The sequence below is a fragment of the Suricata suricatta genome, chromosome 7, assembly GCF_006229205.1.
Source record: "Suricata suricatta isolate VVHF042 chromosome 7, meerkat_22Aug2017_6uvM2_HiC, whole genome shotgun sequence".
NCBI classification, from domain to species: Eukaryota; Metazoa; Chordata; class Mammalia; order Carnivora; family Herpestidae; genus Suricata; species Suricata suricatta.
This window is the reverse complement of record NC_043706.1, coordinates 23,950,042-24,015,795: the sequence shown is the minus strand read 5'-3', so window position 1 is coordinate 24,015,795 and position 65,754 is coordinate 23,950,042. Positions and strand designations below refer to the sequence as shown.

The 65,754-nt window shown below is 38.5% G+C and overlaps 2 protein-coding genes across 17 annotated transcripts; one reads left to right on the top strand and one right to left on the bottom strand.

Annotated features, from left to right (window-relative positions):
* Nucleotides 1–14,713: 14,713 nt before the first annotated feature.
* Nucleotides 14,714–52,471, top strand: PRPF4B (pre-mRNA processing factor 4B). Of its 12 annotated transcripts, XR_003910500.1 has the most exons (19): nucleotides 14,714–14,910; nucleotides 22,569–23,765; nucleotides 26,188–26,364; nucleotides 29,864–30,019; nucleotides 31,409–31,490; nucleotides 33,305–33,515; nucleotides 37,003–37,076; nucleotides 38,747–38,837; nucleotides 39,462–39,609; nucleotides 40,935–41,072; nucleotides 41,672–41,825; nucleotides 44,451–44,565; nucleotides 45,163–45,314; nucleotides 46,635–46,721; nucleotides 47,787–49,081; nucleotides 49,597–49,681; nucleotides 49,942–50,014; nucleotides 50,470–50,515; nucleotides 52,289–52,471. XR_003910500.1 is itself a non-coding variant. In XM_029943721.1 (15 exons), the coding sequence occupies exons 1-15, from the start codon at nucleotides 14,774–14,776 to the stop codon at nucleotides 47,988–47,990; spliced, it is 3,123 nt and encodes a 1,040-aa protein (XP_029799581.1). In that variant the 5' UTR covers nucleotides 14,714–14,773; the 3' UTR covers nucleotides 47,991–49,286. The 12 variants fall into 12 exon arrangements, 2 of the variants coding, with proteins under 2 accessions (XP_029799581.1, XP_029799583.1); XR_003910501.1 differs by lacking the exon at nucleotides 49,942–50,014 and having other exon boundaries at nucleotides 47,787–48,064; nucleotides 48,394–49,081; nucleotides 50,470–52,471; XR_003910498.1 differs by lacking the exon at nucleotides 49,942–50,014 and having other exon boundaries at nucleotides 47,787–48,528; nucleotides 49,036–49,081; nucleotides 50,470–52,471.
* A 5,006-nt stretch (nucleotides 52,472–57,477) lies between these two features.
* Nucleotides 57,478–65,748, bottom strand: FAM217A (family with sequence similarity 217 member A). 5 transcript variants are annotated; one of them, XM_029944945.1, is made up of 6 exons: nucleotides 65,647–65,748; nucleotides 64,292–64,379; nucleotides 62,334–62,418; nucleotides 62,162–62,175; nucleotides 61,386–61,453; nucleotides 57,478–58,796 (listed from the first exon to the last, which is right to left on the bottom strand). In XM_029944945.1, exons 2-6 carry the CDS (start codon nucleotides 64,339–64,341, stop codon nucleotides 57,850–57,852), a joined length of 1,164 nt encoding a protein of 387 aa, XP_029800805.1. In that variant the 5' UTR covers nucleotides 64,342–64,379; nucleotides 65,647–65,748; the 3' UTR covers nucleotides 57,478–57,849. The 5 variants fall into 5 exon arrangements, with proteins under 5 accessions (XP_029800805.1, XP_029800801.1, XP_029800803.1 ...); XM_029944941.1 differs by lacking the exons at nucleotides 64,292–64,379; nucleotides 65,647–65,748 and adding exons at nucleotides 61,534–61,608; nucleotides 63,978–64,033 and having other exon boundaries at nucleotides 57,478–59,017; XM_029944943.1 differs by lacking the exon at nucleotides 62,162–62,175 and having other exon boundaries at nucleotides 57,478–59,017.
* Between the last annotated feature and the right edge of the window lie 6 nt (nucleotides 65,749–65,754).

Here is a 65,754-nt window from a genome sequence, read left to right as displayed (position 1 = left end):
ATTTCGTTTAGCATGACACCCTCAAGGTCCATCCACTTTCCTACAAATGGCCAGATTTCATTCTTTCTCATTGCCATGTAATACTCCATTGTGTATATATACCACATCTTCTTGATCCACTCATCAGTTGATGGACATTTAGGCTTTTTCCATGTTTTGGCTATTATTGACATTGCTGCTATGAACATTGGGGTACATGTGCTCATATGCCTCAGCATTTCTGTATCTCTTGGGTAAATCCCTAGCAGGGCTATTGCTGGGTCATAGGGGAGTTCTATGGATAGTTTTTTGAGGAACCTCCACACTGTTTTCCAGAGCGGCTGCACCAGTTTACATTCCCACCAACAGTGTAGGAGGGTGCCCATCTCTCCACACCCTCGCCAGCATCCATAGTCTCTTGATTCGTTCATTTTAGCCACTCTGACTGGTGTGAGGTGGTATCTCAGTGTGGTTTTGAATTGTGTTTCCCTGATGATGAGTGATGTTGAGCATCGTTTCATGTGCCTGTAGGCCATTTGGATGTCCTCTTTGGAGAAGTGTCTGTTCATGCAGAATGACCACTTTCACCACTGTTGTTTAACACAGTGCTGGAAGTCCTAGCATCAGCAATCAAACAACAAAAGGAAATAAAAGGAATCCAAATTGGCAAGAAGAAGTCAAACTTTCACTTTTCGCAGACATATGATTCTCTCCATGGAAAACCTGAAAGACTCCACCAAAACACTCCTAGAACTGATACATTAATTCTGCAAAGCCACAGGGTATAAAATTAGACTATAGAAATAGGTTGCATTTTCATACACCAATAATGAAGCAACAAAAAGAGAAATCAAGAAACTGATTTCATTTACAATTGCACGAAGAACCATAACATACCTAGGAATAAACCTAACCAATGTTGTAAAAGATCTGTATGCTGAAAACAATAGAAAACCTATGAAGGGAATTGAAGAAGACACAAAGAAATGGAAAAACATTCCATGCTCATGGATCAGAAATATAAATATTGTTAAAATGTCAATGCTACCCAAAGCATCTACACATTCAATGTAACCTCAATCAAAATTGCACCAGCATTCTTCTCAGAGCTAGAACAAACAATCCTAAAATTTGTATGAAACCATAAAAGACCCCAAATTGCCAAAGTCATATTGAAGAAAAAAACCAAAACGGGAGGCATTGCAATCCCAGACTTTAGCCTCTACTACAAAGCTGTACTCATCAAGACAGTATGGTATTGGCACAAAAACAGACACATAGACCAATGGAATAGAACAGAGAACTCAGAATTGGACCCACAAATGTACGGCCAACTAATCTTTGACAAAGCAGGAAAGAGTATCTAATGGAAAAAAGTCTCTTTAGCAAATGGTGCTTGGAGAACTGGACAGCAACAAACAGAAGAATGAAACTAGACCACTTTCTTACACTATACACAAAAATAAATTCAAAAAGGATGAAGGACCTGAATGTGAGACAGGAAACCATCAAAACCCTAGAGAAGAAAGCAGGCAACAACTTCTTTTATCTCAGCCTCTGCAATTTCTTACTCAACACATCTCCAAAGGCAAGGGAATTAAAAGCAAAAATGAACTATTGGGACCTCATCAACATAAAAAGCTTCTGCACTGCAAAGGAAACAATTAACAAAACTAAAAGGCAACCAATGAAATGAGAAAAGATAGTTGCAAATGACATATCAGATAAAGGGTTAGTATCCAAAATCTATAAAGAACTTGCCAAACTCAACATCCAAAAAACAAATAATTCAGTGAAGACTGGGCAGAAGACATGAATAGACACTTTTCCAAAGAAGATATCCAGATGGCCAACAGATACGTGAAAAGATGCTCAACAACACTAATCATCAAGGAAATACAAATCAAAGCCACACTGAGATACCACCTCATACCAGTCAAGGTGGCCAAAATGAACACATCACGAACTATTGATGCTGGCGAGGATGTGGAGAAACGGGCACCCTCTTGCACTGTTGGTGGGAATGGAAAGTGGTGCAGGTGCTTTGGAAAACAATGTGGAGGTTCTTCAAAAAATTAAAAATAGAACTACCCTATGACCCAGCAATGGCACTACTAGAAATTTACCAAAGGATAGAGGAGTGCTGATGCATAGGGGGACATGTACCCCAGAGTTTATAACAGTGCTTTCAACAATTGCCAAATATGGAAAAAGCCTAAATGTCCATCAACTGATGACTGGATAAAGAAGATGAGGTTCATATATATAATGGAATACTAGTTGGCAATGAGAAAGAATGAAATTATGCCATTTGCAGCAATGTGGACAGAACTGGAAGGTATTATATTGACTGAAATAATTCAGTCAGAGATGGACATATATCATGTTTTCACTCATGTGGATCTTGAGAAACTTAACAGAAGACCATGAGGGAAGGGAAGGGGAAAAAACAGTTACAAACAGAGAGAGAAAGAGGCAAACTACAAGAGACTCTTAAATACAGAGAACAAACTGAGGGTGAACGGGAGGGGGGTTAGGGGAGGGGAAAATTGAGGAGACACTTCTTGCAATGAGCACTGGGTGTTGTATGTAAGCCGATTGGACAATAAATTATATTTAAAACCTTATATGACTTGGAAAGGAAGAAGTAAAAGTTTTTATTTGGAAAACAAGATGATTGTATATAGAAAATCCAAGAGTTCTAAAGTAAAACTACTAGAAATAATGAGTTTAACAAAATTGCAAAATATGCAGTCAACACACAAATATCATTTATATTCTAGATATAGCAATAAAAGGATATTTAACAAATACCATGGCACTAGTAAATGTGAAACATATAAGAATAAACTTAACAAAGTGTGTGTAAGACTTGTATACTGAAAACTAGAAAATACTGGTCAGAGAAATTTTAAAAGACCTAAGACAATGGAAATCTGTATAATGTTTATGGATTAAAAGATTAGCATGTCAATTTTTTCCAAACTGAACTATATATTCAGCACAGTTCCAATCAAAATCATAGCAAGATCTTTTGAAAAATCAACAAGTGCACTTCTGGAGTCTGGTTAGGCATATAAAGTGATTTGAAGTCGTCACTCCCATCCTCGTAAGAGAAAAACCAAACTAAAAATCAATAACTCTTCTTTGCTACATCAGAGAATTGAGATCACAGGGTAAACTGTTGCCCCAACAACTGGAGAACCAGACAGAACAGATAAAAAGAATCACAGCTTACTGGGAACAAAGGTGCAGGAGGAGAAGCTGGTAGCTGGAGCCCATATTAGAAGATTCACTTTAAACTATAACCAATGAATTGCTGGAGGCTCAGTGTGGAGTTAAAATACTGAAAAGGGCCTATTCTTTGGGGGAGAATTCCACATTTATGAGTCTTAACTACAGGAGTCGAATCAATATGAAGGTCAGGGAAAGATTCCCTCATGTTTACAGGAGTGGTCCTGAAATAGGAACCATATAAAAACAGTGCCCAAAGTATTTATTCTTATTAACAAGTTCTGCCCTCAAGGGAAACCATTTTATCAGAGCTGAAGGGACTGGGAAAGGAAGCATGGGGGACCTTAGCTTAATTGACCTAAGGGGAAAAAAATAATTCCATCCTCTTGAAGCTTTTGATGTGGAAGAAGGGAAATACCCAAATCAGGATTACTAAAAGACTGAGACCTAATCATCGGACTATAGAATGCCCTCCCAAATACCTTACCACAGATGGATAGAGCTCCTGTATAATCACAGGAAATTACAGTTAAAATAACTGCAAGTCTCAGGACTTATTTAAGGATACCCAAAAACAACAGGGAACACAGAAACAAAAACACTAAGGGAGATTTTAACTCCTGACACCACCACTATAGCAAATAGTAAACAAAACCTAACTCTTAGCTAGTTAAACATAAAACCTCATAATAAAGGCCAATCAATCTCATTTCAGCACAAATGAGTTGCAATTTGAGCTTTCAAGTCTTCCCCTAGGAAAGAAAAAGGATTAGGCATTACTCTTCCCCCTGGTAAATGTCAGGATTACATGAAATGTACTAGAATTTAAATTTGAATTCATTAATTTAACAATGCAGATCTACTAATAGGAAAAAAAAGAGAAAAGAATGTATGAAAAGGCATTTTAAAAGACTGGTGTTAAATCTTTTTGTCCTCCCATACAAAAGGACTAAAGTTCAATCTTTACTACAAGGCATAAAATTTTTAAAACAATCTATTGTGAATGTGGAGGGAATAATGTTGCAGAAATTAATGACATCTAGTTATCTGTGACTCCACCCACTAACACAATACTCTCCCCATGCACTTATAACATATTGAGGTCACAAATTGCTAGTGGAGTTTTTGAAATAGATTTAGTTACGTACTTATTTATTTAAAATTTTATTTACTTATTTTTAAATATATTTATTTCTTTTTGAGAGAGAGAGAGAGAGAGAGAGAGAGAGAGAGAGAAAGCACAAGCAGAGGAGGGGCAGAGAGAGGGAGACACAGAATTTGAAGTAGGCCCCAGGCTCTGAGCTGTCAGCACAGAGCTGAACGCAGGGCTCAAACTAGTGAACTGTGACATCATGACCTGAGCTGAAGTTGGAAGCTGAACTGACTGAACCACCCAGGCATCCCAAAAGTTTATTTACTTTGGAGAGAGAAAGCGTGAACAGGGGAGGGAGGGCAGAGGATCTGAATTGAGCTCTGCACTTATAGCAGTGAGCCAGATATAGAGCTCGGGCTCACGAATTGTGAGATCATGACCTGAGCTAAGATCAAGGGCAGATGCTCAACTGACTAAGTCAACCAGGTGCCCCAGATTTATTTTTTAGAGCATCTTGGGTTACAGAAAAACTGAGCAGAATGTCATCATATACAGTAGTTCTTCCTTATCCACAGAGAATATGTTCCAAGGCCAACAGTGGAAGCCTGTAACCTCAGATACTACTGAACACTATATATATATATATATATATATATATATATATATATATATACACACTGTTTTTTCCTATACATACATACCTATCTAAAATTTAATTCATAAATTAGACACAGTAAGACATTAACAATAATAAAATAGAACAAGTATAACGATATTCTGTAAGAAAGTTTTGTGAATGTGGTCTCTCTCAAAATATCTTCTTATACTGTACCCATCCTTCTTGTGATGATGGGTTTTTTTTTAGTGTTTTATTTATTTTTGATACAGAGAGAGACAGAGCATGAGAGGGGGAGGGGCAGAGAGAGAAGGAGACACAGAATCCGAAACAGGCTCCAGGCTCTGAGCTAGCTGTCAGCACACAGCCTGATGCGGGGCTTGAACCCACAAACGTGAGATCTGACCTGAGCCAAAGTCAAAGGCTTAACCGACTGAGCCACGCAGGCGCCCCTTGTGATGTTTGATGATAAAATAACTATGGGACGAGATGACATGTGGTGATGGGATAGGCATTGTCATGTCGTGTTAGGCTACTACTGACTTTCTGATAATACATCAGAAGGAGGATCATCTGTTTCTGAATCATGGTTGACCCTAGGAAACTGAAACTTGTAGAAAGTGAAACCAGGGATACGGGCGTAAGGGACTACTGTATTTCCTCTCCCTCACCCTCCATTTCCCCTATTATTAACATCTTGCATTGGTGTGGTACAGTTGTTATGATTAATGAGCCAATATGATGAATTATTACTAACTAAAGTCCATAGTTTACATTGGGCTTCACTCTTAGTATTGTACGTTCTATAGGTACGGACAAATGTATAATGATGCATATCTATCATTACAGTGTCATACTATGCTATGACTTCTTTCATATACTAGGATTTCTTCACTTAGCGATGTGCGCTTAAGATTCCTTCATGTCTTTCCAGGGCTTGATAGCTCATTTCTTTCCATCACTGAATAAGTATTACATTGTATGGATGTACCACAGTTTGTTTATCCATTTACCTACTTAAGAACATAGCCTAATGAAGCAAAAATAAGATACAAACAGAGAGGAAGACAAACCATAAGAGACTCTTAAATACAAAGAACAAACTGAGGGTTGCTAGCGGGGTGTTGGGTGGGGGGATGGGTAAATGGACAATGGGCATTAAGGAGAGCACTTATTGGGATGAGCACTGGGTGTTATATGTAAGTGATGAATCACTAAATTCTATGCCTGAAATCAAAAATATTAATGAAATCAAATCTTAAAAAAATGTTAACGTTTCTTTAATTTTGAGAGACAGAGAGACAGAGGATGAACAGGAGAGGAGGAGACACAGAATCCGAAGTAGGCTCCAGGCTCTGAGCTGTCAGCACAGAGCCCGACGCAGAGCTCAAACTCAGAGACTGCGAGATCATAACCTGAGCTGAAGTCGGTCACTCAACCAACTGAGCCACCCAGGCACCCCAAAATAAAATCTTTTTAAAAAACGTTAAAGTCAGTATAACAAAAGCTATAAATACGTGTACGTATAAATATGTTGCTCTCCTTTCAACTTCTTTAAAAGATACAAAGTGGGGCACCTGGGTGGCTCAGTCGGTTGAGTGTCTGGCTTTGGCTCAGGTCATGATCTCACAGTTCGTGGGTTCAAGCCCCGCATCAGGCTTTGTGCTGACAGCTAGCTCAGAGCTTGGAGCCTGCTTTGGATTCTGTATCTCCCTCTCTCTCTGACCCTCCCCTGCTCATGCTGTCTCTCTCTGTCTCTCAAGAATAAATTTAAAAAAATAAATAAAAGATACAAAGTAATCATAAAAACAATGCCTTACTTATACATTGGTAGCATTTATATATATGTATAGTAATTATATCACAAAAACAGAGAAATGGAATAAAACTATACTTGAGTGAGATTTTTAATCTTATTAGAATTAAGTTAACATAAATCTAAAGCCGAGTCACCCAGCAATTGCACTACTAGGTATTTATCCAAGGGATACAGGTGTGCTGTTTCAAAGGGGAACATGCACCTCAATGTTTATAACAGCACTATCAACAATAGCCAAAGTATGGAAAGAGCCCAAATGTCCATAGATGGATGAAGGGATAAAGAAGATGTGGTGTGTATATATACACACACGCACACACACACACACAATGGAGTGTTACTTGGCAATCAAAAAGAATGAAATCTTGCCATTTGCAACTATGCGGATGGAACTAGAGGGTATTATGCTAAGTGAAATTAGTCAGAGAAAGACAAATATCATATGACTTCATTCATATGAGGACTTTAAGACACAGAACAGATGAACATAAGGGAAGGGAAGCAAAAACAATATAAAAACAGGGAGGGGGACAAAACATAAGAGACTCTTAAATATGGAGAACAAACAGAGGATTACTGGAAGGGTTGTGGGAGGAGGGGACGGGCTAAATGGCTAAGGGGCATTAAGGAATCTCTCCTGAAATCATTGTTGCACTATATGCTAATGAAAAAAATGAAGAAACATAAATCCAAAAGACGAAAAAAAATCTAAAGCTGAGTCTACTAAATTAAGATATATATGGTAAGCCCACTAAAAAACCCCCAAAAAACAAAAAAAACCAACAAAATCCTTTAAGAAAGTGGGGGAAAAAATACCTAGGAAAACTTAACCAAGGAGGTCAAAGACTTGTTCTTTGAAAACTATAAAACATTGATGAAAGAAATTAAAGATGACACAAATATAAAGGTATTCCATGCTCGTGGATTAGAAGAATGACTATTGTTTAAATGTGCATACCCAAAGCAATCTACAGATACAATGCAATCCCTGTCAAAATACCAATAGCATTTTTCATGGAACTAGAACAAATAATACTAAAACTGGTGTGGACACACAAACAATCTCAAGTAGCCAGAGTAGCCTTAAGAAAGAGCAAAGCTCGGGGCATCATAATTCCAGATGTCAAATTATACTACAAAGCTGTAGTGATCAAAAGTAGACACATAGATCAATTGAACAAAATAGAGAGCCCAGGAAAAAAACCTCTTATAGAGTAAATTAATCTATGACAAAAGAGATAAGAAAATACAGTGGGGAAAAGACAATCTCTTCAACAAATGGTATTGGGAAAAGTGGTCAGCCACATGTAAAAGAATGAAACTGGAACACTATATTACATGATACACAAAAATAAACTCAAAATTGATTAATGACCTAAATGTGAGACATGAAGCCAAAACACTCCAGAAGAAAACATAGGCAGTAATTTCTTTGACATCAGCCATCACACAATTTGTCTAGACATCTCTCAGGCAACTAGAAATAAAGCAAAATTAGACTATTGAGATTACATAAAAAGAAACAGCTTTTGCACAGCAAAGGAAACCATCAACAAAATGACAAGACAACCTAATGAATGGGAAACAATATCTGCAAATGATACGTCTGATAAGGAGCTAATATTCAAAATATATAAAGAAACAATACAACTCAACACCAAAAAAAAAAAATTAAAAAAAACAAGTATAATCTGATTTCAAATGGGCAGAGCACCTGAATACACATTAAAAAAAAAAGATATACAGATGGCCAAGAGACACATGAAAAAGATATTTAACATCACTAATCAACAGGGAAATGCAAATCAAAACCACATGAAATATCATCTTACACCTATTAGAATGGCTAGAATTAAAAAGACAAGAAATAGCAAGCATTGGCAAAGATGTAGAAAAAAGAAACCCTTGTACACTGCTGGTGAGAATATAAGTTGGTCCAGCCACTGTAGAAAACATTATGGAGGTTCTTCAAAAGATTAAAAATTAAAAAGAGAATGATCCAGTAACTCCACTACTGAGTATTTACCCAAAGAAACTTAAAACATTAATTAAAAAAAGATATGTGCACCCCTATGTTTATTGCACCATTATTACAATAGCCAAGATATGGAAGCAACCCAACTGCCCATCCATAGATGAATGGGTAAAGACAATGTGGTACATATGTACAATGGAATATTATTCAGTCATACAAAAAGATGTTATTTGCAACAACATGAATGGACCCGAAGGGTATAATGCTAAGTTAATTAAGTTAGACAGACAAACACAAATACCATATGATTTCATTCACATATGAAAATTTAAGAAACAAGACAAAGAAAAAAGAAGACAAACAGTGATAACAATAAAAACCAGACTCTTAAACACGGAGAACAAATTGGTGATTGCTAGAAGGGAGGTGGGTGGACAGATGAAACAGATCAAGGAGATTAGGCGTATACTCACTGTCATGAGCACGGAATAATGTACAGAATTGATGGATCATTATATTGTACACTTGAAACAAATATCACACTGTATGTTAATTATACATCAGATTTTTTAAAAAGGAGGATTTAAGTGAAAGAAAAATCACTAAAGAAAGTAAACTGCTCCATTAGGAAATATTCACCTGATGCAAAATAAAGTAGTAAACCACATTAGACACATTAGGAAAGAAAGTAAAATGGTAGACGTGAATTCAGCTGTTACCAATATACTGAACACAAATGAATTAAGCATTCTAATAAAAAAGCTAAGATCATTAGACAAGACTAAAAAAATAAGATCCACCTATGTGGTGTTTATAGGAGACACACAACAATGGTATACATCATGCAAGCAACAACCAGTGGAAAGCTGAAATTGCTGTAGTAATATAAGACAAAATAAACTTTAAAATTTTTATAAAGTTACTGAAGGGACATTAAGTGTTAATCCCAACAAAATGTCTATAAACATGAATGCATCTAATGACAGAAATGAAAGGAGAAACAACTCAACCCTAATTGAAGTCATTAAGACCCCACTTTCATTTAGACATCTAACAGAATCTTAAGCATAATAAACAGAACCCTTAATTTCCCCCACTTAAAATCTTCTCTTCTTTCAGTCTCTATCTCTATAAGCAGCAACTGCATCCATCTAATTGCTCAAGCCACAAAACTTTAAGTCACTGTCTCTTGCATACCACTTGCAAAGAATCAATGAATTCTATAGCCTGTCCTTTAAAATTGTATCCAGAATCCAGCCACTTTTTGCATTAACCACCCTGGTTGAAACACCACCATCACTCACTAGGATTACTGAATAACACTCCTAACCGGATTCCATCTTTTGTTCTCTGGTGCCCTGCTGTCTATCTCCATACAGCACCCAATCAGGTCTGTATCCTGAACTCAACTCTGTAAATCTGAAATGAAATCTAAATTTTACTTTTTTCCCTCCAGCTTTCCCCTTTACTCCTTTAACCACTGCATTCTCTTGCACTGAACCCTTTGTTTATAATGCAATTCTTAAAAATAACAACATATGTATGTATAAAAAGTGAGAAAGAATAGGACCTACTGGAAAATGTGAATAATAATGATCTATACATTAGTTACAAATAGATTTTTATTGCAAAAAAGTATTTCTTTCTTTTTTTTAAATGTTTTTATTTATTTTTGAGAGACAGAGAGAGACAGCACAAGCAGGGGAGGGTCAGAGAGAGAGAGAGGGAGACACAGAATCTGAAGCAGGCTCCAGGCTCCGAGCTACCTGTCAGCACAGAGACCGACGCGGGGCTGGAACCCACGAACCCCCCGAGATCATGACCTGAGTCCGAAGCCGGACACCTAACCGACTCAGCCACCCAGGCGCCCCGCAAAAAAGTATTTCTAACTTATGTTTTTATGAATAACTTATGTAGTAAAATCTATAAAGAGATGTGTATAAAACCTCTTAGACCCAATATGGTCATAGTATTTAACCATATACAAAATCTGTAAATAAACCATGCATGTCACAAAAAAATTAGAAAAAAAATTTTTAATCAAAAAATGAAATTTTACATGTAGAAATAGTAGCATTTACCAACAGATGATCCAGGCACCTTCACGCATTATTTCAATTAACTCTCATAATAACCCTTTCTGATGAGAACTATTATCCTCACATTACGGATGTGTAAAATGAGGCTCAGAAAGGTTAAATAAGTTGCTGGAAGTGGCAGAGTAGGGAAGCCCAGATTTATGTTCCTTGAATGGTCATGTTCCAAATACTATTGTAAATGTGGCTTCATCATAGGCATATACAAATAGTGCAAAACTGAAATGACATAGACATCCAGTAAGTGGGGGAAAATAAAAGGACATCATGTAAAAATGTTTGCTGAAACTAGAATTATGTAGAATATATGGATATGTTACATGAAAAAAGCAACCATCACATTTACTTATAAGTACAAAAAATTTAATATTTCATACAGAAATAGGTCAAAATAAGCCAATACATTAATATTGCTTCAGTTTGGGCAATATAACTCAGACAGTTTTGTTTTCTTTTGCTACTTGTATTTTCCAGATTTTTGTGAATGCATCAGAATTGCTTTTAATATAACAAGAAAACCCCCAAATTTCATGGAACAAAAGTTTTTGTTTTGTAATAAAAGAAAACCTCAGCCTCCAGTGTCTTCCCAACTACAGTTCCCAAGTCTAGATTTAAACTGGGTAAAACTTATTCTTTAAAAGGTGATCTACATTCTTATAATTGACACCTGGCAACTGGATTATGTTACCTTGATTTTGTTTGTAGCCTACGTTAAAATGAACCTATTTAGAGCTTATCGGGACTGCTGCCCGTGTAGTTTAAATGGGCCAAACATCATAATCTCTCCACAGGAAGAACGTAATTCAAATGCACTTCCGAACTATCTCTGGATTGTGTTTCTTGCACGAAACTAATAATACTTAAAAGAAAGCAAAGACGATTAAAAAAAAAAAGTCAAAGACGCAGGCTTGTTCTCAAAACCTTGTCTCAGGGCCAGTAAACGTTTTTGGTAGTAAGGCGCCCAGCGCTGTGGGTTTTACGCTCTCTTGGCAAAACGAAGTCGCCCTCTGCTTTTTGAAATTGGCCTCCATGAGCCTTAACAAAGTGTTGTCAGGGACGCGGGACAGGGCGAGGCCAGGTCCCTGGGGCCCCAGGACGCGGTTTCTCGGACCTACTCAGTCAGTACAAGCAGGGCCGGACGGGCGCCTCGGGAAAAGCGCCCTGTAGGTAAAAGCCGAAAGAGCGGCGAGGCTGACCGAAGCCAAAAAGCGCAGACTCGGGGCCGTAGGGAGGACCCAGTAGCTAGGCGGCGCGGCGCGAAGGCACCAACCAGAAGTCAGCAGCTCTCACCCTACATCCGCAGCTACCGGGCAGGGTCGGCGTCATACCGCAGACAGCGGCCACCCCAGGAACGCCCGCTCCTTGCCCCTGACGCACGCACACACGCACGGACGCACGCACGCACCTCCCTGGACGCGCCGGCAGAGCGCCCTCAGTCGGGAAGCGCGTGCTCGCGGAAGCCCCGCCTCTTCAGGGACTTCCGGCGGGCGGGTTCAGCTGCAGTGCCGTCCGTTTCGCGCGGGCTAGGTCTAGAGTTGCCTGTGAATCTAAAATGCAGAGCTTCTCGTATTCTGGGAGAAAAAGCCGCAAGAGTGAAAAGTTGGGTTTAAGTTTCTCTTACTAAACGTTTACTGAGTTATTAAAGTAATAAGTAATGTTTGCTTTATTTTTAACTCTGCCTTCCCTAAACCCCGTTCTTCCAAAACTGCAACACAACTTTGGGGGAGTCTTTGACAAATCCCTCCTAGTACGATCTAAACGGTGCAAGTGAATTGGTGAGAAATATCTTAATGAAAATTTGCCATTATCATTTCCTGAAGCTTCCCCCCCCCCTTCTTTTTACTATGCTTTAAAAACCAAACAACAACAACAACAAAAAGGTAAGGGTTTGTCCAAGTCTAAACCTAAGCCAGTCATAATGTGGCTTCAAACCTGAACAATTTAGAGTCTTTTCTGCCTATTACCCACAACTCATAAGGCATGGCTAGCACAGGTAATGTATATTAAATTGTCAAATTACTATGTTTTACGTTTGAAGCTAATGTAACATTGTATGTCAACTATACACACATAGAAATTTTTTAGACTCGTAGAGCAGAGGGGACCACGGAGATATGGTTGAGGAAACTGAAATTAGCTTGTGAGCTCTCTTCTACTCAGCAACAAGGAAGAGACTACAGCCTCTGAACCCAGAGAAAATAAGGTGTATCTGGATGGCAATCCAGTGCTCTTTCCATTACCTTTATTTTTTCTGTTTTAAAGGGACCCCTCCTTCATTTTTCATTTTCACCATTACCTTTAAATCGAAACATTTGAATATCAAAGAGCTGTGTCGGTGGGTATTCCATAAATAGATACTAAAATGACATTTCTGTTGGAAGTAGCAGAGTAAGAAGGATAGAACACAAACTTGCGAGTTAGATTTCATTTCATACCCTGGTTTGGCACTTAGGAACTGAGTCATCATAAGCAAGTTACTTTACCTTCTAGTGCCAGTGTGCTAGGCTTCTTTAGCCTTAAAGTATATTCTACTTTATTTCCAAGAAAAGATTCCTTACAGGTTTGCACTTATTTCCAAGAAGAAATCTAATAGGTTTACACATACATACACTTATTAAAATAAATGAACATAAGTGTATGTATGTGTAACATTTGAGCCTATCTGGATATAATGACACATGGCCTTGCCTTCATGTGGAGTGGGGCAAAGAATAAACCCTAAATATAAGGCTGAATTCATACTAGTTTTGAAAAGACTCTGAAATCCCATAGACCTATGGTTTAAGATAGAAACCATCCTTAACATATTTCTGAAACCTTTTTTGCTCTGAAAGCCTTCCAAGTTATCATACCTGAATGTCATTGTTAGGAACGAGAAAAATCCTTCACAAAGAAAACAGTAAAATTAAGGACCATAAAAAGAAATGCTACAGTGGAGTTGGGGAGGAGAGAGAATCCACAAAAATCAGTAATTACCCAAGGATCAGTGTTCCATATTAATAGAATCCATGAAGGTAAAACACTGAACATTTTAAGCACGTTTAGGAGTCAACCAACGAAGGACTCATTCACGAATGTTTGTGAATCTTCACCTCGAAAACCATGATATATATGTAACAAGCCAGATAGTATGAGCCCAAATTTCTATGGTTAAACCAAATCCAGAAAGAATGAAAGCGATCATCATCTGATTTCAGGTATCAGAGTATACAGATATTTTTGAGAGAGAATATAAAACCTACTTGGTATTAAAAGCTCTCCAAGAGCCAGTACCTATTTTCTCATAAAACATCTTTTAATCCCATTACTGTAGAATTCATTATTACAGAAAGACAAAATCACATTAAGTGATTTGGACCAAAAATATTACTGAACCAGCAAACCTAACGACTCCTGAATCGTTACTCCTGAACTCAGCAAAAGCTGAAAGGAAGTCAGACGTTTCAAATAAATCTAACAATTGATAATTCCATATTAAAAGACATTGCGTTCTAAATACAGCCCTAACTTCCCAGTATTCTCAAAATGTCTTTCTACGAATTCTCCTTTAATACCACTTCAGATTGGGTTATCTACTCAATAAAAAAGTATTTATTATGCCTTCAACGCAGCCCCGCAGCCAAATCATATTGTTTGCCCTAGTTTGAGAATTAACTCAATTTGTGGGCCCCACCGTGAAACCAGTTCTCGGAACCGCACAAAAAATACCGATATCCCACTCACTCTGGTCCCTTCCCTTGCCAATTTCCAGAGCCAAATGCTCGGCGCTAACACTACCTACCAGGAAAGCCCGAGTCACTAGGCACTAAACCCCTAGCAGGTGCTGCCTATACTTCCTCACGCCCAACCCCCGTTCCGGAAGTTGCGTCATGGCGCTCGTGCGCCCTGTCCCCGGATGCACTTTTATATCCGGATTCTTAGAGCGGACTCAGAGCTCCACGGTTCCCTACGCGGTTAGCACATGCGCGACGGCTCTGCTCCCTCTTCCTCCACTTCCACTAGCTTCCACCGTCCGGGAAGCCGCCGCCACCGCCGCCGAGAAGTCAGGAAGTTCAAGATGGCCGCCGCGGAGACTCTGTCGCTGCGGGAACAGCCCGAGTGAGTAGTCTCTGTGAGCGGTGCGGAAGGCCGGAGCCCAGGAGACTGCCGAGTGGGAAACGGCGGAGACCTGCACAGGCTGGCGGGAAAGTTCAGGCCTAACGGCGAAAGCCAAACTTTGCTTTTCCCCGCGCGATACGTTGTGGGGCGGGAGGCGTGGGGGGCAGACGGGCGGCCTTCGAGCTTCGCTTTCCCGGAGGCCGCGACTCTTGGCTCGGAGGCGACCGCGGCCTGCCGCGCGTCGTTGCCCTGGGAGGCGTACGCGCGAGCGGCCTCTACAGGTCCCGTGCGTGAGGGCGACTGTGCGGTCGCGCCTTCCTATTCCTCCCGCGGGGACCCAGCGGAGTTCCCTGGCTCCAGCACTGAGCGACGTCAGTGTTGGCACCCGGGAAGCAGTGGCGGGAGAGAGGCAAGCCATAAGACTTGTCCTCTGCATGCGGTAACCTGCCGTCGTCCTGCCACTAGTGTCAGGACCTGAACGCAGAGAGGAGGGGATGCTAGGACCACCTTCTCTGACTCTCCCAGATCTATGTAATAGCGGGGTGCTTCGTCTCCCCACCCCTGTGCTCTCAACCTGGCATCACTCGATGTGTGTATGTACACACACACACAAACACACACACATTTCCTTCTGCCAAGTGGCAGCTTATTTGCCAACTTGCAAACTTGAGGCAAAGTAAGATCAAGCCCTTGGTTTTGAGGCCTGACATTTTTGGCCTGAGTTTATAGAGCTTCTTTGGGAGTATGAGTGGAAGAAATAGTTCTTTCCAAACCCAAGCACTTTATGTCTGTAATTAAGGTAACGTAAGAACCGATGCGGCCGAGTGAAAATGTAACTTATATGTGCTGCAAAGTCTGATCGTTGCTTAAAAGCAGTATTTTGTTACCCTGTTCATGCTAAGAAAACTCAAGAACCTAAAAGAAAATAGATTTAAAACGGTATTCATATAGCGACCGTTTTGTGCATCAGCATTATCTGACTTTTTTTTTTTTTTTAATTCATCTTAGGAAAGGGGTAGATACAGTCTCCCAGCAGCTAGAGACTGAGAGGAGAAATTTTTACTACCAGCCAGCCCAACACGTCATTGCCATGCATCCAGTTCTGGACTCCTCAGTCATTTGCTTAATTCAGAATTATACTGAGCTTTGCATTAAGGGCTTTGGAAAGCTGCTTTATTATTTTCACAATTTTGACTTAGAGCAAATGGGTTCTAAGTTTTAACTAGACTTTGTCTCTTTGTTTCTCACAGGGTTCACAGTATGGCACAGTTACAGTATTTATGTCATGATAGTACAAATGACATACAGTTGTTTTTTTTAGCAATCTCTTTAAAGTTCTTTAGTATTATGTCCATTTGTTTGATTTCAGGGAACCATCCAGATTCATTTTGACGAGGGCTTGAGCGGTATTTTCTATGCATATTCAAATACTCGTCTTAATAATATCTATTTAGCCCCTGCAATATGAATGCCACTGAAATAATCCTTAATTCCACATCCCTTCCGCACAGAACTCCTGATATAAATGGAGTATTTGCTCTGTAAGTGTCCCATGTATTTTTAAACGTTTGACAAAGAAAATAAATTTGGCATGAAAGCAAGAACTGTGTATGCTGCTCATAGTGAATGCTGGAATATAACATCTTCATGGTTCTTCAGAGGATACTGAGTAGTTTACAATTGTATGGACTCTATTCAAAGTGGAACATTTGAGAAGAAATAAATGTAAAAAATAGTTTTTAAGTTCCCTGAAGGCTTTTTAATGGCTTTTACGTTTGCCCATCTCTTTAGCTAAGCCTCTTTGATGGTTTTAAACATTTAAATTTTTATCTGCATTCACTTATTTGCACTTACCAAGTACCAGGTACTGTTCAAAGTACTGAACAAATATTTTATCATTATATCAACCCTTTGGAAGTAGATACTGTTTTTTCCTATATTTTGCAGATGATGAAACTAAAGCACAGAGAAATTAAGTTTATTTGGCCAGGGTCACGCTAAGTGACAGACCCAGGATTTAAACCCAGGAAGTCTGATTCTAGAGCCCTGCTTCTAACTATTGTACTGTCTGGTCACGCACTATACGTTTTGGTTCCTTTTAAAAGTATCCTCAGGGTTTGAAATCATTTTTTATTTCCATTGTCCCCAAAAGGTCCATATTTTGCTGTGGCAGTTATAATTGTTTGAAGCTTAATTTTCCACACCCGATTTGGAAAGGGAGAGGCGGAGGAGTTCAATTTAAGACGACTTGGGCTTTCGAATCCATGCTTATTTTTTACGTCTACATTAATAGTGTGTTAAAGTAGTTTTAACTTATCAGAGAACCAGGCTTAAATTACTTTCTTTGTAAAGAAGTAATGGCATTCACTTTGCTCTCCATTCTGTTTCCAAAGCATTAATTGAATGCCTCCCAAATAAGATGTCATTAGGGAAGCATTCTTGTTAAAAAATTTTTGAAAGAAGAAATTAAAATAACCCTAGTGGTTTGTAATTAGTCTTTATTTTAAACTTTAAAGTTGTTTCATTGCTGTGTTCTTTGTGCCAGATGCCTAGAGACCCTTGTTTGAAGGATGAAACTTGTACATTGTATTTAACAAAATAAATGAATAAATACTGTTAAACACTCCCCTATAGTCTTCACTTCAAATTCAGCTTTGTTTCCAAATAATGTGATTTGAAGGATGTTACTCAATTCTGAATGAATATGAGAAATAATTGTAGATTGTGTTGGTTTAAACATATACCTGCTAAATGTGTAAACTGCAAAACGTGAATTAACATATGTGGGAGTTATATACCTGTATTTATTATAAATATAAACTATGCAAAAAGATTATCATTTCTTATCAAGGTAACCTTTCTCTAAAGTTGTAGAAGTTGTTGATGATGAACCTAAATTAGTTGCCTTAGCACAAGCTCGTTATATGTAATATGCCTTTGACTCATTGAGTTCAGGTTTTCCTGATTTACCTAATCAGACTTCAGTTGGTATTTTCTATGGAATTTGCATTGAGAGAGCAACTGAGGAGGGTGTAAAGGTCTGCTAACCCTATTGTAGGGGTGAACTCTAGAATTATTAAGGTCAAATTAGTAGACCGTAAGGTGCTTACCGCATTTTTATCAGTAATGTAGTCATTATTTCTTGAGGTAACAGTCATTAAGTTACATTAGAAACAAGGATCACTCATGGGAGTAATTTTTTTTTTAACTAATAGTTTATTACCAAGTTGGTTTCCATATAACACCCAGTGCTCTTCCCCACAAGTGCCCCCCTCCATGACCATCACCCCCTTTTCCCTCCCCCTTCTTCAGCCCTCAGTTTGTTCTCAGCATTCAGAGGTCTCTCATGATTTGCTTCACTCCCTCTCCCCAACTCTTTCCCCCCGCTCCTCTTCCTGTGGCCCTCTGTTAGGTTTCTCCTGTTAGACCTATGAGTGACATCATACGGTGTCTGTCCCTCTCTGCCTGACTTATTTCGCATAGCATGACTCTCTCTAGGTCCATCCATTTTGCTACAAATGGCCATATTTCGTTCTTTCTCATTGCCATGTAGTACTCCATTGTGTATGTATATCACATCTTGATCCATTCACCAGGTGATGGACATTTAGGCTCTTTCCATGATTTGGCTATTGTTGAAAGTGCTGCTGAGTATTGGGGTATATGTGCCTCATGGGAGTAACTCTTAACAGACATTGGGCATCATAATATAGCTTCCAATTCTCAAAAGCTTTAGAAGCTAGGTTTACTTTGGAAGGAAATTACTTCCTTTGTGGGTAAACTCTTGAGAATTTTGATTTGAAACTACTTGGAAACTTGTAACTCGTAGAAAGCATTTGAAAAGTGTTCAAAAGGTAGATTTTTCCTGGGGAGGGAGATGATTAGATTTAAGTCATTTTGAGTTACTGCATTCACCAGATAGGTTTGTGCACTGTGTGAGGCACTGGAGATCAAACCAAACTGGTTCCTGTTAAGAGATGAGTGTAGTATAGCCACTATAAACTCAACTGTAGTCCAATGAATACAATTTTTATGTTTTATTCTATGTAAATCATTTCATTGACACAAATTACTTACTGAATATATGCTTATATAGGTTAGACAGTTTACTAGGCCTTAGGGATAGTGTAATGAACTAAACAGATTAAAATTCTGCTCTCATAAGACTTGTGTTATGATAGAGACAAAAATTTTGTGGCAGATTTCTTCAGAGGAAAAAATAAGAGGAGAGGAATATGTGTGTGGTAGAGTGAGGGTTGTGATTAAAATGAACTGGTGAGGAAAACTTGACTGAGAAAGGAATTTGAGCAAAGGCCTGAGGTAGGCAAAAGAACCAGCAATGTATGCATCTGGGGAAAGCATTCCAGGTGGAGAAACAGCAAGTACAACAAGTACCAAGGACCCGAGGTAGGGGTGTACCTGTTGTTCAAGGAGAGCAGTGTGGGTGAAGCACAGTGAGTGTGGTAGGAAAGTAGGATCAAAGCGTTGGATTGGTTGGGCACATAGTATGGGGCTTTATAAGCAATTTTGGTTTTTACCCTGAATAAGATAGGAAGCGGTAATCAAGTTTCATACAGAGTAGGGATATGATCTGACATTTTAAAACCATCTTCGATCAATTGGAAGAGCTCTTGACTGACTTGGAATGTAATACCAGCCTTCTCACTAGCTTGTTATATGTGTGACTGAAGGCAAGACCATTAAATTTCCTTGTAACTTAAAATCTCCTCTGTCATGAAGACTGAGACTATATTTTTTCAGTGCTTTGTGTGGTAGCCTTTTATATACAAACTCAGCATTCTTAGTATCAGCCCTGACAGCTCCCCAGTGTCATGGTGAGTAAATAGATTTATCCAGTCTGTAAAGAATAATCTCTTACTTTTGGGGCACTATTAAGATCCTTGATAACATCTGTTAACCCATGCACTCCTCACAGCTTACTTTGAGGTAGGGAATATTTTCTCTGTTTTGTAGATAAGGTGCCTGCAGGCCAGAGAGAACTTAAAATTTGCCTAATGCCACACAACTAGTAGGCATTCAGACCAGGATTTGAACCCAGATAGTCTGGCTCTGGAGACTGGCTCCCAAAGACACCTTAGAGGGTCTTTAGATAGTTTTCAGTTTTAACTTCTTGACTAGAATTTTGTACTTTGGGCACGGAAATTTGGTATACCTGAAAATCATTTGCAATCTTTAAACAGGTTCTCCATACCTTCTCCGTATCTTGATTTAGTCTAATTCAGTTTTTCTAAAATTTGCCCCCCGTAAGTCAAATTTCAGGAAAAAAGACCACTTCTAGGTTGTGCGATGGGAGATTTCAGGGGAAGGGATGTGGTTACCTATATGAGGGTATGGTCTGTACAAGGAACACAGTTGAAATTCTTTGTATCTTCTATTTAAGTTTGTGATTTCCCCCTACCCATAATAGAACCATATTGTTTTTTTAACATAAAGATATTATACTTTCTTTTTCCAAGTCTTTGAGAAAATTTGATGATCCAGAGAACTCTGCTGTATTTATTGTTTTCTCATATCCCGTTAGAGAGTTCAGTCCAAACTAAAACCTCTCAACTCAAAGATAGTTTTCTCTGCAGCTCTCTTCAGCACTTTCTTCTTTCTCACATTCCACAGTACCAAAATGGAGATTGGCAATCTGACAAAAATTTAAAGTTCTTGCTATGTGGTGGTTATATGTTCTTCATGTTCTCTACATCCCCTCATTGTTGTCAACTAGTAACTTTCCCAGCATACTTCTGGTGGGTCCCCTCCCTCCTCTAGCCTTTTCAAGTTTACTGAAGACTGAGACCTGGCTAGAGGACCAGACTTGCATCCCAACTCCTCCCGAATGGCAGTGTCCTTACAGACCACCTGTCTGGCAACCTCCTCTTGCAGTTCCTGGGCCTCTGATCCCAGTTACCTCTAACTGTATCTCACCCACTCACTCCCAGAATCTTGTGTAGTAGCTCTTCATCTCCTGGAATTGGTTCATTGAGATTTTAACCTTTAGACTAGTTTCTTCACAAGTTTTGATGCTTTGGCAACACCCATCTGCTTCTGGTTTGCTATTTATAGTTGTGCTTTTTGTCACCTTTTTTCTTTCTAAAAGACTCTTTTCTCGTGTTAATTTCTTACTCATTATTTAGGATTATGTTACTCAGCTTTTATTTTATAATTCATGTAACTTTTAAATAAACATTCCTTCTCTCCTCTCAAAGTCCTTGCTTAACACATAGCTTGGGTTTTTCTATGATCTGGACCATTTTTAAAGTTGTTTTAGGTGATCCTTCAGCGTTCCCATAATGCCCTTATTTATGTCTTTATCATTGCCTTCTTTCAGTATTTCATGTGACTTTCTTTTCCACCGGACTGTAATTTCCATGAGAGTAGGAGATACTGGTCTTGTACATCTTTGTTTTCCTGCTACCTTTCTTAATGCCTATATCAAGTGTAGTGATTTTTAAAAATACTAAAAGAAATTGAATTCCTTAGTTCTTTGGCATGATAATTTTACTAAAAGTACAGCAGTACATAATATGGAGGATTTGTACAAAATAATTTGTATCTTCCTACAAAAATAGTGTGATGTTCTAAATCCAGATGACTTGATCTTTTGGTATTTGATATTCTGAGGCGTGATGTTTTAGTATGGAATGATTTTAAAGGGAAAGGTAAATAATGCCATTGTGTTTAACCTGGGATTAACAACAGCAAGGATTTCGCAGAATAATTTAGCATCATAAACTAAGCATAGCCCAAACATTTAAACACAAAAGCTACCCCCTTGATGTAATTAAATGTATGTTTGTTCGTTTATTTTTTGCATGGTACCTATCAATATGAGCATGTTTTGGGAAACTAATCTTTCATTTGAAATATAGAGATTAAATAGCCCAGTGAAAAAATATTGGTTGAAACCATAGGCTGTTGCTGTATTGGACTGTCCACCTGTAGAAGACCCTTTGATGTGTTTCAGTCTAATACCACATGGTTGCTCATTGACGACCAGAGACTGAAAGTATTGTTCTCAATTTAAAGTGGAGAAAGAGGGGCACCTGGGTGGCTCAGTCAGTTAAGCGGCTGACTTCGGCTCAGGGCATGGTCTCGTGGTTTGTGAGTTCGAGCCCCGCATTGGTCTCTGTGCTGACATTTCAGAGTCTGGAGCCTGCTTCATTTTCTGTGTCTCCGCCTCTCTCTGCCTTTCCTCTGCTCATGCTCTGTCTCTCAAAAATAAATAAAACATTAAAAAAAAATTTAAAGTGGAGAAAGTGACCAGTCTCCCAATGTATGTCAGTGTTTTATGGAAAAAGAAAATGGGAGGGGTGCCTTTGGTGTTAAGTCTATGTGGAGAATTCTTGTTTAAAAACAAGTTACTAAGTGACTGTTTAAAGCAATATTAACATTTTACTGTACCTGTTTTGGATTTTCTTTTTCTATTCAGTGTAGTTATTTATCCTCCCTCATTGTGTATTTCTTCTATGTATTTGAGTTCAACCATTAGAAATAAAGCTAAACCACTATTTTTGCAATTTATTTTGAAATGTTTGAAGCTGTCGAAAATATTTGATTGACTTTCGGTATCATATTATTATATCATTATTTTGCTGTGACCAAATCGTCATAAATGATAGAATTTTGAAATGTGCTTGGTACATTTATAGGATGGAAGATGCTGATAATTCCGAGAAGAGCGTAAATGAAGAAAATGGGGAAGTATCAGAAGACCAATCTCAAAATAAGCACAGTCGTCACAAAAAAAAGAAGCATAAACACAGAAGTAAACATAAGAAACATAAACATTCCTCAGAAGAAGATAAGGATAAAAAACATAAACATAAGCATAAACATAAGAAACACAAAAGAAAAGAGGTCATTGATGCCTCTGACAAAGAAGGTATGTCTCCAGCAAAAAGAACTAAACTTGATGATTTAGCTTTGTTGGAAGACTTGGAAAAACAGAGAGCCTTGATTAAAGCTGAACTTGATAATGAGTTAATGGAAGGGAAGGTCCAGTCTGGGATGGGGCTCATATTACAAGGTTATGAGTCTGGCTCTGAAGAAGAAGGGGAGATTCATGAAAAGGCAAGAAATGGAAATAGGTCTACTACCAGATCATCAAGTACAAAGGGGAAACTTGAACTTATGGACAATAAAAATAGTACGAAAAAGCGAAGTAAAAGCAGATCCAAAGAACGGACTAGACATAGGTCTGATAAAAAGAAAACTAAGGGAGGTGTTGAAATAGTTAAAGAGAAGACGACTAGGAGCAAATCAAAGGAGAGGAAAAAGTCCAAAAGTCCATCCAAAAGAAGTAAATCTCAAGATCAAGCAAGGAAATCAAAATCCCCAACCCTTAGAAGGCGATCTCAAGAGAAAATTGGGAAGGCCAGATCTCCTGCTGATGACAAGGTTAAAACTGAGGATAAAAGGTCAAAAGACAGGAAAAAATCCCCAATTATAAATGAAAGTAGAAGTCGTGATCGAGGCAAAAAATCCAGATCCCCAGTTGATTTAAGAGGTAAATCCAAAGACAGAAGATCACGATCCAAAGAGAGAAAATCAAAACGGTCTGAAACAGAAAAAGAAAAGAAGCCAATTAAATCTCCATCTAAAGATGCTTCTTCTGGGAAAGAAAACAGGTCACCCAGTAGAAGACCTGGTCGAAGTCCTAAAAGAAGAAGTTTGTCTCCAAAACAGCGTGATAAGTCAAGAAGAAGTAGATCTCCACTGGTAAATGATAGGAGGTCTAAACAGAGCAAATCACCTTCCCGAACTCTGTCTCCTGGTAGAAGAGCCAAGAGCAGATCCTTGGAAAGAAAACGAAGAGAACCAGAAAGGAGACGACTCTCTTCTCCAAGGTAACTTTTTTCAAAATGTTAATGCTTTTTACTGATTCATCAGATTTTTAAAAGGAGAAACTAGAAGTTGTCAACAATAAAAAATGAGGTAGGGTTAATATAGCTTTATGTAGATCTTGTCAACTAATTATATTAATGTTTGTACTTTGGTTAGCAAATATCTTGACTATGGGATTTAAAAATACAGAGCTATTGAATTGTAATATTAAAAATATTGAATTGAAAAATTGGCAGTCCATTTTTTCAAGTTCCTAATTTAATATCTAATTTGCAGAACCACTCCTTTAAATCCAAATAATTTGGCTGATAAATCTGGTGTACCCATTTATGGGAAGTGAGGGGAATTTCTAGAGCAAGGATTATTACTTCGTTAGTATAGGCTTCAAATTTTATTTAAAAAAGGAGGTATCTGTTTAAGCATTATGATGTAGCCATTCTCTTGGGTTGGCATGATTTTGAATTCTGACAGTATAAATTGGAACTACCAAATTTTTTGGCCCCCAATGTAAAATTAAATTGAAAGTGGACATTTTTTCTCTTACTAATTCATATACTTATAATTTCAATGTTTAAATAATAGTACCTTTTAATTTAAGGAAGAATAGCGTAAGAAATTTTTTTTTTCTTAATAATAATGAAAATAATTCATATTTGTATAGTACTTTCGGCCCATCAGATTTTTTCTCATAAATCGTCATGATTATCTCTTCTCATAAAGTGGAGTAACTCTTAATACTCCATTTCTAAATGAGACTGTACATTGCGAGATTATTTAATTTACCTAGGATCATAGACCTAACAGGTAATTTAGGCACCTGAAAGATTTTGGCAGAGTGGATGGGGGTTGTTTAGACTAGTCTAAACTACTTCAGAAACTTTTTTAGTATCTTTAATAATTAAGTTATCAACCAAGTTTAGATTAAAAGAATGTTGGACAAGCTGATTTTGAAGTTTAAATGGTTTTCTGAAAAATTTTTAAAATGCTGTTTTCAAAGTGCTGTATCTTAGGAAATAAATACTCTTGATTTTTCTAAGTGACATTGTAATTAAGTGGCCCCCTTCTTTAGCTTTCTAAATTGAGATAGCTGTTAGTGTTGCTGATTATGCCTTCTAAAGTGTTTCCAAATGATCCTTGTCTCTTTCCATTTGAAAAAAAATTCTGAGCAGTTGATAAAGGACTAGAGTTGAATATTTGAAACAAAATTTTCTTTTAATTACAGAAAAGATACTAATTCAAGAGAAATTTAGATATCTGTAAATTCTCCCTTTACAGGAGAATGTCCTTCTAGCCCTTTTTTTATGCACACAGAATTCTGTGAATGTTCTTTCTTACAAAAGTGGAGTCCTCCATTGATGTGAGCGGTGATTCTTTTCATGAAACATTTTTATGACAATAAAGATCTTTTTTAAGTCTTTATATAACAGAATATTTCACTGCATAGATATGCCATAATGCAATTGACCCTGGATCAACACTGGGTTAGAGGCGCCAATCCCACACAGAGTCAGAAATGCGCATGTAACTTTTGACTCTCACAAACTTATTACTAATAGCCTACTGATAACTGGAAGCCTTTCCAATAATTGAAGCCAATTGACATATTTTGTATGTTTTATGTATTGTATATTGTGTTCTTAAAGTAAGTTAGAGGTAAAATCATAAGGATGAGTAAGTACACTAATAGTACTGTGCTGTAAAAAATCTACGCATAAGTGGACCTGTGGAGTTCAAACCCATGTTCGAGGGTCACCGCTAATAATCCCCTTACTGAAACATGGAAATTTTGGTTGGCTTTAGTTTTTCACGATTGTATGCAACGATGTCTGTTTATGTGTGAAGGTTCTTTGTAGAATAGATTTATAGAAACGGAGTTGCAAAGTCTAAGGTAATGTACATTTACATTTTAGGAAGTTACTGCCAAATGTCTTCCCAGGAAAGTTATACCAATATGTATTTCCGTTACTAGTTGGACTGTCCCTTTCTCTAAACTCTTACTTATATTTCCTCTGTTTGAAAGTTAACATTGATTGTGAGATGCTATTATATGTAATATATTTTTAAAAAGATTCTATGTTGAAAAAGTGTCAAAATTTAGAAACTGTCTTCAAACTAAGGAAATGGAATACTGATAACTCACTTTGGCAAGTTGTATTTGAGTTGTTTATTTGGAATTAGAATCAGTGACTTTAATAATGTGAATAATCATAATTCTTTAAGTTGTGAGGCCACAGGAAGTAGACTATTTTTACTGTGTGCCTACCGTAACATCAGATTGTCACTGAATTTGTTTTGTTACCAAAACCTGTTAATCTTTGTTTACTGTCTTTTATTTTAGTGCACTCATTCTTAAGATGTTCTTTACGTGCAAAACAAGTTAATTAATTTGATGTATTTTCTGTAACTTGGATTTGGTCCCTTAAGAACACGACCTCGAGATGATATCCTCAGTAGACGTGAAAGATCAAAAGATGCCAGCCCAATCAATAGGTGGTCTCCAACCCGAAGAAGAGCAAGTAGATCTCCCATTAGAAGGCGGTCTCGTTCCCCACTCAGACGAAGTAGGTCACCCAGGAGAAGAAGCAGGTCTCCTCGGAGAAGGTAAAATGTTACATATATTGTCCTTTTGATTTATTAAACTGTGCATCTGAAGCTTCATATTAGCTCAGTTGGTGGGTTTTCTTAGAGACCATTTTTCTCTGTGAAAAATTGTAGCTGTGATCCCATTAGTTCCCATTTTCTCAACATGTGATATTTCACAACACTGATTTTTAATATAGCTTTTTTCCAAATTTAAGTAAGTCAGTGTTCATTAAAAACTCAATCTTTTAAAGAGAAAGCTTTTTTCTTCGTTTCTAAGATAATACTATGTGAGTTATGCTTACTGAGTTCGTTTTGTTTTGTTTGAACAGGATCATAAGGTAATAAGTAATTAGCCTGGTTTCTGGTTCATTATATGATTGCATTTCTCTATTTTTCTATTAACTTGTGTTTGGTCCCCTTAGAACGTGACTTTAAGATGATAACCTCAGTAGATGTGAAAGACAATCTGGGCAAACACTTGTTTGATTCACAATAATAGATACCATCTTATGTGTAAAGCACATGTAGTGAATTGTTTGATCAAAATGTTTACAAATCCGGAATCCTATTTAAAATACATGCGTTAAATATTTTAAACATAAGTAGACTTTCATTTGCCAATTTTTTAACAGTTTTAAAAGACAGCATACCAAAGGCTTATATTGCAACTAGTGGATATATCTTTACGTTATCTCTGAATAGTTTTGTATACTGGATTCCCTGAAATAGAGTGCTTTGTCCAAGGTTGTGTATGTTAAAATTTTTTAAAGTTATTACCATATTAACTATTGATTTCTTATTTTGGGCAATTACTGTTTTTTAATCCCCGCCCCCTGGCTTCCCACTTTGCTACCTAATTGTATTATGTTTCTCTTTGCTTCCTGTTATAATCATTATGATCATGTGCCTGTTGCTCATTGCTGAGCAGACGAGCTGGGGGAGGGGACAAGAAGAGACCTTCCTTCTAATGCTTCTGGGCTTTTAGCTCCAAACTAATAGGCCTGCTTAAACAGTTATCATTGTAGGAATTGTTTTCCCTTTTCTGTCGTCTTGGCAGTCCCTTGCTTCTCTCTTATTTTGTGATTTCCTTTTCTGTATCCAGCATCTTCATGTTTTACTTCCTTGCTTTGTTAATGCCTTTACAATAGCTTCCTAAGGAAAGTGCATGGAAAGGACATTTAGGGGGACTTTTGTCTCTTTAAAAAAGAAAAGGCTTTTGTCTTCACTGCTGATTTGTTAAGGGATAGAATTCCAAGTTGAAATTATTTTTCCCTTAAGAATTTTGAAATTGTTATTCCACTGATTTCTAGTTTCCAGTATTGAGAAGTTGAGAAGTCCTATTCTGATGCCTGGGTGGTCCTTATAGGACTTGCTTTTTTTTCTCTCCCTCTCTTTTTATAATGTCCTGTATTCTGGAATTCCATCATAATGTACCTTGGTACATGGCTTTTTTCTTTCAGTTTCCTGGGCACTAAATAGACCCTCCTTTTTTTTAAGTTTATTTTTTGAGAGAAAGTGTGGGGGGTGGGGCAGAGAAAGAGGGAAAGAGAATCCCTAGCAGACTCCATGCTATCTGTGGGAGCCCGACTGGGGCCTCGGACCAAATGGTGAGATCATGAATCTGATGCTTGACCACTGAGCCACCCAGGTGCCCCTTAAATAGGCCCTTTAAAGCAGGAAGATTATGGCTACCTATCCAGGGAAATTTTTGTTTTTGTTTTCTTTCTTGCCCGTCGTGTTCTTCCATCCCTGTGTTGGATCTTCTATATTGTTCCACTGATTTCCCCCTCTACACACACTCATCTTTTATGTTTGTCCTTTTGTTCTACTTTTAGTCTAGGAGATTTTCTTGTTCTACCTTTTTACCTTTCTATATTTTTTCCTGTGCTAATATATATTTATTTTTATTTCCATGACTCGTTGAAGGTTTAATTTTTTTCTGCCATTTTACTTGTTTTATAGAAATAGCCTCTCTTACATCAAAAATGATACTGAGTTTATTTTGTGGAGTTTTTGTTCTTAATGGTTTTCTTTTCTTACCTATACTTTGTTTCTTCCCAGAATCCTTTTGCTGCTTATTTACATACTTTTCCATTTGAGGACATAACTCAAACAGCTGGATCCTTCTTTTGCCTATTCTCATTTAAAACTTAGCCACTGAGAAAGCTGAATGGACGCTTTCTTCCATTCTGAGAATGTAGAATTTGTGAATTAGTGGGTATCCCTTCATTGTGATCTCCTTAGCATATCATTGACTCTATAGCTCTTTTGGGCTAGCAATTTTCCAGAATTCTCTCATCTGCTGGAGAATATAGGCATGGCTGCCAGTAGAGTTCTGGTTCTTCATAATGTTAGACTTTCCCCTAATCCTTCCATTTTCACTAATGTGCCTCCCTGCTACCTTGGGTCAGCTTTGATAATAACCAGCACCTCGTAAAATTTACGTCTTCTGCCAGAACGTGAAGGGGAATGGTTGGCATTTTCTACTGAGTCAGGAAGGAGGTGGAATATACAGAGGCCAGCTATTCCTAAAGGCTTTCAACAGTTTTTAGCTTTTAGCTCACACCACATCCATCCGGCAGGCTGTGGTGTCTCCCAATTCTTGAGGCTTTCTGGAGTTTTGTGGCCTGCATTTACTTGTTTGTTTACTGTGTCTGTTCTTCTTAGGCTTATGTTTAGATTTGATCTGTTATTACTCGTTTGTCTAATGTGCACATCAAGATTTTGTTGACATTTCTGTTGTCCTAATAGCTCTTCGCATTCTTTAATTGTTCCTTTCATGTCATTTTTAGTAAGATTTCTTAAGAAATACGACATAAGCGTGGTAGTCAGATGTGACATTAACAGGGAGTTTGCCAATTCTTTGTAGACTTAGCAGCCTTTTCTCTTTGGAGTTCTATAGCACCTTTCTAACATAAACTTCACCTTTAATGCTCGAACCACAGTATCAATTTTGTTAAACATGAGGCAAGACTTTTAGGCGTGCATTTACAAAGATGTCTGAGGGCCATATTAATTAGACTTAGAATTCTTGTCACATTTATATTTTCTGTGCCTTATTAACAGTGATCTCTTTTTAAATCTCGTTTACTGAAACATATTTACATAAGGTAAATTATCTTTGTTGGTGTAAAGTTAAGAGTTTTGACAAACACATCGTCATGTAATCACCTTTTCCATAGCCCCCCAAGTTCTTTTTGTGTCCTTTTGCAGTCCAGTAAGAATAATAACTGTGTTTTAGTTATCTTCAATTAAACTGATTAACCCAGTCTTTCTGGTGTGTTATCTTACTCTAAGTTTTTAATTAGCACCTTCTTAGAAGATTTTATTTTTAGAACAGTTTTAGGTTCACAGCAAAATTGAACTTTTGAAAAGTACAGAAAGTTCCTGTATACTCCTGCCTAACACACCCACAGCTTCCCCATCTTTAATTGACCTTTAAAGTGTGTGTGTGTGTGTGTGTGTGTGTGTGTGATTTATTTATTTATTTATTTATTCCCCCAACCCACCCAAATAGGGACAGAGGCCGAAGGAGCAGGTCACGCTTGAGAAGGCGGTCTCGATCACGAGGTGGTCGTAGACGTAGGAGCAGAAGCAAAGTAAAAGAAGATAAATTTAAAGGAAGTCTTTCTGAAGGAATGAAAGTTGAACAAGAATCTTCATCTGATGATAAGTAAGAATGGAATTTCCCATAATTTCCTTTTTTCAGTTTAGACAAGTACTATTTGACCTGGAAATCTTTCCTTTCCACCTGGATATTGCAAGTGAATCCATTCATTAGGTCCTGAACTTAAAATTTAATCTTCTGTGCATATTTTATAGGTTATGTGGCAGAGGTCATGGTTTTCTGAATTTAGAGGCTTCAGTTTGGGCTGAAAATGAATATTGGGGCATCACTTTATCATGAGTCTTCCCTGTATTTTTATTAGAGACAAGAGATGTATTAGATAGTCCTACCAATCTTGATTACTAGTTTTACAGTGGTGTGGAGGTGGGGGGTGTACTGGTATTTAAACTTTTCAGTTTGTGTCAAATGATACCTACTTTTATGGTTGAGGCTATCTGATGGTGGATAGATATGCCTATGGCCATGTGGAAAATGCTAAAGTGTCTAATGGAGGAATTTTTTTAATGTGAATTTAGTTGTATAATGGAACATCTCAAAAAAAAATGAGACTAATTTAGAGCAGTAGTTTGCAGCTGGGGGTAATTTGCCTTTCCGGGGACATGTTGGTAATATTTAAAGGAAGCTATTTTTGATTGTCAGCTTGTGGCTAGAGATCAGAGATACTGTTCATCATCTGCCAGTGCATAGGACAGTGCCTCTTCCATAATGAAGAACTGTCAGAATGTCAGTAGGGCCAAGGTCAAGAAAGCCCGATGAGAGCTTGGTGATATGAAACTTAAATGAAGGTTAAGTAAAGGTTAAGTGAACATCCTGATAACCTTGAGAATGCATTTTGCTAACTCGTCTGCAGTGAGCATTCAGCAAATCATAGAAAAGGCTATGCTGGGAGAGATTATAAAGATCGTGGAGTTCTTTGGGAGGAAATTGGGAACAGTCAGGGCAGGGTCAGGGGATAGAGCCACATTCCCCTTCAGACTGTATGTGGGTATTTACATGTGCATTTTTTATAGGAGCAGATCCATAGTTTTCTGTGACCCAGAAAAGGTTTAGTTTGCTGATGTGGCTCACCCTCTTGTTCTGTAAAGATTAAAACACGCTAGGTAGGTGAAATGACTTTAGTAATACTGAGGTCATGATAGAGCCAGGGGTGACTTTTTTGAACTTAAGGATCTTTCATTTTTTCCCCTAGTTTGGTGCCATGAAACAAGTGAGGAGAAAAATGAGACACAAGAAAGTTAAATTACTTTGTAGGATTCCAAACCAGGCAACTAAGAGTTTAGAAACAAGAGAGTAGATGGCTTAAGACTTCGGTGGAATTAGCTGATTACTTACATTTTCCAGCTTTTACTTTTAATTTGTATAACAGTTACTATGTGTGAATCTCTAAGGATTTTCAAAGTTAATTATGTGTATATATGTGTAATTTTTTTTAAGCCTTGAAGACTTCGATGTAGAGGAAGAAGATGAAGAAGCCCTAATAGAACAGAGAAGAATACAGAGGCAGGCAATTGTTCAGGTATGTGATTATTGGTAAAATTTTGAGCAGTCCTTCTGAAATAATTACCCTTTTAGTAAAACGGTTTTTATTTCTAAAGAAGTGATGGTAACAGCAATTGAGTAAATCTTAAGAGTATCTGTGAAATCTTCGTGAGATTTGGAAAGATGATAGTTTTTTAATAAAATTGAAATGGTTGTCCTGTTTTGTTATAGATAGGATTCTGATATAAACCTTTTATAAGGCATAAAATTTGAAATTTGCTTTCTATTAAAAAATACTTTATTTTTATTATTTTTTTAAATTTTATTTATTTATTTTTATTTATTTTTGAGAGACAGAGAGAGACAGCTCAAGTAGGGGAGGGTCAGAGAGAGGGAGATACAGAATGAGAAGCAGGCTCCAGGATCTGAGCTGTCAGCACAGAGCCCGATGCGGGGCTCGAACCCACAAACTGTGAGATCATGACCTGAGCCGAAGCCAGACGCTTAACTGACTGAGCCACCCAGGTGCCCCCCAAAATATTTATTTTTAAAGTTTATTTATTTTGAGAGAGCATGAACAGGGAAGGGACAGAGCGAGAGAATCATCACAACGTGGGGCTGAAAATCACAAACTGTGAGATCATGACCTGAGCCAAAATCAAGAGTCAGATGCTTAACCAGCTGAGCCACCCAGGCACCCTTCTTTTTTGTTTGTTTTTAAGAAAACCCTCACAAGTGAGTATAGAATAAATTGGAGGAATTTCATTTAGCAAAAAAAGTGCCCTTTTCACTGAGTGAGGGGTGTGTGTGTGTGTGTGTGTGTATTTTAATGTCTAAAAAAATAGCACATTTTTAATGCAAATGTGATTATTTATGTGGAGCATCTCAAAATAAGTTTAAGAGTAGTTTAGAGCTAGGTGATTAAGAAAGTGGGGTGGGGAAAGGGTGTTATACATAGGTCTTTATATAGTCATTTAATGATATGGTCCCATGCCTTGGAAGATTGTCAGTTACGCCTTGGCCATCCTGACTTAAAGCCATGGCCACTAGATCCTTTGTGGATGGCAGTCCCTGTAAAGTGTGAAGTTTTCTCCTAGTAATGGGAAGAGGAGCAATGAAGTTCAGAATACATCCTGGAGGAAGTGAAAAATGTTTAGGTGCTATAAGGAGAGCAGGCAAAAGGCAGGGACAGTCCTGCCCGCTCATTTACACATACATAGCAAATTATAAGTCATGCACTGGTGTGTCAAAGCAAAGGGAAAAACTTGAATCATCAGAGGATGTAGGGCAAAACTGGAATTTTAGAGAAACTTACTTTCTGGGGCACTGATGAAATTGTTGTTATTAAACTCATAATGGCTAAAGACTTGGTTGAATCTTTTTTTGTTCTTGCCCAGGTCCACAATCCCTTATCTCCAGCCCTTGGGGCCAGATGTGCTTCAGAACTCAGAACTATTTGAATTTTAGAAAGGTAATATGGTGCATCTGTGTATATTACTTAGCCCCATCAGTGGGCTTTAGGAACAGCACCCCATTATCAAACACAGTAGTATTTTCTGCAGTGAGACATATTCTTTTCACACTGGGATGATAAAAATAAGACTGCAAATAGCATCACATCTGTTCATGGCAGGTTTTGTCACCTCATGAATGTGCACCAAACATAGAACATCTTTTTCAGAGTTTTGTGGATTATGGCATTCTATGTAAGGGATTGTGGATCTGATTCAATCAAGACATCAATGCCCTTTAAACATGTTTAACATTATTTAATACTCTTTTCATTGCAATACCTCTTTAACAAATATGCATCAGATTTTATGAAAATAATATGTTGTGTTGTTGTTACAGAAATATAAATATCTTGCTGAAGATAGCAATATGTCTGTGCCATCTGAACCCAGCAGCCCCCAGAGCAGTACCTGTACGCGGTCACCTTCTCCAGACGACATTCTAGAAAGGGTAGCTGCTGATGTTAAGGAGTATGAACGGGAAAATGTTGATACGTTTGAGGCCTCAGTAAAAGCCAAGCATAATCTAATGACAGTTGAACAGAATAATGGTGAGTTCGATTTTTATTTTGACCATGCTTTTCTCTGAATTTTTAACTCTGTAAATAATGAAAAGTTGTTTTGGAGTGGGGAAAAGTGAAAGTGATTAGAAATGTTGCCCTGTTAACTGCTATTAAATCTTATGGTAATACAGTGTTAAATGTGTCCCAGTGAACGTTCTTTGTCTTTTATTAGTTCACATAACCTAAACAGTATACTGAATCCCACATGGTTCCTTACCTCCTGTGTGGGGCACCTGGCTGGCTCAGTTGGTAGGGCATGCCACCCTTGATCTCAGGGTCATGTGTTCAAGCCCCTTGTTGGGCATGGAGCTTATTTAAAATACATATATATGTACATACATATATACATATATTTTTAAATGTCATCTGTTTTGCTTGCTTGAGTATTCTAAAGCAAATTCCAGCCAAGATTTCATTTCATCTATAAATTCTTCATTTTGTATCTCTGCTATATAAGAACTTTAAAAAAAAAAAAAACACTGCTTGTACTTAAAAAGTTGATCCTTTTTAAATATCTAATGTCTAATTACAGTTGGCTGGTTTGATTCAGAATCCAAATAAGATGCACCTATCTCTGTTAATGTCTCAGAGTCTTGAATAGTTATTCTCATCCTTCCCTCCTCCCCCTTTCCATCTACTTGTGAAGATACTGGGGCCATGTGTCCTATATACTTTTCTTTCCACTCTGATTTTGCCACATTCTTGTGTCTTTTATTTTCCTCCTCCTCAGTGTTTCTTGAAAACTAATGTGTTGGAGACTTGAGTAGATTTAATTTTTTTTGGCAAGAATACTTCATTAGTAGTGGTGTGCACGTGCATCCCATCAGGTGGTGTGTGGTGTGTGCTTGTCCCGTTTTCATTAACCTGGAGAGTGTGTGTTTCGCTGGGGTGATCCACAGCTGTCCATTGGGAAGTTTCCCTTCAGCCGCTCGCCCAGCAGTCTCAGCCATTGATGATCATTACTCCGATCCACTCTTTTCATGAGGGGCAGGGGTGGGTGGGTTTGGGCACACCCAAAGCCATCATTATTAAATTACAATTCCTTCTGAATCCTTAGCCATGATTCCATAAAAGAAGAGGCTTCCTTACTTTGGTTACCCTGAAACATAGTTTGTCCAGGAGAGTTGGGATAAATACTTATTTTCTTTTATTGACTAATTTTTAGTGTAGAATAGAGTTTGGTGCATTAGCAACCTCCAGAGAAAACCAGTGAAACTTTGGTTGTTTTTATTATTTTGTATCATTATGTACTTAAATTCTCTCCAACTGAGGTGTGGAGGAGCCTTTTTAAGTTGGTTTCTAATGTCTTTTTGACCCAAACCCTACAGGATTGATTGCTATTAATATATTAATATGTTTCTTTCTAGGACAGGGGTTTGCAAACTGTAAAAGGTCAGATACTATGTATTTTAGGCTTTTGTCACTTTAGACTTTTTTTCTCTGTTCCGACTACTGAACTCCGCTGTTAATAGTGCAGAAGCAGCTGCCTTGCCCCTAAAAAAAACCTGTGTGGACACCAAAATCTAGATTTGACATAATTTTCACACATTACAAAATATTCCATTTTCCCTCCAAATCTTTAAAAACATTAAAGTGGACCATATGAAAACAAGGGGCCAAATTTGCTTCACTCTAGTTTGCAAAATTAGTTTTGCCAGTGTGACATCTCACAGTCTTACCTCGTGTGTGTCTTGTCCCAGAACAGAAACAGCTGTTGCTCTAAGGGACCTTGGTGCCATTTAATAGGAAACGCTGCTCCGAGATCACAGGGCACGTAGGGATGCCCGTTGTACATGGGACTTTCCAGTGGACAAAGCTAGGACTTATATACCTTTTTGGAAAGGGGAGGTTCATACTGAAAAAGTGCCAATTGAAATACGAACTTATATAGGGCTTTTAATAACTTATTTGATTTTATATTTCTACTTTAGTGAGAAACGTGCCTCCTAATAACATGATTATTTAGGTTATTTTGAAGCTTTCATTTACATAGTTATCAGTATGATCAATATTTTTATCCTTGGGATACATTCCAAAGGGAAAAGTCATTTGAAATACTTCTTTGTATGCTTATACCACCCATTTAATAGATTTAGATGTAGTTTTTTTGCTTTTGATTTTAGGAATTTTCTATTTTGTTACTAAAATGGTCTTTTGGGGACGCCTGAGTGGCCCAGTCGTTGGGCATCTGACTTTGGCTCAGGTCATGATCTCATGGCTCAAGAGTTCGAGCCTCAGGTTGGGCTCTGTGCTGACAGCCTGGAGCCTGCTTTGAATTCTGTGTCTCCCCCTCTCTCTGCCTCTTCCCTGCTTGCTCAGTTTCTTTTTCTCTCTGTCAAAAATAAACATTTAAAATGGTCTTTCATACATGTGTGTATTTTATCCTATCTAAACAAGGAAACACAAAAATATAACACACTCCTTGGTGTGGAAAAATTTTTATTCCTACTATTCCAATGTAATGAATGCGCCAAAGTTTATTCATTTTGTCTTCTAATGGTAGATGTTTGGGTTCTCTCCAGCTGTTGGGTATTCATTGGACGATTAATTATAATAGCATTGAGCATTCTCAGTCTCATTTTTTTTTAATGTTTACTGCTCTATGTTTGAAGTGATTTTGTAGAAGTGGAGTTGCTGGGTGTAAAGAGTACAGTTGTGCTGTGTTTTCAAACTTTATTCTGTAAGGCTTGTACAATTTTGCTCCCCCAAGTAATGTCTGAGTTTTTGTTTATCAGGGCCTTGTTTTCTGGAGATTCTTTTGAGGGTTTTGGGGTTTTTTTTGTTTTATTTTGAGAGAGTGTGCCCCTGAGTATGAGTGGGGGAGGGGCAGAGAGAGAGTTCCAAGTGGGCTCCACACCAGCAATGCAGAGCCAGACACAGGACTCAAACTCTTGAAACTGTGAGATCATGACCTGAGCTGAAATCAAGAGTCGATCGCTCAACTGACTGAGCCAACCAGGCACCACTAGAATTTTATTTTATATTTTCAGTTTATTTTTGAGAGAGGGGAAAGTACAGTAGGGGAGGGGCAGAGAGAGAGTGAGATCGAGGATCTGAAGGCAGTTGACAGCAGTGAGCTGACTATGGAGCTGGAACTCACAAACTGGGAGATCATAACTGAAGTTGGGAGCTTAACTGATTGTGCCACCCAGGCACTGCTAGATATAGAATTTTTGAAGAGAAAGTTTGATTTTAATACATAATCATTGAGCTATTAGCATGTTAATATAACTAACATTGGAGAAAGTACTGATACTGGGTCTTTCAACTTCCTGAAATGAATTCTTTTAGTAAAGAATGGATAGCTTTATATATCTTACGTGTTAACATAGTGACTTTAAGATGGGTATTAATGAAAAACTGATGTACAGGAGGAAAGGAAGTTTGAATTGCTAGTGATTTTACATTGGTGACTTATTTGGGTTTTAATTTGTATCCCTTCATTTTTCAAATATTACTGTTCATTTCCATTTAGGTTCATCTCAGAAGAAGCTGTTGGCACCTGATATGTTTACAGAATCTGATGATATGTTTGCTGCCTATTTTGATGTAAGTAATTTTACTTTCTTAACTTTAAATGAAATATATGTAAATAATATATAAAATATAAAGTAAAATATATATAACAAATGTGCTTGTGTTATACATGGAGAGAAAAGATAAAGCAAATAATATGCTAACATTTTGAGTGAAGGTTATCCGGAAACTGTACTAGTATTGCAGCATTTCTCTAAGTCTGAAATTAGGTCAAAATTTTAAAAACAAGCACAGCAGAATAATTTGAGATCTTCAGAAAAGTTAAATACCAAATGACTTAAGTATGTAGTTATTTTTCTTCAGCAGCTTTTTCGTGGATTTAAAAACGTGTATGTGGTTGGGCATAGTTAACTGAGACAAGATGATATCAATTTTGGCTTTTTTAGGTGTTTTATCAGTTTTCTTGGAAAAGTCTGAAAAACATATTAAAAAATATGAGACTACTTTCGTTATAAATTCAAGAGAATATGAGAAATAAGATGGCTTTGGCAAGAAGAAGTAGGGGGATAAAATAGGGAAATTAAAAATGGAGTAGGTCCTGTGTCTAGGACCCTGAAGACATTGATATTGGCTCAAGTGTCTGTGTCTGTGTTTTGCACAGAACTCTAAACAATACTAGGTTAAGGGAAAATGAAATGGTGATTGAGCCAGTGTAAGTACCAGCTCCCGTCATTTGTTTGGGTGATAGTGAGGGGTCTTCTTGGTATCATGGAGAGTGATGTGTAATCTTCTTAATTTCCCATAAAAACTGTTAGAGGAGCCAAGGGGCGGTAAGTGGACAAGGCAGTAAATGTAAAATTGGCAGAAGAGAGTGTTAAGAGTGTGGGGTACTTGTTAACTGAATGCCCATCTGATTTTTGTCCCCCTTTGTCTATTAATAGCTATCAAAAACCAGACCTGGTTTTTGGTCTTATTTTCATTTATAATGCCCTAGTCATATTCCTAAGATTTTTTGAGACCACTTTAAGTTTTTTTCCTGAGCATTATTGTGATACAAGAGACTCTGGTAATCACGTTTCCAGGTTATGATAAGAGTTTACTTTAATTTGGCATAAAATGTTTTTGTTAAATTACAGCTGGTGTTGCCCATTTTTGTTTTAAATGAAGTGTTTTAAATGTTGTGGGGAGCGGCAAAGATCTCAGCTCCTTGGCCACTTGCTAGCCGGGATTTGTCACTCCCCGAGGGGAGTTGCAAAATAGGCAGGGGCCCCTCCCTGCCAGAGGAGAAGCCAGAAGATCAAAGATCAACCGCCTGCAGGCAGGGTAGCTTCAGCCCCTCAGGCGCTGTGCTAGGACACTTTAGTCCGGTTCCTTTTTTACTCCAGTCTGAATCCCTTGACCCTGTTTCCTAGCAACCGACCTGGGTCAGCCGCCTTGTTTTCCCCGCCTTGAAGGCTTTATAAGGAACAGTTTTCTCAATAAACTCTCTCTCTTTCGCCTGCTCGGAAACCGTGAGTTGTGTCTTTACTCTCTGTGCGTCCCTTTTCCTGCCCTTTCTCTCCCTCCCTCAGGAAAAGAACCCACGAGGACTCTCCGCCCTGCCGTCGGGGCGGTCGGGGCGGACAAAACAGGTACCGAGGTACCGCCGATCGCCGGGTCGAGCGGCCCCGGCCTTCGGGTTACGACAAAATGTCTGCCTGATTAGTAAGTAAATGGCTCTCTTGTTGCCTCCTTCCTTTCAGAGTGCTCGTCTTCGGGCTGCTGGCATTGGGAAAGATTTCAAAGAAAATCCCAACCTCAGGGATAACTGGACAGATGCAGAAGGCTATTATCGTAAGTTCACAGTTCTGGTTAATTTTAGAGTTCGTTGCAATATTTTGTAGAGTGCAGTCACAGGTTGGAGAACTCGGAAAGTCCCATCACAGTGCCAGCACTTACAGAGTATGGCGCATCGATAGCTGCATGAGCCTATTTGTGTTCTAGTATGCAGCCCACGAGCTTCATGAATAGAAGTGAGGTACAGACTTGATGTGCAACTTAAATCTATTCAAAGTTGTTTTCAGCCATGAGATAATCCTCCAGGAGGAAGGGGGAACGTCACTTGCTCGTCTTGATCTGAAACCAAGAAAAACGACATACAAGGAACTTGGGATGCAGTATTTGTCATACAGGACTACAGTTGGAAACACTTCAGTGAGCACATTTCTTCCCTACTCAATGTTGAACTCGTCAGCAGTGGATAGGAAGTGGGCGTGCAGCTTGAACCACATTATGAAAGCGTGATCGATGGAGGCTTGGCTTTGATTCTCCCTGGTGCCTAGGACACCAAGCACAGAGTAGAGACTTGACACATTTAAGTGACTGCACTGTGTTTCTTTTTATTATGTGTATCTCATAGTTTTCTTAAGTAATTATTTATTGTGGTCAAAATTCCCATTTCTTAATTTGCTTTCCTAGGCGTGAACATAGGTGAAGTCCTAGATAAGCGTTACAATGTGTATGGTTACACTGGCCAAGGTGTATTCAGTAATGTTGTACGAGCCAGAGATAATGCAAGAGCAAACCAAGAGGTGGCTGTAAAAATCATCAGAAACAATGAGCTCATGTAAGTTCAGAAGACATATGTAATGAAACTTAAAAACGCAGGTATTCACATACGAACATTTTAAAAAAGTGTAACAGTCTGTAAAAGCATTGGAGTTAAGTGACAGAATAATGGTATTGAATCTGTTGCCTTTTTTCTTTTATATAATAGAGGTATTTGCCATACCCACATGTTTTAATAAGCACAGTTCATACCACACAATTGATGCTAAAGGCCGTTTGCCATTATTTTTATTTATCTGTTTTTAAATTTACATCCAAGTTAGCATGTCGCACAACAGTGATTTCAGGAGTGGAGTCCGGTGATTGAACCCCTGCATGTAACAGGCCGGCACTCACCCCAGCAGGTGTTTGTCCCCCTTAATGCCCGGTGCCACCTTAACCCCTCCCCCATCCACAGCCCCTCTGGCAGCCCTCAGTCTGTTCTCCATATTTAGGTTTCTTATGTTTTGTCCCCCTCCCTATTTGTATATAATTTTTTCTTCCCTTCCCTTACGTTTATGTGTTTTGTACTTTATTTTTTTTGTTGGGGTTTTTTGTTTTTTTTTTTTTATACTTATTTTTGATAGGGAGAGACAGAGCATGAGAGGGGGAGGGGCAGAGAGAGAAGGAGACACAGAACAGGAAGCAGGCTCCAGGCTCTGAGCTAGTCGTCAGCACAGAGCCTGACGCGGGGCTCGAACCCACGAACGAGAGATCTGACCTGAGCTGAAGCCGGAGGTTTAACCGACTGAGCCACCCAGGCGCCCCCTGTTTTGTACTTTAAATTCCACATATGAGTGAAGTCATGTGATATTTGTTTTCCTCTGACTGGCTAATTTTGCTTAGCATAATACACTTTAGTTCCATCCATGTTGTTTCAGGTGGCAAGATTTCATTCTTTTTTTTGTTGAGTAATACTGCATTAAATGATAACTAGAATTTTAGAGGAAAATGAAATATTAATACTTGGTAAGACATCCATTATTAGACTCTTAACACCAGAACGTGTACAGTGTGGTTCCGTTTTTGTTAAATAACATTTACATCAGGATGTTTTTAAGATAAAATATGTGCAAGATTGAATTCCTTTCAAGCAATGTGGGTTTGTTCCTCAGTTTTTCTTTCTGTTAATTATTGGTGGAAATTAACTGCATGAGAATAAGTATTTGGCTCAGTATAAAGTATTGCATGAGTGACATACAGAGTTGTCATTCCTCTATAGATTTATTATTAGTATTTTAAAAAATTATAAACTAATTGCCTATAATACATCAGATTGGAACTAGTAAATATTTATTTTTTTATCTGTCTTGTATTCACTTTTTATTTTCTTTTACTTTTCAGGCAAAAAACTGGCTTAAAAGAACTAGAATTCTTGAAAAAACTTAATGATGCTGATCCTGATGACAAATTTCATTGTTTGCGACTCTTTAGACACTTCTATCACAAGCAACATCTCTGTCTAGTATTTGAGCCTCTAAGGTACACTGCCAAATCTGTACGTTATGAAACATTTAGATCCGTGCGAGACAGCGTTTCTGCGTGTTTTATGTTTTCCAGTTAGCTCTGGTTTTGTCTTTTATTTTTGGCTAAGAACTGGTTTCTTGACGGTTGTTAATGTATAAACATTAATTGACTGCATACCATGTGCCAAACTCCGGTCTCCTGTAGCCATCAGCACAGCAAGATCTTCCGAAAGTTAAGTACTTTCACACCATGATAAAAAGAAATGGAAGTAGTAGAATAGAAATACAGTTTTGATTGTCAAAAGTATGGCTTTAGTTTTGGGCTTTCAGATGTAAACCCAGTCTAAAATCAATAGGAATTTTACCATTGTATGTCTTCCTATTTATTTTGAAAGTTGAGTTTTTTTGGAAAATTGTGTTTTATACACACAGATTCATGTGCTGTCTTGAGGGTAGAACAATTTATTAAACATCTGGGGGGCTCTTGAACAGGTACTTTCATTAGAATCCAGATTGCAGATTTGGTTTTACTTTATGCTTGGACATGATTTTGCCATTTTTATTTCCATTTTGCATTTTAACTCTTAATTTTGTGTTGTTTTTCTCTCCTAAAAGTATGAATTTACGAGAGGTGTTAAAAAAATATGGTAAGGATGTTGGTCTTCATATTAAAGCCGTGAGATCGTATAGTCAGCAGCTGTTCTTGGCATTAAAACTCCTTAAAAGATGCAATATCCTACATGCAGATATCAAGCCAGACAATATCCTGGTAAGTCCAGCAGGTTGCCTTGTACATCCGTATAGCTTCTTACCCGTGATGTGATTGCCACTGTATTACTCTAGAAAGGTGTCTTAGAAGAAGAGCTCTGTGTGTTAATCACCCGTTACAAGGGACTCACCCAGTGTTTACTTTTATAGAAATCGGTCCCGTGAAACTGCATAGTCAAATGTGAGGAAAGAGGAAACAAGCTATTGTCCCCAACTTTTTCCATTTGGTTGACGGATTTAGAGTACACATAAATCCCAGGCGTGCTTCCGTGCAGTAATGAGGGGTTTCCAAAGAAAAAATGCTCATGTGTTGCTGTTTTGAAATTAGGAATGGTCACAGCTCTTTATTGTCTAATTTGTGGTCTGATAGGGTTAGGAGACATGGGGAAGTATACCTTAAGTCTGCAGAGTAGAATTATTGTCTGTAGGTGCCCAGGAGGGAGTCCAAACACAATAACTGTGATTAGGTGTTACATTGAAAGGCATCCCTTTCACAGTCTTCACCTCCTAACTAAGGACTTTTGGTGTGGTAAACTACAGCTTTCACAAAGTTCATGTTTTTGAAATTTAGAAGTAATAAGATCCTTATAGGGGAGTGATGAATGCACACTTACCTCTCCCTTCTCTGGCCCCATTTCTTCACGCTGTTCTGAGGTTTTCAGAGTTGGGGGTATGTTCACAACTTGAGGAATTCCTAACTTGTCTGCTAATAAAATGTTCTACACTTCTAAAAGATTACAATCCCATTAAAGTGTGTTAAGGACTTAGCTGTTCAGATTCTTCTTTTTCTTCTTTTTACATCTTAAAATAAAATCTTTCTTTCCAGACAAGCACATAAATAAGACATTCCATCATAGCGTGTTTTGTCTGACTTTACAATGTATTGGATATCTAATATAACTTGGGGTTAGAAGAGCTGAGTGATTACAGTGAAATCATTGAATTGTAGACTTGCCCAGTCAACTCCATAGTTAGTGTTTACTTCAGTTTTCTCTTTCTTAAATTTTGAAATATACCATTCATATCAAAGAATGTGTAAGAGCTGTAGAACTTAAAGGTAACTATGCAGTGAACGTCTGTTTAACCACCATAGAAGTTAATACGACCTTTGCCAGTATTTCGGAGCTCTTATTTTTAAAACTTCATTTTCTTTGAGTTAATGCTACTCTAGTAAGGTTTTCACATGGACTTCACTGAATGTTGTCTCTCCTTCCCAAGAAAGGAGGAAATAGACCTCAGAGACCACAGGGAGCTGTTTGTGAACGAAAATTCGAAACTTCTAGCCCAAGATTTCAACCATCTATGTGGTAGGAGTACCACAATCCTCGTGGGAGGATAGAAATTGTGTAGCCAAAGTGCAGTGCGCATAAGTATGGCTCTCCTGCTATCACTTACGGCATTTTAGCCAGCCCAAGAGTGAATCTCTAGCAGTGGAACTGGTATATTCTAATTTTAAAATTGTCCTGGGTTTTCTCTTCGTTTTAAACTGCATTGTTAAATGGCTGATGCAGTTTATACTTCTTTAAAAGCTTCACAAGGACTTTTCCATTTGAAGGTCCCTATCTTCCTAAGACCCCCAGATGAAGAGAATGGTTATGGATATGGCAGTTAAAAATAAGCATTTTCATTATTAGCTTAATTCTGTGGATATCATCTGTAATGGGCCAATCTGTAACACTGACCAGACTTCGATATCCCAGTAGAAAATGCCCAGGGGTATTTACTTAAAGTGTTATGTTTCTTTGGGGTGGGAACTATAGGCCAAGTTCAAGTCCCAACTCGGAATTTGTGTGTGTCTCTTTTGAAGGGGGGAAGGGACTCTGGAATATGAATTATCTTCACTTGTTAATCCTGAACATGCTTCTGACTCATGAGTGGCAGCAGCCATGGGAGCAGCTCCAGCCTTTCTCAGCAGATGTCACTGTTACTGTGTATGTTGAAGTATTTACAAAGGAAAAAAGAAACAAATGACTAATATAGAGTTCATATTTATCAGTTGTGCCAAATATATTTAACATTTTCTTGACTAATACCTTTTTTATATTTAGGGGATTTAGTATTTTTTTAGACTTGAAGTGATTGCTAAATTTGGGATGGTCTAGCAGCTTCCGGTGAAGAATGTTTTTATTCTGTTTTTGTCCAGATTTAATCTGAATCATCCTCTGCTTTCATTGCTATCCTAATTTTCTGGCAACTGAAAGTTAACCTCAGTTAATTGAAAGTTAGAATCTAAGTGTGATCCCTTCTTAATGAACGTCTTCATGTTCCTTTAAATAGTAACTTGACTTCATTCAGGTATTCTGGGGATTTTTAGAAGACGCTTTGCTTCAATGAGATTTTTGTTACCCCTCCCTTTTCTAAGTAGCATAGGTTACAATTAAATGTACTTGGTATTATTCCATATTTCCTCCCTGAAAAAAGTTCTTAACTAATTGTAATCAAATATTTGATAGCTCTTAATTTTTTATAATTAGGAAATTGAATTCTAAGATAATTAGAAAAGGAATTTTTAAATGGGTAACTTTCACTATTGGAAATAACTTCTCAAAGCCAATTGTTTTTATCTGATTATTTGTCTTAATTATTTCTGGCATGAATTAAACTTCCATGATAAAATGTTTTGCAGGTTAATGAATCAAAAACTATTTTAAAGCTCTGCGATTTTGGGTCGGCTTCACATGTTGCGGATAATGACATAACACCTTATCTTGTCAGTAGATTTTATCGTGCTCCTGAAATCAGTAAGTCCTTCAGCTGTTCTTTGACCTGGGCCATCATATGCAGTGGAAACAGCGTATTTAATGTCTAAGTACTGTTTTCCATCGCACTTCAGCAGCTGCTCGAGGTCATTCATGAGGAAGGGAACCGTAGCAAGTTCATCCTCCTCAGGTGGAATGGTGGTAGTTGTGACAGGAGTCTTGATCATGTCTGGCAAGAGTAGCAAAACAGTTCTGGAAAATCCTCGGCTTTAGAAGACTGCTCTTGATTACTCAAGGTCTGATTATCAAATTTATGGATTATATGGGACCTTTGTTTTTTCTCCTCCTGTTGCTTTGGTTGAGGCTGATTAGTACCTCCACCAAAGGTGAAATGAAAACAGAAATACATGCTTTCTTATGCACCCCCCTTCAGTTCCTTCCCCATTTTGTCATGTTTTAAGATTTTTTAATTTAAGAGTCTGTTAAGAATTAGTGGGGAAAAAACATGAAGCTAATGCCAAAGTGAGGCACTAAGATTGCAGTTATGGAGGCCGAACTAAATTAATCCCTTATTAATGAAAATAAGTTGTAGTTGATTGTTTTTATCTGCATGTATTAAAACTCCCATTTTGTTTTCAGTTATAGGTAAAAGCTATGACTATGGTATAGACATGTGGTCTGTAGGTTGTACCTTATATGAACTCTACACTGGAAAAATTTTGTTTCCTGGCAAAACCAATAACCATATGTTGAAGCTCGCCATGGATCTCAAAGGAAAGATGCCCAATAAGGTAGGACATTAGTGTAAGCTGTTTTGTTTTCAAGGCCTTAGCAGTGGTTTATTGTAGACCAGTGGGTTGCTGACACTTCCTCATAGCGGTTAGAACACAATTTCAGAAAGGCAGGCGTATGACTGCTGTGATTCCTTAGCTCTTTTTCATTTCTGCTGTTTACATTAGTGGTGCTGATCAACCAAGAGCTGTCAAATTAAGAGGACTCCATTTTCCTCTTCCCCTCTAATACCTCTCTTTGCTTTTCTTTACTCTGTTAAATTAAGCAGGAGGGTAGGGCCTAGAGTTTGGAGTAGAATTGGAACTGAGGAAAAGAGATTGCTGAGCATAAATTTGTTCAGCACCATACATGTGTAAATATGTGACTGTTTCATATCTTTGTTCTTCCCTTGTTCATTTATTGTCCTTTAATGATGGGCAGAGAAGCAGCCTCGGGAATATACTGTTTATTGATAACAGCATCAAACATGTTTGGAGGTGGAATGAAAAATGATGCAGGTCAGATTAGTTCCGATGTGAAGAAGGGCTCAGTTGTCAGAGAATGATGGGGGCCTGCTGGAAAAGGAACTGGGCGGCGTTTAGTTTATTCAGACTGGAAGCTATTTGGGAAAGCAAGTTACCAAGAAAACTCCCTTGAAATTGACATCTTTATAACCTGAAATTCACCCTTAATGCTTCAGCTACAATAATTGTTTCAGAAATGAAGCAGAAACTTGAGGTATTTATAAACCTGAGGGGCCATACCTTAGACTTTGATTTCGGCGTATTTGCTAAATTTCTGAGAGCTTACAGATTTTTTTCACATATAGGTCAGAAGCCACTGTGTTTTTCAGGTACTGTCCAAATTCTATTTTGTTGAACTTGGTTAGAAGTTACACAGATATTATCTATGTTGGTATTTGTTTTAATGAAGTTTGACCCATAGCCTCTTGGGACTGTTGGAACATAATTTGTGAAATGTCATTGGGTTTCTTAAACTGCCGAGAGAAAAAGGTCCAAACGTGTGATATTTTTTTTTTCTAAGCACAAATTATTTTGTCTTTGATCCTCAATTTTGAATATCCAAAGCACAATGTGACACTATAATTGGTACTGTAATAGAATTTCATGGTATTAAGTAGTTTTAGGCACAGCATTTCTGCGCTCTTTCACAGGTGCTAAACTCTCCAGAGCACGGAATCTAAGAGATTCCTAAATGAGGAGACAAACCTAGAGAGACTAAATTATTACTATTTGTGACTTGTTCTGTATTAAATTATTAGTAGGCCAGACTGTTCCATAATAGTTGAAAATCCAAGTTTTGTTTTGCTTTATTGCCAGATGATTCGGAAAGGCGTATTCAAAGACCAACATTTTGATCAAAACCTCAACTTCATGTATATAGAAGTTGATAAAGTAACGGAGAGGGTAAGTCTGTTTCAGCTGTGCTACATTAAATGATGATCTTACTGTGAACGAACGAACTGAATGCTGGGTGGACTAGGAGCTATGAAGATTTAAAAGACTAAAAATAATTCCTTTTTCGGTTGGCCAGTTCCCGAGTAAAACACAATCAGGTTATGGGAAAGAGGGACTTAAAAATGTTTGTCTAGTATAAAGAGTCTATTTCTAATATAGGTCATATTTAGGCCTTCTTCCTCTGTTCTTTGGGTCATTTTCGTTCTCTGGACTCCCGTTCCAGCTTCTGTCCTGCTTGCCAGAGTGACCTTTTGACAACGAACCTGATCGTGTTATTCTCCCTGCTTAACATCCCTCCTTTGGGCTTCCCCCTGGCAAACTCTGCCATCTTGGTTCCCACCCCTTCGCAGTCCTCTGGAAGCCCCACCAGACCACCCTCGGCAGTGCGCCTGCAGGCGGGCTGTGCCACCCCTCTGTGCCTTTGTTCACAGACCATCCTGACCTTGTGCCTCCTGTACTTCCTCATCCCCTAAAAATAATTTGTCCAACTTCAAGCCTCAGGGGACAAACACGTTCTATATGAGTCCCTTTAAAACCTCCAGATTAAAGTAAGCACTTCTTTATTTTTGCCCCATCATATCGGTTCCTAACTTCGTCAGAGCACTTAACTACAAACACGTTTTGGTATGGGCTTGTTTCCATGTCCGTCTGTTACTGCTTCAGGGTAGGGAAAAGTATAGTTCTAACTCACATGTTTACTGCTAATTGTTATTAAACTGTTTTTTGGATTTTCATAGACTTCCTTTCTTTTGACATTTTCTATCTTTTTACAAAGTTAAATTACAGTATATTTTTAAAAACTGTCATCACTAACTTAGGGTTGATTTTTTTTTTATTCCATATTTTTGAAAAAGATGTAGAGAATAGAGGAAGCGATGTTAAAGTCTTCCATGAGTAGATGATGAGTAGATGATAATACACATATTAGAAGTTTTGATAGACCAAGGAGTCTGATTTAAGTTACATATGTTTAGTAACTTATTTAGACATACACATTTTAAAAATTATTTTTAGGAGAAGGTTACTGTCATGAGCACCATTAATCCAACCAAGGACCTGTTGGCTGACTTGATTGGGTGCCAGCGACTTCCTGAAGACCAACGTAAAAAAGTACACCAGCTAAAGGACTTGTTGGACCAGATCCTGATGTTGGACCCAGCTAAACGAATTAGCATCAATCAGGCCCTACAGCATGCCTTCATCCAGGAAAAAATTTAAATGAGATGAAGAAGCTCCAAGGGTTTGAGTAATTAAATACAAAGACTGAAGAAATTTCACAGCAGTTTATTAATGTATATAAACTTATAAATATTTCTCCAGCAAATTTGAGGAAGCATGATATATTTGAATTAACACCAAGGGTGATATTTCTTTTAGAAATGTTAGTTAATCTGTTTTGTGTCTTACATGAAATTTCACTGTAGAACTGTTTTAATTGCCAAGACTGCACAGAATTACAGTGCAAATGTATATGGTTGCAGTTCACATAAAAGACAAAAGCATCTGTTATCAAATGAGTAGTAATACTGGGTGGTTGATTTATTTTTAGCAAACTTGGCTTCATATTGGTCTTCAGATAAAATGGCCAGCATAAATGCTGTTTATATTCACGTTTTCCTAGGTGTGTGTGTGCAGGCCACAGCAGCATGCCCTTGGTGTAGTCAGTGCCGAAGGGGGTCTGTTCCTTCTTGAGCCTGCCTGCAGGGATGGTCTCCTCTTTTAAAGCAGGTTGTGTACAACATTCAGTACACTGAAGGTAAGCTAACCCATCAACATCACTGGTGTTTTAAGATGTTATTTTATTGGAACAGTTGACAAATGAGGGATATTAGCTTTGTGGCAGAATTCCCTGCATGTGTGCTAACTGATCTCGTTTTCTTTTTTGGCATCGCGACTGTGGCATAGTTACAATTTCTGTTCTGTTCATCACATTTGAAATTTGAAGAGTGTGCGCTTGATGGATAGAGCGCCTTCAGTGTACTGTTTCTTATTAACTTTAATTTTTTAATCAACTTGCTATAGACTTTATATACATTTTGTTAAATACAGTTCGTAGTGACATAGAAACAATGCGTAGTTTTCATTTACTAATTACAAATGTTGAGGCCTAATTCTGAGAGTCCTCATATTTAAAAGTTAGATAACATAATGAAATTTTTAACTATTTGTATGTCATTTTGAAAGTGTACTGCTTTATGGTAAAAGTGTTTTTTCATTTGTTCATTGTTTTCATTATTTGTGATCATGTTGTCTTTCAATACAGGCATAAACCTTCCACTCTTGAACAAAGCAGCTGCTTTTTAAAAGCGGTAATTGCTTCTTTACCTTTTATTTCTTTTGTAAATGAAGCTTTTCTTTAAGAATGTGACTTTAAAGTGTTGTCTATTGCATAAAACAGTTGACACTCACTTATTGTAAAGTGAAGATTGTTCTACTGCATGTGAAGTGGACCATGCAGATTTCTGTATGTTCTCAGTATGCATCACTAGATAATAAAGTCTTTTGTGAACAAGGCATTTGTAGCCATTTTTAAAAGTTTTTGTCTTCAGTGCTGGTAAGTCAGGTAAACCATAAATAGTTAAAAGCAACCTTTCGTTTCTTCCTTTAAGTCTTTGAAAAAATTATTTGTTAAAGATGTAAAGCCTAGCCACAAGTTTATCATTTTATTAATAATCAGGATCCTAATTATTGCATCAAAAAAAATCCTGCAAATATTGTCAGCTTTCAGTGTAGTGAGATAATTCCTGTAGGTTATGGGGTGTAATTCAGGATTTAACTAATGTTTCTGCTATTTTCTCACTTTTCCTTCTGATGGTGCGGAAAGAAAAAAGGAAAACGGGGCACAGGCCATTCACCGCCTTCTCCAAGGGGTCTGATTTGCTGAGACACCAGCTCCACCTTCTTAAAAGGTTATTTCTGACAGCATGTGTAGATAAACATTTAGCCACGATTTAAAACAAAATCATGTAAATCAGCTTGGTTTTGCAACACAAAGGAATTCATATTTTTAAACCTGGCAGGGGAGCTTTTTCAGAAATGCATAGGAGTCTTTTTTCTTTTTGGGTGGTAAAAGTAATGCCTGTCTTCCTAAGCAGTGTGGAAAATAATCAGAATTTTGGGGTTTAAATAGTATTTTTAAATTGTAAATGGGATTTTTTTATTCACCCAGGCACCTAATTACAACAAGCATGCACGTTTTGGTGCATTCAAGAATGGAAAATCAGAATAGCAGCATTCTTCTGGTGGGTTTTGCTCCATTTAAAGACATGAAATGAACTACAGCCAGGAAGGTGATAGATGATATAATAAGCCAACTGTGAATCTACACCCCGTCTCTTCGTGGTTTAGACTTTACTAAAATAAACGCAAGGTGGTTTCCGTCTTCAGGGAGAGGGGAGCCTTTTACAAAAGGCTTCACAGGTGCAGCTTTGCTACCTTAACAGAATGGGTAGTGATTTTCCCACCATGATTTACTTTATTTTGGTGATAATATGCTGCATATTCGAGTCTTTTGTAGTTATTTTCACTAATTCAAAATAGTTAGCATTTTGATGCTTCTGGTGATTTTCATGGCTTCATTTTATAGAATTATTTAAGTAAGTTAACTTCCACTAGAGACAGTTCATCTTATGCCTTCAGAACTATTACCTATTCTTTAAAAAACAAAGTTGCTTGTTACTTGTTCTTTGTGTTTTAGGTGCAGTTCAGTGGAAGATGATGACAGCCAGAAGACATGAGCTAAGGTTTCTGTCCTATAAAAGATTAAAACAAACAAACAGAAAAGAATCCTCCATTTAATTTTTGTCTAATTTTTTAGTTTTCAGCCTTATAATTTGGGTTTCGTTAATGTTTGGCTCTTAGAGTAGTAGTGCAGTTGTGGTGTCCGTCTGTACCTGCTTGTTTGATTGTGCTTCCTGCCTCTCCCCTCTCCTCCCCTGCAATAAAAACAGTCATCATCGAGTGGTAGGAGAGACTCCTGAGTAGCGAGATTCCACGTAAACGTATGGCCATCAGAATTGGTCCCGAAGGGTTATTGGGAAACTTAGAAACCACCAAAATCGTGTACATCAAAGAGCAGTCTTTAGCCTCAGGTATCTAAGGTCCTTGGCACATTCAAAAGAATAGCAGCCAGTATTTTAAGAGCGCTGCTATTCACCTCTCTTAATCCTCTAGTGCCCAGCTTTCCTTTTAGTCTCTTTGTTTTTACAAGTGCTCCAGTCATGGTCTTAAAATAGACACAATATTTAGAGCCACCGTCAGTTTTTCTTCTTAAGGGAAATGAGGTCGATCTTGGTTCCCAAATTTAGCATTCCTAGATTTTTGTCTATTTGAAGGGAATGCTGTAAACATTCTTTATATACGTACACGATTTGATTAGAATTGATAATTTTGCTGACGCAGAAATTTGGAGCTTTGTAAGACCTCTGTTTGATTATGGTCATCTAGTGAATTATCTTTAACCTACATTCGTATTTCATAGTAGCTGTATAGTTTTCAAATCAGTTCATCTCTGATATAAGGTTTTTTATTTTAGTACAATTCACATTGTACTAAATCTGTATGTGTCAGATTTCAAGGCTCCTAAGTCTTAGGACACAACCCTTAAAAAGGTCCTACCTCTTTCTGTAGTGAGGGGGTAGGTGAGATCCAGAAAGCACATACATTGTAGAGCCCGTTCTCTAGGTGGACCTTATTCTCAGAGGTCTTAGAACTATCAGGTTGGAATATCCAGGTTTTGAAAGAAAGGAGCATCTTGTCATAAATTTTAAAGATCTTCCCAGTACTCACGGTCACCCTTAAGTCCTTATCTAGCGTCCTGTTTATTCAAACCCAGTGTATATATAACTCATTCTCCACTTCAAAAATAATCTTGTGATTTTAAAATACTGTAATTTCCCCCTTCTCCCCCCCCTGCCCCCCCAATTATGATAACCACCTTTTTTCTCTAAAACAAATACTCAGGGCATTTCTACAATACACAAAAAAATGTATATGTTTTATGGTATGTGATAGAGCAGAGAAGTGTAATGTTCTCAAATTTGTTTCATAGTTGCATCCCTCCTACTGTGCTTTACTTGTACATGATGATCATTTGGTAACTGGAGCTGGCTCGGTAGAAATAAAATCTCTGAAATGAAACGGGATTCACATACCTTCAAACGTAGGCCAGGCAGTTAAGGAATGCTCTTTTTAAATGTCGGAGCTAGGAAAGCAGTGGGTGTTGAAACAAGTCATTTCCTTTCTTTAGTTATAATGATATCAGTAGAAATTGGGCTTCATCAAGTGTTTCTTTCCTTGTAGTATCCTAGTTCAAGCAAATACTATTCAACACAAGTTTTATCATTCTACATGGAATGTCTTCCTTATGGAAATGTTCACTACAGATTCATTTGTGTTTTTTTTTTTTTTTTACATGTCAATAATGTACACTAAATTGACTTAAAATGTTTTCCAGTTATTTAGTAGATATCATCATGGCATCTTTAATTTTTTTTTTTTTCTCCTTCTGTATGTAGGGTAAGGGACTGTTCTGAAGAATCTTTCCATTTAGTGATCAAGATATGGAAGCTGGTCTCTGAAAATACTCAATGTGTATCCCAGTGACTCATGGTATCATTTGAATTGTAATTTGGCATTTTAAAGATAAGCAATGTTTCCACTTACTTGGAAAACTTAATAAAATATGCCTCTTGTTACCATATTGTTTCCTGATTTCTCCTTTGCTCAAGTTTAGTATTTTGTGTTTAGTTTTAAATTAAAACACCCATTTCCTACCTAAAGTTTCTTAGATGCTATTTCACTGATGTTCATAGATATGCCTTGGAAGGTATTCTGTCCTCCAATATGATTGGCAAATGCCAAATTAAATTAAAGTTTGCTATTTACAGGTTCTCAGACTTCTGATATGCATGGCGAATCCCAGTGAAGGGGAAGGTGTAGACAGGTTTACCCAAACCACTTGGCAGAATCTGCTCTTTCACAGGACCTGCCATTGGGAAACGGCCAAATTAGTACAATCTTCCTTACAGACATCAACGTACTTCCTAGCAGCACGACACACACCAGAGGGTGTCGGATTCCTGTTCTTGTTACACATATTTCTGGTTTGGTTTTCCTAATAATAGAAATATTGTAAGTAATGAGAGAACTCCCTCTTCTGCAATGATTTACGTCTGTTGGTTCATTGCAGATGGGGAAGGCTGGCAGATATACTGGACTCTATCCTTAGTCTATCCACTCATTTTCATTTAAGGAAATATCCTCAGCTTTAAAACAAAAACCATGTAAAATGCTTAAGAGGGACAGGGAGATTGGCTCTTTAACAACACACAGCAGGATCGAAGGATGGAAAACTGGCCAGTGTGTGGCTGTGTGAGTACACCCGACCTAGCTGGCGCTCCCTTCTCTCCGCGGTCGAGTCCTGGTTTGGGGAAGAAATGGTCCAAACGGCGGTGGCTCTGAATAGCGCCTTCTCCCCCTGCCCTGGCAGAGGCCCCAGTTGTTTTCTGCTTGGGCTAGCAGAGGGTTAATGACCACATGCTACCCCTCTAGTGACTGAGTCTGGAGATCTTTTATCAGAGAAGGTAGTATGCAGAGAGAGGGTGTTGGGTTTGGGAGGAGGTTGCTGCAGACTTTCAAGAGAAATAGGTGCTTTCTCTCATTGGTGGGACCCAAAGATCCAAGAAGGAGCTAAGAAACGGGGTCAGTACTAGAGAGCTAAACATGGGGAATTTATGAGCAAGCCACAAAGCCGAAATCAACTGAAATTTCCTGGACAGAATTAACATTCAATGTAAACTTGTCTGTTACAAACTGTCAGATGTTTCTTCAAAATTAGTGTTAGAAGTTGGCTTTCGCAGAGTTTGAAAAATCGCCAAATCTTTCGACTTTGTTGTTAACTACAGTGCCCCCACCCCTCCGTGGCCAGTTTTCCTCTTAGGGGTAAAATAGGGAATGTTTGGCTATCATTCTACAAGATGAACTTAAGATGGCTACATCTACTTCCTGTGTACATTACACCTCTTCCAGCCTCATTTTCAGGACCCCATTTAAACAAAATATTTCAGCAACTATTTTTACTAATGATCATGACATATTAAAATTAGTACTTTTGCCTCATATTTGAAATCTGCACTGCTGCAAATGCGGTTTTTACCTCGTTACACTGAAAGCAGTTAGGGACTGGAGCACCTGGGTGGCTCGGTCAGTTGCGCAATTGACTTCAGCTCAAGTCATGGTCTCAAGGGTTGTGAGGTCAAGCCCAACCCCCACTTTGGGCTCACTGTTGTCAGCACAGCGCCTGCTTTGGATCCTCTGTTTCCTCTGTCCCCCTCCCCTGCTGGTGCTCTCTCTCAAATAAACTAAAAAAAGTAATAAGCAATTTGGGACTAATTGAAAACTCTGATCCGTGTTTCAGTAGCTAGCTTCTTTTTTTAGGTCTAATGGCATCCTAAATAAAGTGGCCTGGTTGTGTTTGGAGTAAGAAGTTTGCCTGCCTCTAAGACCGGAAAGCTGAGCATTGTCTCCGCCCACCCCCTCGAAGCTCTCTCTTTTCCTGAACTGCTGACAGTGATCTTTTACCTCTCCCTCGAAAACAGCCCCTACCTCCTGTTGCCCATGTCCCATTCCCACTCCTTTCCTGATCTTACAACCAGGGGCAGTGTCTGCGTCACCCCATACAATGTCCCTGATGTCTGGCACATGCCTTGCAAGACGCAGGACATTCATAATCTTGAGTTGTTACTCCAGTGACCGTTAATTCAGTGCAGAGGTAGTTCATTCCATTCAGTGTGCCCTCCTGTGTCATTCCTATCTTCCCTCATCTAGTTTGTAATTTCCCAGGCACTTTACTCAATCCTCACATGATCATATGAGACAAAAGATAACTCTACCCACCTTACCAATTAGGAAAGTTGAAGAAGAACTGAAGTTAAGGAACCTGCCTGAAGTGTATGGCTGTTAAATGGCAGAGCCGGGTTCAAACTCAGTCGCCGTGGAGCCAGCACCTGTAACTGCTGTGTCACCGAACAGTCCTCAAGGCTGGGCAAAGTCCTTTTCTTAAATACTTTGAAGGGCATCTACATGCCAGGCAATGATTGTTCGGACAGTGGTGAACAGAACAGGCACGACCCTTTCCTGAAGCTTTCACAGATAAAAATTACATCATTACAACCCTAAAGGTGAAGGGATACAAATCCAAGCAAGTAAAGAAGGTAGAAATGAGAATGGATACAAGGGCTGGCAAGTAAGGCCAGGCTTAAGACTCAAGTCAGAACTGTAAGAATGAGATGGCGCGCCTGGGTGGCTCAGTCAGTTAAGCGGCCAACTTCAGCTCAAGTCATGATGTCACAGTTTGTGGGTTCAAGCCCCGCATCGGGCTCTGTGCTGACCACTCAGAGCCGGGAGCCTGTTTTGATTCTGTGTCTCCCTCTCTCTTACCCTGCCCTGCCCATGCTCTGTCTCTCTCTCTCTCTCTCTCTCTCAGAAATAAACAAAAAACAAAAAAAACTGTAAGAAAGAGTAGAGGTGAGGCACCTGGGCCTTTCAGTCGGTTGAGGATCCGACTCCGGTTCAGGTCATGATCTCATCCTCTGTGGGCTCAAGCCCGCATCAGGCTCTCTACTGACGGTTCAGAGCCTGCAGGCTGCTCCAGATTCTTTATCTCCCTCTGCCTCCCTCTGCCTCCCTCTGCCCCTCCTCTTATCACACTCTTTCTCTCATAACATTAAAAAAAAAATTTTTTTAAATAATGAGAGTAAGTGTGGTTGAGAGGAGAAACAAGAAAGATCATTGCAAACTGGAACAGAGTGAAAGCAGGAGTCCATTTTTGTATTCTATCAAAGGCATGTTCTACCACTTTGGATAATGACACCAGCTGTGTGGGATTTAGGCAAGAGTCTGTTCTATGACCAGGGATCCTGAACAGTTAACTTTCTGTTGCTGTGTTGATACAGTTCCAGAAAATTCTTGGAAATTCATCTAAAAACCAAGCATACCCTTTTTGACCTCTGTTTCTAAGCAAACTCCTTGAGCCTTATTCTTTGACTACAAATAATACAGCGGAAACTGAAGCTGCAGCTGCTGTCTTCAGCAGGTATTTGAATTGTCCTGAAAATTCACCTCCCCGTCTGGATCTCAGATGTTATTTCATCTTACTGGCGGGAGATGCTACACAAAAAAGTAATTATCAACTGCCTTGGCAGGGGGTTGAGAGCAGGGACAGGCCTTTTACTTCTTGTTTTCCTTTGCATAACTTTTAAAGTTTTAATCCTGTGTTACTTTTTTAAATGTTTAAGATAAGTCTAATTACATGAAATAGAAGTTGGTGTTTTGATTTTTTTACTTTGCTTTTCTGTTTGGAGTGTCATTGTAACTACTGTATTGTAATTGATGGAAAATAATTGCATATGTTAAAAAAATAGTGTTATATTAAAAAATATATATAGCATGTGGATACTGAACAAACCTGAAGTCCTGTTAATTAAAAGAAAGGATAGGATATTTATGGAATGGCTAACAATTTCTGTCACTGTACATTTACACTAGAATAAAACTAAAGAATGTAAAACATAGTAGCCTGCATATCTGTAAGGCACTAAAGAAGTGCAAAAAGAGCTTTGAATTGGTTTCTATGATAATATTGTTGATGGTAAGATTAGTACATCAGGCAACTGGGGTTTTTGTGGTGGCGAAAAAAGGGAAACAGGTGTAAGACCACTGAGGTTATGTAATAACCTTGTAGGAATGAATTTGAATGGGAATTACAGTTACAGGGGTGAACTCATGATGGTTTAATCTTAAAAAATACAGATGTTTTAACTCTGTTCACTGAAAAAGTCTAGAAATAAAGACAATTCAATAGTAATAAACATACTTAGTGCTCAAAAAAAAAAAACTCATTTGAACTCACCTATCAACTGAAAACCAAAGTACATGATCCCCCCCAAAGGAACCAACCCTGCGCTATGAATTTTGCATTTTTGCATCCGTTTTTTCCTTTACAACGTTCTTCAAACTGGGATCCAAGAACCACCTGCATTAAAATCACCTGGGAAGTTTGTTTATCAGGCAGGCCTCTGGCCCCACTCTCAGAGACTCTGTGTTCGTGTGCCTGCAGTAGAACCCAGGACTCAGCACTTTTGTTTCCCTGATTCTTAAGTGCAGTAAGGTATGTCGATCAAAGAGTCCCCCCACCTCCAATCCCCACACACACGCTTTTTAACATAAGAAACTTTAGCTGTTTGAGTTTCAAGTAACCAGGATCAAGACTTCCAGCAACAAAAACTTTGGGGAAAAGTTCCATTAACATGAGATTTTGGCTGTTCTTGTGGACGGCAACCTTTTCTTATTTCCTTTGACATTTTAAAACTACTTAGTCTGAGAGGAAGAGGGTTGTTTTGTGCCTACAACTGTTTTTACGTTCTTCGAAGGGAACTGATCTTGCTTTCATGTATATGACAATGGACCTGGGAAAGGAATGTTTTTTAAGATTCGAAGGAGGACCCAGGCGCTCTCCCATATTAACAAAATAGCAAGTATTTTAGCTTTTAAAGGCCAAGCAAATACTCAAAAGACAGGTCAAAATGATAGAGAAAGGAGATTTGTAGAGATGATAAAGGAAAGAAAACAGGAACCATAGGGGGAAGAACTAAAAAGAAGTAACTACACTCTTCAGACTATTATCGAATACAAAATATACCAGCAATAAGTTGATTTAGCATTTATTGATGATGGAATTACACTGGGAAACAATCACAGCAAAAGAGAATAGTCTTTTGACTAGAACAGTTTACGAAGTGAAACATTCCTCTGAAACATAACATGCAAAAGACTGTCAAATATGTCAGCATGGAAGCCCTTGGATTTATATTTACACATCTCAGTAGTGATTTTTACAAATTCCACTCCACATCACATCAAGTTACTCATGCATGTGTGTAATACCTGTATCTCGGAATGATGAACCACATTTTAGCCAAGCTTCTTGGAAACAGATTTGCTCACATTGAGATGTGTGAAAGAAAAGTTATTTTTGGTCTATGGGTGAACACTTATCCTTAGCTGTAAAGGAAGGTGATTAACAGTTTAGCTTCTGGATATAGAATGGTCTGTTCAGTGCTATGGTTTTTTGATAAAGTTTCCTTTTTGTCCTTGGTGCCTTAATTTCTTCCCTCTGATTTTCGGGAAAAGACAGAGGGATACATGAGCCTGGTATTGGAGACTTTGATGGCAGACATCTTGTTGAGACCATTTTAACCAATGACTGAGTTGTTTGGGAAGTAGGAGGCTTGGCTGAGAGTTCTTGGCATGGACTTAAAATACAGCTTGTGAGATTCCTCAAGTCATCACAAGTTGCATTCAACTGTTTGGTGGTAGATGGGCTTTTTAGAGACGTTGGTCTAGGATTCCATTTATATTTGCCAGCATCTTTCCAATTCCATTTTGAGGCATTTTGTTCGAGCTTACAAGATCCAGAATTGCTTTTTCTTTTTTCACGACTTTTATCTACGCAAGTCGTCTGAAGACTCAAAGGATCCGAAAGTTTGGGCTGTCTCACTTTGGTCATAGCTTTGGAGGAAGAGGGTCGTTCAGTAGCTGCTGGAGTACAGAAGGTAGTTTGTAGTCGAGGCCTCTCTTTTTGGATAGTCATGTGTTGTAATCTTTCCATTTCTAGTAAACGAGTTATCAGACGTTCAACAGAGCTTTCTGGAAGTTCCACTGTTGCTTTCCAATTTTCAGATTTTGAGAGGGCTAATTTGTGCAAGTCCAGAGTATTGAAAGGAGAAGGGAGAAAATCAGGATATGGAAATACTTCACTTGGTTCCTCTGTGAAAGATTCCTCAACGTTTACTATTGTTTCTGGCTTTAAGTTCAGGTCCATCTTCTTGAAATAGCTGAGCAAACTATCACTTGCTTTTTCATTTTCTGATAAATCACTTTCATCTGTTAAGTTTTCTTCCACCCTGCTGTTTCCATATTTCAAGTTCCAAGTTGGAGCAGGTAAAGTTTCACCACTGTTGTTTTCTGTAGTCGAACATAAATTAACATAAGGCTCATTTCTGTCCTTGAAAAAGTCTCCATCAGCATAGGGCCAGCAGAGACCTGATGGTATCTGCAGTCCAGGAGAAGAACCAACTTGTTTCTCAACTGAAGCACTTGTCACAAGTGAGTGGTTCAGAGTGAAGAGCCTTATGGGATTATTGGTTACATTAAAGCCAGTTTCCACTGAAGATTTTTTGAAATCCCTTTAAAAAATGACTTGGTTAATTAATGGTTTGTTGACTAGAAGTAAAATGCTATTAAAATGATAAGAAGTAAAATTATCAAAATCTGGTTAATGTTTAGTTTCCAATGGCTTATGTGTGTCTATCTGTAATTGACAGATGTCAATTTCCAAATATGCTCAATTACATAAAACTGTATACACTTTTAAACGTATAGATTAGAATATTAACTGGACATCCCTGCATGCACACACAGGCAACTAGACCATTATATCCACACATGACTGTGTCTTGAATGGCCACTGTGTTGAAAGTGGCTAATTATATCGATTTGCCTATGAAGATACTGTATGTGCACTGTTGATGTCTGACAAGGGGGCTATCCAACTCAAACTGAAATTGCATCGAAATGTCTATGACCCAGGATTAAATAAAAGGAAGCTCAAAGAATGTAATTAGGTTACTCAATACAGCCTTCTGCATTAGCCATTTTGGCTTAAAAAAAAATTATGCTCATAAAAAGGAAGCAGAACAATGTTTTTCAGAAATTATCCCCGGGCCTCTGGGTGGCTCAGTCAGTTGAGCCTCCAATTCAGGTCATGATCTCACAGCTTGTGAGTTCGAGCCCCACATCGGGCTCTGTGCTGACCACTCAGAGCCTGGAGCCTGCTTCAGATTCTGTGTTCTCCTTCTCTTTCTGCCCCTCCCCTGCTCACACTCTGTCTCTCAAAATGAATAAATGTAAAAAAAATTTAAAAAAAGAAACCATACAGTTTTTAAAAAATTATCCAATAGTAATTTTCACCTAGAAATGCTCTTTTTATTTTATGACTAATCCTTCTAGGTATTATATTATAATGAAAACTGCAAAAGAGCCAGGCTATACAACACTGAGTTTATAATAGTTTGTTTTTTTAGAAAAAGCTTATTGGAAGTACTGACATTGAAAGAGTTGAAGCATGAATTGACATTATCTTCTCGCTTCTTTTAATGTCAGTATATATTAAAGACAGCAAAGTATTCTAGAAGGATTTTAAAAATACTTTTAGTTCTATGGAAAACAGTAAAAATTTATTCCTTTAGCTAAATATTAGTCATACTGACTTGCCTTTGTAAAACCACAGGAAAGTCACCCGAAATCTAGGATTGATGTCAGACACGTTGTTCAGTGAAGAGAGTATGGAATCTGGGAGTGAGGACCTAGGTCTGGATCCCTTTGCCACCAGTGAGCAGAATGTCTGAGGTGGTCTGAGAGGCCAATTACGTGAACGTACTTTGCAAAATGTTAAACCCTAAATGAAAGATATTCCTTTATTCTCGTCTTGATGGCATATTGAGGAGAAAAATCTCAGTATTATGAGTAAGGAAACCAGGCAGAGTGGTTAATGTCATACGTGTGGTCAGTGGCAGAGCTGGGATTTAAACCTGAGTGGCGGGACCCATGTCTGGAGTCATACTCACCGCCGCCCTCTACTGACTCCGTTTACGTTTGCTCTGTGTTAGTAGATACAATTCCGTTCATTTGACCTCTTACCTTGAAATCCTTGTTCTCAGTTGAGCTCTTTCTAGTAAAGGCAGCCTTTCTATCCCCCTCAGTACTCACATTCCCTTAGGGCGTTAGTCACTAGGGTCCCTTTAACACCTCTTGGATTCACGCCTCAAATTTCAGCTTAGACAGAGTTTTATCCTGAGCCTCACAGAGGTAAAGTGCTCCGACTAGGAGACTATTAAGCGAGCCACCCCGTTGTCAAAACTGGGCACAAAACTGAGGAACAGAACTCAGGATCTCCACAAAACAGTACACTATCTGCAAAAGTGACCCAGGGTTCAAGAAATGTAATCTCCACATAGTAGTAACTTGTGTTTGTCAGAAGCTTTCTAGCTGGTTCTGATTCATGTAAAAGTTTAAGAACCAAAAAAATAAGTAAGGTCCGAGAAGTGATGCACTGTAGTGCTTATGAGCATGAGCCAAGTCCTTCCCACTACCTGTTTCTATCATCCCATTCATTGTGTGACTTTGGGCAAGTTACATACCTTGTCCCCCTGACTCAATGTTCTCATCTGTAAAATAGGGATGCTGACAACAGTACTTCATACATAAGGGATGGAAATCATTCCTGCCCCATGGACTATTATTTTCCTATGACAGTTCCTTTTCCCTTCGATAAGAAGCCCTACCTCTATCCATATAAACTCTCATTTAAGGGCACAGAAACTCTTAATTGCCCATACACTGATTACCTCTGTGGTGTAAGCCAGCCACTTCCTACGTTCGGGTGAGTTTCTATAATTCCCCAGTATTTGCACACAATACTTTTTCTTCAGGTTGTTTTTCTTCTTAAGTATATTTTGCTAGTTTAGGGGTTTATAAAAATAAATATTCTCTCACCTCTTCTCCATGGTACTTCCTTCATTAAGAGGATAACTCCATAATTGAAATATCCCCTGCTTGCTATTCTGATAACAGAAAACCACGGACATTTTAGTAACTGCAGGCATTAAAAAATACTTTATGAGTATGACGAATAAAATCTCACCTGTGTTCTTTTGTGAGCATGCTCTGACAAATTAAGTTCTAGCATTAGTTGCTCTATTGGAATTTCCAAATGGATCTATAAGGCAGCAGAAGACTTTTAAACACAAGACACCTCTGTTCTCTGCTACTCTAAGAATGTGTAACTCTTGTTCTAACCAAGAAATCATTTGTTTTTACTGACTTCAGCAGGAACTAGTACCAACTAATAAGCCTTGAATATCATTAAGATTATCTTTACTAACTGTTAAGCCTTTTATATTCTGATAAAAAAAAGTAAGTAAAAGATTAATTTCCTCACTACGTCAACCACCTAGTTGAAATTAACCATTTAAACTGCTTCAATAAATTTCAAGGGCTGAGACTACTTCTCTTTTCGCAATGACAAGGAAACACTATAGTCACTACAATGTTACCTTCCATATACGGTATTATTGTACTGAAAAAATATATAATAAAATATTAAGTTAATGACCAGTTTGCAGTCCTGTAGAACATAAAAGGCTGACTTGTTTGAAGAACTCTATAGAAATGAAATTTGTATTTTTAAAGAAAGAAATTTTTTAATGAGTACACATATAATTTTAAAATAATGTTTTGTGAATTATTTAAAGCCAAACCTTTATCCTTACCTTGTTAACTGAACCTGAAAGAATGTGTATGGAAAAAATGACAGTTAATAGTTACATAAAACTGGTTGTATTAAAAACAAACCCCCTTTAATATGTGTTTATTTATATTATAAGTATGTACATAAATTTTCAATGTTTATAAGTATAAATACACACATCTAGGATTTCTTACCACGTGCTGCACTATCCTTTCCAGCTGGGAGATTTTTATTTTCAGGAACAGGTACTTCTGAATCCAAATTCCAGTGAGACAAGTTCTAAAACAATATTTATTTTAGGATAAACTTAATGTTAAGAGCACTTTAATAAAAGCTCAAATACATACTTTTTCATGTCTGTGGATAAAGTCTGACAAAAAGCATAACGTTTCTTGACCCACTGTCCCTCCTATAAGGACACTACCAGCACTTCTGAGAAGTGTGCAGCATTCTCTTATCAAACTGTCAACAGCCTGATGACCTCGATTAGGAAATAGAAAGGCTTATACCATAATTTATGGCTTCATTCCCAATTTGTTAAAAATAATGACACACAAGTTTTCAAAATTGATTTTAAAAATGCAATCAAATATCCAGTTCCGTGTGTCCCTGGTACACAATGCCGCATTGGCCAAATTTTCCATATCCAAACATCAGATCTGATACTCTATAAAATCTTTCCATCAACCAAAGAAAACTCTCTAATCCTCACATTGTGGTCAACACTGACCAGCCCACCAATCATTCTAGACTCCAGACACTGAAAAAACACTCAAGAAATATTCAAAAGCAAGCCAAGAAATGAACAGGGAAAGATACTAATATGTACTATTTATGTTTCAGACATTATGCTATGCCAGGGAGGGGGGATACGTGCGGGGGCTGTAGGACAGGGTTGTACAATTTATCTCGGAATAGGAAACACGAGGAGGTGAGGAATTTATTTTAAAAAAGTAATTTTTTAGGAGCGAACTCAGTTGTTTCCTATCTCAAAATGAGAAAACCCTTTGTAAATTAAACTCTCAGCAATACACAAAGAAAACGTTAGGTGTCGTCCCCAAACTAAAAGAGGAACAGGGAGAGTAAGCTTCAATACAGGATTTAACTGGCCCACAGGAAAATGGCCTCCTGACAGGAAGGGGAGTTGGACCCTGGGAAGGTAGCCCGCGGATGACCTTTCCTTGGAGGTTAAATCCCTGCTCCCTGAGACAACATGTGATTAGGTCTAGTATTTACCTGAGACTCACCTAGGGGCCTTTTTAAAAATAATGCTTGGAAAAAAATTACCACAAGTTCTGAATCAGCAGGATGAAGGTAAGGCTCAGTTATTGGTATTTTTAAAACCTCCCTGACAGATTACCAGGCTTCTTTTAGCTCTGTGATTCGGGTCCACTAATGCACAAGAGAACATGTGACAGAAATATCCTTACAGTGACACCTTCAGGGAAGCTGTTAACTGTGGTTGAGGTCATCCAGTACGATTAATATAGGAGCGCCTGCGTGGCTCGCTGGCGTAAGCGTGGGACTCTTGATTTGGGCTCAGGTCATGATCTCAGGGTTAGAGCCCGGCAATGGTGAGTTAGCGCCCTGGGATGTGCTCTGTGCCGACAACGTGGAGCCTGCTTTGGATCCTCTGTCTTCCCCCCTCTCTGTCCCTCCCCTGCTCACGCTTGCACTCTATCTCTCTCAAAAATAAATAAAATTCATATATAAAAAAAGATTAACCCAATTTGTCAACTGGTAAGGAAGGCTATTAACACCCGCACGACGTCAGCAGGATTGCAAACTCCTGACAGGTTGGGAACTGATTATGTTTTTTGATGTCCCACCTGCCTTACCAACATTTCTCAAATTTTATGTGTGAGAAGATTTTGCAAGGTGAGCACGGCCAGATGGATCAAGACGGCATCTTGCACGAAGCCAAAATGCAACAGGAAGCGTGTTGAGGTTTGGAGGGAAGCTGGTGGATTTCTCCTTCATTAATAGAAATAACAGTTTTCCCTTTGCTATTATTGCAAGGCCCCAGGAGGAACACCCGGCACAAACCCCTCCCAAGGAGAAAGCAGCAGGGGCCGTAGCAGCGGCCTCAGCGGGAGCTCCATCTAAGCAAAGTGAGCTGCCCCAAGGCTCCGGTCACCGCCACAGGCCATACCTCGTGTGAGATGCTGGACGCACGCAGGGTGATGCTGCTGTTCTCTCCATTTCTTCTTCCCACTTTGCATCTCTGTTTCCTTAAAATCCTACACAGGTCATGGGACAGGCACAATAGATGGGTAAGGTACAACAGCGATTTTTTTTAATGCTTGTGTTTTGGCTCCTCGGCTAAAGGAGGTTACAAAAATGTTTAGAATGCAGGGCAAAGGGACTATGAGGACAGGGGAGAGGTAACGATAGGAAATCAACCAGAAACAAGGGGCAAGCCAGACACCCCCCCCCAAAAAAAAAGCACAGACAAAGCAAATTCTTAGATCTGACATAAGATTAGGAAATTAAGGTCTTAGGTGAGAAAGGAAACATATCAGATAGAAAGATAAAACACAAATTAGAGGGTTGCCTGGATGACTCAGTTGGTTAAGCATCTGACTCTTAGAGCTCAGGTCATGATCCCACGCTTAGTGGGATCGAGCCCAGTGTCAGGCTTAGCGCTTACAGCTCAAAATCTGCTTGAGATTCTCTCTTTCTCTCTGCCCCCCTCTCACTTGAACTCTCTCTCTGTCTCTCACACACACACTCTCTCTCAAAAGAATACACTTAAAAAATACAAATTAGAAAAAATATGATCAATTATCTGGAACTCGTAAAACAGGGCCAGGAACTCTTTGGCTATTCATTAGGCAAAACAGGTGCCACGTCTGAAAGGATGAACCTTATGGCACCGCCCCCTCCCCACCTGGCATGCATATTTCGGGGACATTAGAAGGCCCACAGGAGCAAACACTATATTCCATACCCAACTATCATGGCATCTAAGCCCACTACTGTCTAAGGTAGAAGTATCGGAGAACTAGAAGATAACAGACAAAACAGTCATTGGGTTAAAGTATGACTATGTGGAAAGAATCACAAATTAAAGCCACCGCAGTAATCAGTATATTTGCTAATCATTTACAATTTATTGTCTCCTGGAAGGAAAGGCAATCCTGAAGAAACAGAAACTGTGGTTCAGGTAAGCAGAGATCCACCTGCTCTATGGAACAATGAAGGAAGAGGAAGGAGTTTGCTGAATAGGTCGCGCAGCCTGGGGACACCCGTGTGTGTGTGTGTGTGTGTGTGTGTGTGTGTGTGCCTGGAAAACGCCGCACCTGGAGAGGGGTCCAAAGGCTGGGGGGAAGGGGACTCAGGACAGGAGAGTAGGGAGAGAGGTGCAGGTGGGAGGCACAAAGCCTGCGCGTGAGCTACCCCTCCAGACCCTTCCTTCCCGGGCCCGGGGGCGGCTCCGTCGGGGGCGCGGAGCAGGGGGACAGCAGGTGGCGGCTCGCGGGGGCGCCCAGGGCCGCGGCCTCTTACCCCACGGCGCCGCAGGCCCACGTGTTGTCGTCAGCGTCGTCTCCGAAGGCGCTGCTGCCCCGAGGCCCGGGCCCCTCGGCGTGCGGGGCGAACGGCTTGATGGGCGCC

Excerpts from the sequence above, each read along its gene's own strand:
- FAM217A (XM_029944941.1), bottom strand. Across the intron at positions 61,454-61,533 it reads ATGCTCACAAAAGAACACAG|AATAGCAAGCAGGGGATATT; the intron begins GTGAGATTTTAT and ends TTCTGTTATCAG. Across the intron at positions 59,018-61,385 it reads GGAAGTACCATGGAGAAGAG|GGATTTCAAAAAATCTTCAG; the intron begins GTGAGAGAATAT and ends CATTTTTTAAAG.
- PRPF4B (XM_029943721.1), top strand. The coding sequence starts at position 14,774 with ATGCGCGACGGCTCTGCTCCCTCTTCCTCCACTTCCACTAGCTTCCAC. Across the intron at positions 26,365-29,863 it reads AGCAGGTCTCCTCGGAGAAG|GGACAGAGGCCGAAGGAGCA; the intron begins GTAAAATGTTAC and ends CCACCCAAATAG. Across the intron at positions 41,073-41,671 it reads CTAGTATTTGAGCCTCTAAG|TATGAATTTACGAGAGGTGT; the intron begins GTACACTGCCAA and ends CTCTCCTAAAAG.